At 35.7% G+C, this 72,089-nt stretch overlaps 1 long non-coding RNA gene across 1 annotated transcript; it reads right to left on the bottom strand.

Annotated features, from left to right (window-relative positions):
* Window positions 1-29,800: 29,800 nt before the first annotated feature.
* On the bottom strand, window positions 29,801-69,201 carry LOC125753901 (uncharacterized). The gene is made up of 2 exons (XR_007406692.1): window positions 69,034-69,201; window positions 29,801-30,201 (listed from the first exon to the last, which is right to left on the bottom strand). It is a non-coding gene; the product is annotated as an uncharacterized LOC125753901 (long non-coding RNA).
* Between the last annotated feature and the right edge of the window lie 2,888 nt (window positions 69,202-72,089).

The following is a 72,089-nucleotide window of genomic DNA, read 5'->3' as shown; positions in this document are numbered from 1 at the left end:
TCTGGGGTGAATATGGAACTCAACTAAGTTAGGATTTTTCATTTTGCTTTTGTTTTGGATCATTTTCCTATTCTGTCCATTTCCTGATGCCATCAAATGGTTGATTTATGATCTTGGCCAAGTTCTAGACTAGCTTAGGATGTGAAGGTAAGTCTAATACCAACTATCAGAATTATAAGTTACAAATTAGTGAAATATTCGTGTGTTCTTTTGAATCCTTTCTAGGATGTTGAGGTTCTGAGACCATCTCCAATATCCATCTTGGTTTCCAGTTTATGGGGAAAATCTGAAATATATTTGATTAAGAATGAACAAATTAATGAGTGAAGATTTTGTTAAAAGGGAAAAAGAAATTGACTCATCTGATAGGATTACTAGGAATCATCAAGGGTCTACTGACTGATATTTGAAATGTCCTCAACACAACAGAGTATCAAACTTGAAAAGCACTCAGTGCCAAAAATCCAGAGTAACTATGTTCAATTTCTCATTCTATTACTGGCAAGTCCATGATTTTGCTAAGGTTACTTAATCTTCCTGAGCTGCAATTTCAAATACAAAAAAAGACATGTGAAACTGGCTTGTGGGAAGGCTTACACAAAAAGTAGCTGCTTATAATTCCTGTCTCTCCTGTAGAAGTTTAATAGCTCATTTTGTTCCTTTATCTCAGCTACAAATAATGATATGGTAATGGAATTATCTGGATAGATTTTTCAGCATTTTGTATAAAATATAGCCAGATCATACATAGTGAGGTCTGGGAATTAATGTTATTTCATTAAAGTCCCCAATTCTAATGACAGCCAAAGTGTAGAAATAAGGCCAGAGAAAGCATTGCTCCTTGTTAATAACTAGGTTTTAAAATGATGGCTTTCTCTCAGTAGAAATACACCTATCTTGAACAAGCATATTCAATCTTAATAGAGTTGCATTTTAAGGTAAACAATGTACTTTTTCATATAAACTGCAGATTATTTATACTTATATAATATAGATTTTCTCATTAAAGGTCAGTGGATTGGGGAAAGTTGGAAACACACACTGGAATGTGAGATTGTCATTTAGAGAACACTTTCCATGGAAAGAGTTGCAAGGAAGCTGTGGTTATCTATTCAAGCCTTTGGTGCTTGGGGAAACTTGCATGGGTCACAAGCATTGAGAGTTGAGTGAGGGGAAAAAAAAACAGGTTGGAAAAATGCCTGCATTCAGGAGAAGACAAAATGGGAGACAAGTTCTCAAATGGGTGAGATAAGGTAGGAATGTGAGTTGAGCCAAGAACCAAGAGGCAAGATCTGCAAATATTTAATAAATTAACTTCCTGCATTCAAAATGGCCCTTTATGGAGTGACGTGACTGTAGTTCACAGGAATGACAGCTGGTTTAAATTTTCAGGATTAGAACTAGCCATCATCGGTTGATAGTGATCTAGCAGAGGAGGAAGATATTTTGAATCATGAGAACATTAGGATCACAGAAGCTTGAAGTTAGAATTTTAAGTGCTATAGGTAAATACGAAATGAAGGGGTCCGTCAGAGTGGGTCATTATTGAGATATCACAATTAAATTGGCAAGCTGGTGAGGAAGCATTACTCTACAATATAGTTCAAGGAAAGATTACAAAGCAATCTCTTTGGGGGGAATTAAATATCAAATATGAGTAATTGGGAAATATTCCTTCTCTTATCCAGGAGTCAAGACTTGTAAGACCTGTAAGCCAGACAGGCTGAGACCCCAAAGCCATCTCAGTAAGGTTAGAGGGAGCTAAAGCCAGTGTGACATGAATATCTGTCAAGCTGTCATAATGTCTAGGATTTTTCATTTTTGTAAATTGAAGGAGACTGAACAGATTTCTGATAGCTCTGAAACAATGCCTAATAATAACAACCTTATATTTGGTCCAAGATAGTAGACAACTGACCAATTATAGAACCATTTAATTTTAGATTTCAGTTCCCTATATATATTTTTAGGAGATAATTTTGCTTTCTTCTTTTAGTCATCCTATTTTTCTTATCATTCAGAGATTTTTTTTTTTTTATTCAGTCTCCCACTTGCCCTTTTATCCTGCAAAAGGAATAGAGGTTTGATAGCCTAAGGCTTCTTATATGTTCTAAAGATTCTTGGATATCCAACTTCTAATGTTCAAACCTTTTAGATGAATACCTGGCCAGAAGTGTAGGAGTCATTAACTTATGCTTCTTCATTATCTAAACAGAGCTTCTCTAAGCCTTACGCCATGACATATGAATCTTTTTTCCCTTTATATCACATACACACAGGATCCTTTCCTTTCTTGAATTCCACTTTAGGGCCTCTAAGACCTTGATAGAATTCCAAGTGTCTGTACCCTAGACCATTTAGTTTACTGGGAGGGGCTGGGCAAGAGGCCAATGGCTCACTTCTATATGTATTTTCTAGTGATTCATCACTTATATAAGTTAGGAAAACATTTCTGCTGAGGCTAATGATTAATAAGACCTTTAAGCAGTAAATCCCCTCTCTTCTCATTCTCTGGGCAGTAATGACAATATTCAGGTCTCAGAGAGATGAAAACTTGCTATTTACCAAGGTGATACTTTTCTAAAAGCAGTTATACTTGCTAAAGCCACAATGGAAGACTTTGCAAAGGGCCAGCAACCTTAGTTTTATTTTAAAGTCATGACTCTCTCTGCTCTAATGGAGCACAGTGGCTTAAATGAACATTCTGGAATCCATCGACAGAGCAATGTCTTTTTTTAAAAAAGTAAGCTCTATGTTCAATGTGAGGTTCAAACTCATGACCCCCAAGATCGCGAGTTGCATGCTCTACTGACAGAGACAGACAGGCACTCTGAGAAATGCCTCTTTAGAGTAACTGGGTCAGTTACTAAATTTTTACCTGTCAGCTCAAACCCATCCTTCTTTGTCCTGTTTGGTGACGACAGAGTTGAATTTTACAGAATATGTTTTTTTTTTTTTGAACAAAGAATAATTGTATAACACTTAAACCAGCTTTCCCAAGTGTTCAAATAAGATGTTGATCTTATGTAACTAAAGATAGGTATAAAAGCCAAGAGATTAACATCCATACAATCCTTTTAAATAATCTGCATGCCTTGGGGCAGCCCCAGTGGCTCAGCTGTTTAACGCTGCCTTCAGCCCAGGGCAGGATCCTGGAGACCCCAGATTGAGTCCCCACATCGGGCTTCCTGCATGGAGCCTGCTTCTCCCTCTGCCTATGTCTCTGCCTCTCTCTCAGCCTCTCTCTCTCTCATGAATAAATAAATAAAATCCTTTAAAAAAAATCTGCATGCCTTATTTACCTTTTTCATGGAGGTAAAGACTCAAAATGAAATGGGGAGATGTTGGGGATCCCTGGGTGGCTCAGTGGTTTAGCACCTGCCTTCAGCTCAGGGTGTGATCCTGAAGTCCCAGGATCAAGTCCCACATCCGGCTCCCTGCAAGGAGCCTGCTTCTCCCTCTGTCTCTCTCTCTCTCTCTCTCTCTCTCTCTCCCTCAAGAAATGGGTAGATGTTGAAGGTCACCTTTTGTCTGCCATAATTTTCCCCCTTGGCATTCAACTCCTACGAAAAAGCATACAAGAAAAATCACATTTATGATTAGGAGTAACACTTCCAGCTGCTATGACTGCATTTATTTCTCACAACAGCAATCAACATTTAGCCACTACTGTGTATGGAGACTAACATGTGTCAGAGCATGACAATGAGCATTTATTTTGATCATTAATAATTCCTAAGCCATTCAATATAGTAGCATTAATACATTTGGCTCTTTTGAGTCAAGGTACCCAGAAGTAATATGTCGCTCCCCGGGATCCCATTGCTAACTTTCTGTGTCAATATAAATTTATTACTAAGCTTAGAAATTAAGTATTATCTAAGATTGTTTAATGTCTTAAAGATTCTAAATTAGAAAATAAGAATTATTGGGGTGCCTGAGTGACTCAGTCAGTTAAGTGTCAGCCTTCAGCCCAGGTCTTGATCCCAGGGTCCTGGAATTAAGTCCAGCCTCAGGCTCCCTGCCCAGTGAAAATCCTGCTTCTTCCTTTCCCTGTGCCCCTCTTCCCTGCCCCCCAACCCATTCACAGCTCTCTATCACAAATAAATCTTTTTAAAAATTTTTAAAAGAAAAGAAGAATTGTCTCAACTGTAGAAGGCTGCTCTTCGGTATACTGAAGTTCAGGATACTAAAGAGGAGATTTTGTTTTACTTTTATTTCAAATGGCAAAATATTTAAGTCATTCAACATTTATTGCATAACAGATGGTGCTCAAACTTTTCTGGTAGGAGTTGTTTCATAAAATTATGTATAGGTTTTTTTAAAGCATAAAATTGACACATTACCTCAAATGTGTGAGCATTTGCTTTTTGATTGACTTTGCAAGAAAGATCGTTTCAACATAATATTTGGTTTAACTGTTGCTCTACAGAAAAAGCATATCTTAAGGTTTACAACCTAACCTTTGTTTTATTGGGGAACATTTTTTAAAAAAGATTTTATTTATTCATTCATGAGAGACACACACAGAGAGACAGACAGAGGGAGAAGCAGGCTCCTGGCAGGGAGCCTGATACAGGACTTGATCCCAGATCCCAGAATCATGCCCTGAGCCAAAGTCAGATGCTCAACCATTGAGCCACCCAGGTGGGACACCCAGGTGTCCCTTATTGGGGAATAATTAACCAATATCTGGAATCACATAATTAGCCCATTCTAGATGCCCAATTCAATACATAAGAAGTGATGGAGACAGAAGTAGGGAATAATTTTCTCATTTTTAAAAAACATGTTAATACTAAAAGCTTGTATTTTAAGAGTACTACTTAGCTCAGACATTCCTGAACTCTATTTAGTTCCTCAGTTTAAACTTTCTTTGACCATGTTCTTTATTTGCTCAATTGTGAACCCTAATTTTATAGACATTCAATACCTAAATGATGTCATATTTGTAGGCTCATTGGAAATTATCTAGCTGTGCAATCTAATTCTGTTGGTTACAAAATTCATCCAGAGTGTCTCAGGGTCAAGCAGTTCATTGAAGGCAAAGTGGAAATAAGGATTAGATTTTCTAGTCTACTAGTTCTTTTCATTAATTATTGATAAAGGTATTCAAGCATAGGGGAGAGATTTACCTTAAAAATATTAAAGACCTACTATATGTCAGGAATTTGAGATGGAAAATTTATAAGATAGGCATAATCCTTGATTTCACATTTATAATATAAAATATAACACATTCAAATCTCTCCTGCAATTGGAATCTATTAGCATAGCATATCTTTAGCAAGGATTTGATAGCATCATTTTGGATATTAGTGTTATCACTTTAGATACCATATGGAAAACGTACTAGAAGAGTAAAAGTTGAGTAAAGGAAACAAGTAAGAGAGCATAGTGGGGTAAATATGAAGAGTGACAGATTAGTTTCACAAGCAAACAGGTTTTGATAAAGAGCTTAATATTCCAAATGGTTTATTAGAGAACTTGGGTGAGAGAAACAGCTTTGAGCAGGACACGTAGAACTATGTTGCTGCTAAAATATGGGTCTCAGCTAATCCCAAAGGGAATTCTAAAGTTAGAATTCTGAACTTAGAAATGGCCTATCAGAGAAGTTTCAAACTGAGGCAAGAATGTTGGGCCTTCATACCACAAATTGACTAGACATAGGAAAAAGGCTGTGCCTGAGAACAAGTTTAACATTGGATGAGATAGTACCCTTTAGCTGAATGCAATTACTAGAGAGGTCATATGGGAGCTAGCATCAAGCAACACTTTTGGAAGTTAGAGGAATAATGATTAAGTTCTGAAGAAGAAACTTACATGATGCCCAAGATGTCACTTGAATGGGAAAGGAGAGGAAAATAATATATTCACAAGGTCAGAATCTGAGGTTTTTTGGATATACAAAATGGGTGGGAAGGAGGAGTCAAGGATGACATCTCATGGGATCCCTGGGTGGCTAAGTGGTTTAGTGCCTGCATTGGGTGTGATCCTGGAGTCCCAGGATCGAGTCCCACATCGGGCTTCCTGCATGGAGCCTGCTTCTCCCTCTGCCTGTGTCTCTGCCCCCAGCCCCCTGTGTGTCTCATGAATAAATAAATAAAATCTTAAAAAAAAAAAAAGATGATGTCTCATTTTCTAATTTACGCACCTTTGTTGATGGCATTGATATTTTGGGGAGGGGGGGTATGATGATTTAATTCGTAGTGCCACAGCTAAAAATGGAGATATTTGAGTATTGATATAAGTTTAGATGGAAACACAGAATATGCAACCATCAGAATATCAACAAACAAGGGCATTTCCCACAAGTGCTTATATAAGAGTAAATATATATTAAAAAAGATACTTAATTGTCTCCTGAAAATAAGCCAGAGGACTGTATCTCTCCTTTTTCTTACATCATTGGCTTTAGAAAATATATAAGTTCTCTCTTTGAAGTGTATTTATCATAGTGAATCAAAATTAAAAAAAAAAAAAAAAAGCCCCTTGTCCAGGATTAAGAGAAGGGAATGTCTTTCTCAGGGATCTGGAACCCTCTCTCTGAAATGTAACCATTAAAGAAGATAACACCAATTTCTGTAAGAGGGTAGGAGCCTAAATTCCACAGATGCCTCACCCTAAGTGGCAAAATATCTCCTCTCATAAATATAGGACAAGTTTATTTTTCTTTTGGACAAAGCCAATTAGCAAACAGATGGCCGTCTCAATTATCAGGTGAACTATGTGAGACAAATGAGGCCTCTTGAGGACTAGTTATTTTTTTATCTTGAGATGTTATGTGTAATAGATTGTATCTGCTTGGCTAATTGCAAAGGTAAGATTTGTTCTGTTTTGGGAACTTTTTAGCGTACTGCCTGTGGAGCTCATCACATTCTGGTTTAATATTTATTCAGTAATAAAATTGTGTTTTGTTTTATTGTTGATGTTGTCTCTTGACCATTGTGAAGAAGTTTTGTGTCAGGAGGAGATTTTTTTTTTCATTAGATCTCAATACTTACCACTATAGAGTGAACAACAAAGACCTTCAATTTAATGAATTAGGACTTAAAAGCCAAAGGAAAAAAAACACAAGTAAATAAAGGGAAACAGTATAAACCTAAGGTCACAGGTTTAGTCCCAAGGTAGAATTGAGTGGTGAATTAGAAAACAACATAGAATAATATATTTACTACTAAAAAATTATCATAGAAGTCAAAATAAAATGTACAAGTAGAAATTATAAAATTAGAATTTTAAAAGGTCATTTCAGGTAAAATTTGGTGTCAGACACAAAAAGTTGAAGCAGATTTTCTAAAGTATTTAAAAATTTTAAAGCTTAACTATTGAAGAGACATATTATATCATAAAAATCTTAAGTTACATTATGTAATCCTAACTAAGTTCGGTTAAGCTACTGAACTACAATAATAACAAATTATATATGCAGGGAGAAAAGGCAAATTTCTTTTCTTTTTTTTTTTTTTATTTATTCATTCATGGAGACAGGACAGGGACGGTGCAAAGACATAGCAGAAGGAGAAGCAGGATCCATGCAGGGAGCCTGATGTGGGATTTGATTCTGGGTCTCCAGGATTATGCCCTGGGCGGAAGCCTGGTGCTAAACCACTGAGACATCCAGGGATCCCAAAAGGCAAGTTTTCTACAGACATATCAATTAAGGTTTATTTCAGACATCCCCTACATCAATATTTAATGCCAAACATGACCTCAGAGGATAAAACATCCATAAACCCATTTTTGGAAAAAAAAAAAAACTACAAAATTTGTCATCTGAAGTTGGTCAATCCAAATAAAGAACTCAGGAATGGAGAAATTGACCTAAAAAAAAAAAAAAAAAAAAAGGCTGATTTTAAGGAGGTGATGGTGAGAAGTGAATCCATTCAAATTTAGATTAAATTCTGAACTGCAGGGGATCCCTGGGTGGCTCAGCGGTTTCGTGCCTGCCTTTGCAGGGCGCAATCCTGGAGTCCCGGGATCGAGTCCCAGCGTGGAGCCTGCTTCTCCCTCTGCCTGTGTCTCTGCCTCTCTCTCTCTCTCTCTCTCTCTCCATGTCTATCATAAATAAATAAAAATAAATCTTTAAAAAAAATTCTGAACTGCAAATTAATGGTTACAGAACAAAATATTAAAAATCCTAATGTAAAAATATTATCATAATTAGTGAAAATCAGGAGGTAGAAGGAAATTATAAGAGCTAAAGAAAAAAGCCTGCTATTTTTATCATGCATAGCAGGAAGTTAATGAAAATTATCTTAAAACACGAGGTTAAAGAAACACCTAATGGTTCCATCCCTTTATTTAATAACTTCTTAACTTTGAATGAATCTATTATAGAGTGGTACATCTTGTGATGAGGAAATATGTATTTGAAATTCAGCAATTGCTCCAGTTCATTCTGCTTATCGTTTCAGTGAACTTACATTTAATGCATTTTATCACATTTTTTAAAAACAAAATGTTATCTCAGGATCTGTTTCAATATATACACACACACATACACACACACATGCACAGACATGCACTTACATACTTAGAGATTTGTCTGAAATCATGCTTCCCAAAATAGAGATTAGTTTATTTTAATTTGAAATTTCACTGTGATATTTTCATCATTATGTAAAATCTTCATAATGAGCATGTAATGTTTAACCAAAAAAAAATTTTATTTTTATATAATTTTTACATAATTTTAATTTTATATAAATATAAATATTTATATTACAAAATATTGTAATATACAAATACACAAATATACAAGATGTTACATTGGCTAATTCTTAGAGTTGACATATAGATTATTATTTTCTATAGATCATTATTTCTATATATCAATATGACTTAATTCACCTTTACTTATGCCTTTATCCATTCAATTCTGGAACCTTCTCAGAGGTATTCATTTTGATACTCCTCCTTTAAGGTACATTTCTATACATATATATAGATGCATGTATTTATGTATATAGTATTACTTTTTAGAAAATATTTATTTATTTATTTATTTATTTGAGGGAGAGAGAGAGAGCAAGCATGAGTGGGAGGGACCGGGGCGGTGGGGAGACTCTGAAGCACACTCCACACTAAGCATGGAGGCAGACACAAGGCTTAATCCCATGACCCTGAGACTGTAACCTGAGCCAAAACCAAGAGTTGGATGCTTAACCGACTAAGCCACCAAGAAAATATATAGAGAGGATATGTACATATACATACGTGTGTGTATGTATACACACACACAATAAGAATTTAGTAAATTATTTCAGGTTACTCATATTGTTCCATAAATGTCCATTTTTACTTAATGGTATTATTAATTTTTATGATATAGTTCAAACTCATGCTTTTTTAACAGTTGTGTAATATTCTATTATACTGATATACTATCATTTAGCTATTCTTTTATTTTGGGTAATTTTCATTTTTTTCATATTCTTTCCTATTATAAGGAATGCTACAATCACGGGAATTTTAAAATTTGATAATTTTCCCAAGAAAATATTTAAACTATGACAGACTGGCAGTTTCAATTTCCTCTAATCCCACTGCCCCCACATACACACATTTACACTGAAGATGCAGTGGGGACATTAAGTGTCATTACCAGTAAGAGGTAATTCAAGGGGAGAGACATTACCAAAATGGAGACATAGGTCAGTACTAACTTTGCCCTCACCTCATAAGAGAATTTAGTCAAAACCACAATGAGAAAAATCCTAGAACTGGGGGGAAGCTGATGCACTTCCTGCACCAGAGCCCAAGAAAGATTGCATTAATGGATAAGAGAAGTATCTACACAATAACCATATTCTCCTTTCCCCAAGCCAGTGCAGAACCATGTTGAGAGGTCCCTCTGAGCCTCATTTCCCCAGTAGGAAAATAACTAGGAGGGACAGCCTGTCACTTCCAACACTGTGGATCACTTTGTGAAAGCCTTCATTCTGATCTCACCCCAAAGGGACTGCAGGGGATTAACTATTGGAAATCTGACTGTGAAGGAGAAGGGAAGAAAGTCCTACAACAAGTAGTACACAGGTCTTGGTAGGTCAAATTTATGTGTGAAATGTCCAAGTACTAATCCCAACCAGTAGCTTTTTTTTTTTCACTGCAAAACCAAGTTAGTTACGCACTTTTACCAGGGAAACTCAAGTGGGTGTAAATCTGCCTTATTTCAATAATCAAAAAAAAAAAAAAAAAAGGATTTTTACTGGCCCTAGAGCCTAGTTTGTACACACCCAGGCAAGGAAATAAGTCACAACCCACCTACTGTGGAGAATGTCACCTGGTACAATCTGATCAGAATGGCTGCTCAGAACACCTAGAAGTTTTAAAAACCAATGGCATTGGAGATTGGGCAGGCAAACCAGTGAATCTGCTTAGCAATGTAATTTAGCGTGCAAGTCAGCCTGAGTTAAGGCAACAAATAAAACTTCATCAGCTTTAGAGTAGCTTCTCCCAGTTCTCCACAGTCAGATAGAATAATTGGTAGTTCTGTTCATTGATAAATATAGCCACCAGCCTGCCTGACCAGGGAACCTAACCAGAATACATGGGATGTTGTATAGCCCATCCAACAGCCATATATGCAGTGACACTTGAAGGATAGACCATGGCTTTCCCCATCTGCAGAGCAACACTGATGGACTCATCTGACCAGGAAATGTAGTTTATACTTTTGCCTAATTCAGGTCCCTAAACAATGAATTGTATAAGCCTTGGGTACTGTTCTGATGCCATGCTAGTTCAGGGAAGCTAGCTCATGGCCTCATTAATTACTGAATAAGACACCAAGTCCTGACTATTTAGTAAGCCTGGCCAGAGGATACAGGTATGGTGGAGCCCAACTTGGGAAACCAAACCAACACCACCCCATGCTTGACCCAATAGTTTCAAAATAGGTCAAAAGACTTGACCAAGCCAAAAAGAGAATCAGCACCCTGGAGGAGACAATATTAGAATTCATTCAGTCAGAAGAACAAAAAGAGAAAAGAATATAGAGACTAAAGAAAGCCAACTAGACTTACGGGACACAATGAAAACATTTAGGGTATAATTCCAGAAAGAGAAAGGGACAGAAAGTATATCTAAAGCACAGACAGCTGAAAATTTCCTGAATCAGTGGGAAGAAATGGACATGCCAATCTATGAAGCCCAAAGACCCTAAGTAGGTTGAATTGAAATAGGGCTGCACTAAGATACATTATAATTATCAAAAGTCAAAGACAAAGAATCTTAAAAGCTGCAAAAGAGAAAGCTACATACAGGTAACTCCTATAACACTAGTGGTAGATTTCTCAACAGACAATTCTGGCCAGGAAAGAGTGCAATGACATATTCAAAATACTGAGGGAAAAAGAAAAAAGGAATGGAAAGGAATCCTATAACTGAAGCCATCCTTCAGAAATGGAGGGATAAAATTTTAAGCAAAAGTTGAGGAAATGCATTATCATTAGACTTGCCTTACAAGAAATGTCAAAGTAGTTCTTTGAGTAGAAGTACAAGAATGTTAATTATCATGAAAACACACACACAAAAGTAGTATAAAATGTCATGGTAATGGTAAATGTATAGTAAAAATTAGACTCTGTAATTTGGTAATGGTGATGCATAATTCACTTAAAACTTGAATTTAAAAGTTTTTTAAAAATGTAGTAAAAAATACCATAACCACAAAACTTGTAACATAAAAAACATGAACTATAATAGTAATAACCTAAAATGTAAGGAGGGGAAATAAAAGTGTGAAGTTTAGGAATTCTATTGAAGCTGTTATCAGTTTAAAATAGGATATTATGATTTAAAAATATTTTATATAAGCTCTATGGTAAGAAGGGAGAGTCTGTAAGAATTATACAAAAGAACATGATAAAGAAATCCTACTAATATCAAAAACATCAAAATATGGGGGAATAAAAAAGAAAAAAAGACACAGCAGAATAAGATACAAGGAACAAAAGATCTACAGAACAACTGGGAACAATGAACAAAATGGCAATAGTAAGTCCTTACCTATCAACAATTATGTTAAATGTAATCCACTTAAATTCTCCAAACAAACAGGATAAAATAGCTGAATAGATTTTTAACACTAACAAAAACAAAATCCCATAATCTCTTACCTACATTGACTAATACTGAAGAGGGAAGGAAAACATTACTTCAAGAAAATGGAGAACAAAACAAAAGTGATAGCTATACTTATAACAAAAGTGATGTCTATACTTATAACAGATAAAATAGACTGAATTAAAAATGGCAAAAAGAACCAAAAGCATCATTATGTAATGATAAAGGAATCAATCCATCAAGAAAGTATACCAATTGTAAGTATTTATGTGCCCAACATGAGAGCACCTAAATATGCAAAGTGAAAACCAAGAGCTAAAAGGAAAAATGAACAGGAATATGATAATAACAGCTGAGGATTTTAGTATCCCACTTACATCAATGAATACATCATCTAAACATAATCAATTGAAAACATATTTGAACACTGTAGAATAAACGGACCTAACATATCCAGAACATTGTACCCAATGACAACACATTACATATTTTTTTCAAGCACACATAGAACATTTTCTAGGATAAACCATGTTAGGCATCAAGACAAATATTAGGAAATTCAAGAATAAAATCATATCAAGTATACTCTCTGACCACAATTGCATGAAGTTAGAAATCAACTAGAGGAAAACTAGAAAATTGACAAACACATGGAAATTATTATTTTTTAAAAAATTTTATTTATCTATTCATGAGACACACACACACACACACACACACAGAGGCAGAGAAATAGGCAGAGGGAAAAGCAGGCTCCATGCAGGGAGCCTGATGCGGGACTTGACCTTGGAACTCCAGGATCATGCCCTGAGCTGAAGGCTCAACCACTCAACCACTCAACCAACCACTCAACCACTCAACCAACTCAACCACTGAGCCACCCAGGTGTCCCTAAACACATGGAAATTAAATAATGATCTCCTAAACAACCAATGGATCAAAGGATACATTAAAAGAAATATGGCCACTTAAATTAAAATTGAAATATGATGTACCAGAGGTTTTGATGCAGCAAAAAGCAGTTCAATAAGGGAAGTTCATAGCAATAAATGTGTATGTTAAAAAGAAATATCCTAAATAAGCATCTTTATATCTTAAACTGGATAAGTAATCTTAGCCCAAATTTAGTGGGAAAAAATGTAAATTAGAGCAGAAATGAAATAGAACAGAAAAATAGAAAATTATGAGCTGGTAGTTGGTGCTGTGAAAAATTTAACAAAATTAACATAGCATTAGCTCGACTAACCATGGAAAAAAAGAAACCAAATCAACAAAGTTATACATGAAAAAGGAGACATTACAACCAATACCACAGAAATACAACAGATCATAAGAGGCTATTATGAATAACAATATACCACCAAACTGAAAATTCTAGATTTAAATTGAAAAATTCTTATAAAAAAACATTCATTTTACCAAAACTGACTCAGGAAGAAATAGATCATCTGAATAGGCCAATTATTAGTAAGGAGATTGAATCAATAATTCAAAATGTCCTGAATGAAGCAAAACTGTGAACTAGATGATTTTATTGATAAATACTTTAATCAAAATTCAAATACTTTAACAATCCCTCTTAAATTCATCCAAAATATCAAAGAGGTAGGAACACTCCCAAACTCACTTTATGAAGCCAACAATTATCCTGATACTAAAAATCAGAACAGTATAGCCCAATAGTCCTGATAAATATAGAGGCAAAATTCTTCGTATTAGCAAAATGAATTTAGCAGCACATTAAAAGGATCATTTGCCATGATCAAGTGGGATTTATCCCTAGGATGCAATGATGATTCAACATATATAAATTGATGTGACACATCACATTAACAGAATGTAGAATCTCAATATCAATAGATGAAGAAAAAGCATTTGATAAAAGTTCAGATAAAATGATTAATATCTCTTAAATTAAGCAAAAGAGAAACATCTCAACATAATGAAGACCATATATCACAATCCCACAGGTTATATAATATTCAACTCTGAAAGTTGACAGCTTTTCCTCTAAGATCAGTGACAAGACAAGGGTGTCCATTATCCTCACTCCTTTAAAATATAGTAGTGAAAGTCCTAGATAGAGCAGTCAGGCAAGAAAAAAGTCATTAGGGTTGGAAAGGAAGACATAGAATTTTTTTGTATTTGCAGATGATATGATCATATATAGAGAACCACAAAGACTATTATATTTAATCAGTGAATTCAGTAAAGTTGCAGGATACAAAGTTTATACATATTAGTGTTTCTGCCACCAATAGTGAATTTTGTGAAAAAAAAAATTCCTATTTACAACGGTATCCAAAAACAATGAAATCCTTAGGAGGCAAAAGATCTTTATTCCAAAAATATCAAGACATTAATAAAACATATTCAGGAAGACATAAATGAAAAGGTATCCTCAGTTCATGCATTGGAAGAAGTAATGTTAAAGTGTCTGTACTACCAAATGCAATCTACAGATTCAATGCAATTCCTTTTAAGGTTGTTTTTTTGGTTTTGTTTGTTTGTTTGTTTGTTTTTAAACCAGGGGAAAAACAAACCACCTAACATTTATGTGGACCTCTATGTTATACTACTCGCAAAAATTAATTCAAAACAAATAAAACCTAGAACAAATTCCTAGAATAAAAGGATAAAGCTCCTTGGCATGGGTTTTAGTTACAATTTTTTGGTTATAACATCTAAAACACAAACAACAAAATCAAGAACAAACAAGTAGGGCTGCATCAGCCTGAAAAATCATCTGTGTAGCAAAAGAAATAAAGCAAGAAAACCTATGGAAAGGGAAAATAGTTGCATATATAGGATAAAAGAATATCAAAAACATTTAAGGAATCCCTAAAACTTAAAAGCAAAAAGGCACAATCCAATTAAAAAATGGGCAAAGGACTTGAATAGACATTTCTCCAAAGAAAATATATGAAAAGCCCATAGGTACATCAAGAGGTGTGTAATACGACTAGTTATGAAGGAAATACAAATTAAAACCACAGTAAGATATCACTTCATGCCTGTAAGAATGACCATAATCACCAAGATAAGAGAGAATTTCTGGCATGAATGTGGGTAAAAGAGAATCCCTGTGCACTTTTATAAACTGTGTACTGTGTAAATTAGTAAAGACTAGGGAGAAAGTTTGGGAAATCTCGAAAAGTTAAAAATAACAACAGTGGGGATCCCTGGGTGGCTCAGCGGTTCAGTGCCTGCCTTTGGCCCAGGGTGTGATCCTGGAGTCCCAGGATCGAGTCCCCTGTCAGGCTCCCAACTTGGAGCCTGCTTCTCCCTTTGCCTGTGTCTCTGCCCCTCTCTTTCTATATGGTGAAATTATACCATATTTGTCTTTATATGTGGGATCTATACAACTCCTAGAAAAAGATTAGACCAGAGGCAGATAGGAGGAAGAATTGGAGGGAAATGGTCCCAGGTACAAACTTTTAGTTATAAAATAAATAACTACTAGGAATGTTACTTACAACACAGTAACTACATCTAACATGGTTTTGTGTTACATAGGAAGTTAAGAGTTAATCCTTAAAGTTATCATAATATTACCTAGGGATTAAATAAAAGTTAAAAATCAAAATTAATGACCCCATGTTGTCTGTAATTTGGCTAATAGGAAAAATCTAAAACTTTAAGAGTTGTCAAAACATTCTGAAGTGAGAGGTGGTTTAGGGGTCAGGTAACTGGAGCAGATGGTTTTATGAATATACGAGTTGAGCCAGAATAGGTTCTACACATAGAGTATTTTTTTCTAAATTCCAGAATCTTACTCAGGCTCTTACTCCCCACCCCCCTCCACTTATCTTCATGTATCCAAGTTTTTCTCAAGGCCCAATTCCTCATTCAACCCTCCTCCAATTAATCTGAACAAAGATGTGCCAGGATGGAAGTTCTTGTTTACATGCTGCTTATTTTACTTGTACAAATATCATAAATTTTCTAAGTCTAAAACTTTGTTTTCCCTTTTAGAATTATTTCAGGTCTACATACATAGCAGGGGTAAGAATGAATAAAACAAAGAAATTAATGCACAATGATTTGTTTGATCAAAATGGTGCATCAGATATCTTGCCTGTGATAGTGTCTAAGTACGTAAGTGCAAGGGATTGTGGAAGACTAAGGTAATGGCCAAGAAATTCTCTTTCCTGCATAGTTGAGATGCCTGTCCATTTTCTGAAATAATCACTAGGCTAATACCATTATTTCCCTTACCATCTCAATTGCTCTGTGCCAGTTCAAATCAGACACACAAAGAAGATGTACAGAAGCCCAAATCTAGTTTTTAGCATTTGAATCCAGGCTTGAATAAGAGGTCAGTTGTTCCCTGATCTTCTATGTGCGCTCCCATTTCTTGGTATATGAAAAATGTCAGCTTCCCTTTCCCTTTCTTATCATCTGGTCTCTGCAGAGAAGAGCAGCTCTTTACCTCTTCCACTGTCCTTATCTTTTCTCCTTATTTTTAGGAATTTTGGCTATAGATATACTCTCCTTATCCATTCTCGCTTACCTGTTTTACATGCTAATGCCTTCTGTACTCTGTGTTTCTTCTCCTCTCCACAGGAAGAGTAGTATTCCCACACAAAATATATCCAGTAACCATCCAAATAGAAGCCACAGTATTGATAAGAAAGCCCAGGTAAGCATTATACACTGAGTATTAATTACCACAATATTAAGAGACCCTGCAGCTTGGTCTCTAGGACAGAAGATTAATTTCCTTTTTAATCATGGTCTCTTCCTAGGAGGTTGAGGGAAGTAAAGGCCTAAGCCACTAGTTCTCCTCCTTAGATGCTACTTTCAAGAAATCCACTCTGGGTAGACCGCTTGAGATTGAGGGCAGGTGTGATGCCTAGTCCCCACCTTCACTACTCTTCAAGTCTTTCTCACTAACCAAACTCCCTTGAGAAAGATGAAAGCCATCTGACATCCTTCCTTATAGACCCATTTTTTTTTCACATTCAAAGAAAGATACAACTAACTTGCATTACCCCACCTTTGCAATGAACTTCAGCCAAAATATTCAACTGTGTAATCTCCAAATGCCCTAGATGACATTGCACTGGATATTATTTAAAATCATGCTTCAAGGGGAATAAAGCTTAATAATTTATGCTTTCTCGGCTTTTTAAATTTTCTCTTTATTGCATTTTGGCAGGGCACACTAAGTATAAATTGAATAAAGTGAGACATCATACATTGAGTATTAATTACCACAATATTAAGAGACCCTGCAGCTTTGCCTTCTGAGCTGAACAATGGCAAACTGTGAGGAAATAGAATTTTAAAAGATTGCTTGCTAATCTTCCTCTACTCAGAATGTGAGTTATGCACATGTTTCTTAGCTTTTATATTTTACTTGAATTCTATTAACAGGAACGACTGTTGGCCTGAATGAAGCAAAAGCTGGACCCAGAGATGTTATGTAGTAGAACAGATGATTCTAGGACAGAATCTATTCAAGGGCTCAGAGGTGAAGATATGGGACTAGACATGAATTCCTTCAGATGCCAAAAAAAATCCCGGGAGATAGAGATGTCAACTCCTACTTGAAAGACAAAAAAAAAAAAAAAAAAAAAAAAAAAAAAAAACCTGAAAGCCACTGACCTGGTAAATTTACACAAATTTCACACCAAGTGGAGAAAAAGAGGCCTTAGCAGATCCAAAGCAGTGGGCATAGAACAGAGTGAGGAAGTGTTTGAGGTATCTTATACTTGTGGGCCTAGGGATGGCCAATGAAAGACATAAGAGAAATATAAATTGTGTCTTGGGCATCAATTTGTGTAGGAAAAAAAATTTGAATTCAGCTATGAGTTCTTTGCAGTGATTACACATTATCTAGAAGTGAATACCCTTCTCATGTAATCTCCCCATGAAACCTGGATAGGTGATTTTATTGCAGGGAAAAAGAATCATAGGTCTACCAACAGCATGAGTCCTCATGGCATAGCCACAAAGTGGCTGGTTAAAAAAAAAAAAAAAAAAGATGATAGGAATAACATAGGTTTCTAACCCACACTAACAAGTAGACTTGGGTGCTACAACCTTGTGTATCATCCATCATTACTGCCAATATTGAAATAGCAAAATGCTTTCCTCTTGAGGGTAGGCAAAAAAAGTCTATTATTGCAATTTTCAAGATTACACTGAGAGTACTGATATCCTATGAAGTTGAAAAAAACTGCATTTTAATGTCTAGAAGACAAGTCTACTTATCTAGGAAATTCAAACTAATGTTCAGGTAAGACCTTAATATTAATTTGTGTATGTCATAAAGTCACAGAATACATGGTTCATTCAATAGTCAAGAATTAATTTTATTTATATATACAACTATGTGTATGTAACAGTTATATATATGTTTTCCTCAAGTTAACCCTTATATTCAGTGTATCCTCGTTAAAATATCAGCAATTTATGTGTGCATGTTAGTCTTTATAGAAACTGTCAAGTTAATTCTAAAGTTCAAATATAAATTCAAGATCCAAGATTACCAAAGAAAATGTTGAAGAAAGCTAGCAAATATACAGTACCAAAAACTTACTTCTAAGCTGTGTTAATAGGTCACAATCCTAGTAAAAGATAGCTACACAATGAAATATACAGAACCCAGAAAATTCCAAAACCTGTAAATTTATCCAGTATCACTGAAATGATAGTAGTATATAGTGGGGAAAAGATTGTCTTCTCAGTTAGATATGTTAGATTTTTAAGAATTATATCTAGATCCTTATTTCACTTAAAGTTCCAAGTAGATGTCAGATCTAAATATGAATGGAAAGTAGTAAAAAATATTTTTCAAGAAAACTAAAGGACATCATTTGGATTATAGAGTGAGTAAACCTCTTCAACAGGACACAAAAACTACAAGAAAATTAGTAAATTAAAATTTATCAGAACAAAAATTTGCATTCTTCACAAGATATTACTAGGATTAGAAGGCTAACTTAATTTTTCAGACATATCTGACAAATGTGTTGTATTTAGAATATATGAGGGATATCTACAGATCAGTAAGTCCTACAACCCAGGAGAAAAGTGTACAAAAAAATTTAGCTCTTTATGAAAAAAAGGATACAAAATAGCCATCAAGTTAATGAAGAGATACTTAACTTTAGATATCATAGAAGTATAAATTAAACATGAAAGGCTTAAATGAAAAGATAACTTTTGGCTGCGGAATACCACTAAAAATGTGAATAAACTAGAGCACTAAATATACACTGCTGGTGAGTTAAATTGGCACAGCCGCATTGGCTTACAATTCAAGATTATCTAATGAAGCCTAACAACGACATATATGAAGTCCAAGCAAGCTCACACTTAGACATAAGTACATCAAAAATGTTAAATAAAATGCAAACATTGGAATATAGCAGCATTTATTACAGCATGCACACAGATACACAAAACAGAAACAACTGTCTACAAGTCCATCAGCATTAACATAATTAGATATTCCCCTACTTTCACTTTCAACCTATTTGTTTCTTTGGATCTAAAGTGACTTAATATAGCACATAGTTGAAGTTTTTAAATCCATTTTATCAATCTCTGTCCTTGATTAGAAAGATAATCCATTTACATGTAAATATTTACTGATAAGAGACTTGCCACATTTTTTTTAACCTTTGTAATTTTATCTTATTCCACCTTATTATGGTGGTTTGTGTTTGATCTTTCTGTAGTGAAGTGTTTTAATTGTGTGTGTATGTGCATTTTATAGCTGTTTTCTTTGTGTTTACTATTGGGATTACATTAAATATCCTGAAAGTATAATGCTCTAACTTAAAATTTATAGCATCTCAACTTTAACTACATACAAAGTGCTGCTCCTTTACAACTTTATCCTTATCCCTTAAAGTTATCAAAATATTACATCTTTATCCATAGAACATCCAAAACAATTTAGAATACAACAGTCTCTAAATCTAGTAGGGAAACAAAATGTAGGTTCACAAACCAGAGTTACAATACGGCTTTTATAGCAGCCCATGTATCCCCTTTCTTGAAACCATGTGCAGGGATCCCTGGGTGGGTCAGTGGTTTAGCGCCTGCCTTTAGTCCAGGACACAATCCTTGAGTCCTGGGATCAAGTTCCGGATCAGGCTCCCTGCATGGAGCCTGCTTCTCCCTCTGCCTGTGTCTCTGCCTCTCTCTCTGTCTCTCTCTCATGAATAAATAAAATCTTTAAAAAAAAAAAAAAACATGTGCAATGACTGGTGTGTTCATTCCAACCTACAGAACTGTCTGGCATGTCTCACTATGCAAATCTAGCAGTAACCAACTCTCAACTTCTGTTTATCTGGGCATGTCCTAATTACTACCTTACTTTTAAAGAACAGTTTTGCCAAATATAGGGTAATTTATGGTTACTTCTTCTAGCACATTAAATATGTAACTCCATTGCCTTCTGGCTTCCAAGGTTTCTAACAAGTCATCTGGTGATAATCTTATTGGGGATTCCTTTTGTGTGATGAGTCATTCTTTTTTTGCTGCTTGCAAAATTATCCTTGTCTGCAGTAGTTTGATTTCATAGAATTCAGTGTGGCTGTCTTTTAGTTTTATCCCAATTGTAGCTCAACTAACTGGATATTTATATTCACAGCTCTAAAATTCATGGAATTATCATCCATTATTGCTTCAAATATTTCCCCTGCCTCTTCCTTCTTCTAGAAGATCTACAATGCATGTGTCTACTTTATGGTGTTCCACAGGTCCTGTAGGTTCTCTTCACTCTTTTCATCTTCTCTTCCTCAAACTTGGTAATTTCAATTATGCTATATTCAAGTTCATCAACTCTTCTGTTTGAATCTGCCTTTGAATCCCTCTAGTGAATTTCTCATTTCACTTATTTTTTTAAAGATTTTATTTATTCATGAAAGACACACACATACACACACACACAGAGGCAGAGACATAGGCAGAGGGAGAGGCAGGCTCCATGCAGGGAGCCTGGTGCAGGACTCGATCCCAGGTCTTCAGGATCAGGCCCTGGGCTGAAGGCAGTGCTAAACCGCTGAGCCACCCGGGCTGCCCAGCTTTATCATTTCTAATAAGTTTTATATTTAATATTTTTGTATTCATACTTTTACTTTCTTCATGTTTATCTTTTGTTGAGTATTTAAGGAAGCTGTTTCCAAGTCCTTGTTTGGTAGATCTGCCATCAAGTATTTTTCTGTAATAGTTGATCCTTTTTCTCTCCTTAGAATTGACAATACTGTGCTATTTCTTGTATAGTGTTTTTGTTGCTGTTGAAAACTGGACATTTTAACCTGACATACAGAAGTGCAACAAGAATGGCTGCCTTTTTGTCTCTACCTCCATGATCAGAAGCAACATTTAGCAGAGGCAGAAATTAGCAATCAAAACATGATGGATCCTTGATATTTGTAGAACAAAATCGTTTTTGACTGCCCTAGCTCCTAAAAGCTGTGTTCAAGTTATCCCAAAATGTGTTCATCCACCTATATGGCCTGGGTGATGAGTAGCTGCTGCCTAGCTAAAAGTTGGCTTTGAGGGCAGCCCCAGTGGTGCAGCAGTTGGCGCCTGCAGTCCAGGGCATGATCCTGGAGACCCAGGATCGAGTCCCACATCAGGCTCCCTGCATGGAGCCTGCTTCCCCCTCTGCCTCTTTCTCTCTCTGTGTATAAATAAATAAAATCTTTAAAAAAAAAGTAAAAGTTGGCTTTGAACAAGATCAGTTATGATTCACTATTCAATCTTTCCCTTGAGAGTTGAAAGCCTATAATAGACTCTAGACAATTGTTAAATGGGACAGATTCTGCTAGTGTAACTGGTCTGAATGGCTGTGCTTCCTACTCTACCATCTTCCCACAATCCCCTCTGGATATGATTTTTGACTATGGCTCTTATTGAATGATTTTTTTTTCCAAATCACCAAACCTGTGTTGTTCCTTTCTTCCTATAAAAGGGGAGACTAATAACTACTATTCTAGGAAACTCTTAATGAAGAGCTTACCATGTTTCAGGCAATGGGCTATGCCTTCCAATATAAAACACACATACACCTGTAAGACTGATGATATGAGAAGAATTTTATACTTAACAAAAACACTACTAATTCCATAAGGTAAAATAATTTCTCAAAGACACTGAGCTACTATAGTAAACAGTAATGACTCTAGAGAACATAGGTACCTATTTACTTTGAGCATATGAGGTATACCTAAGTTTTCTTTTTTTTTCTTTTTTTAATTTATTTTTTTATTGGTGTTCAATTTGCCAACATATAGAATAACACCCAGTGCTCATCCTATCAAGTGCCCCCCTCGGTGCCTGTCACCCACTCACCTCCACCCCTGCCTACCTCCCTTTCTACCACCCCTTGTTCGTTTCCCAGAGTTAGGAGTCTCTCATATATACCTAAGTTTTCTGACATATTGCTAAACATAGTGTCAATTCTCAAGATATGGGAGCTTAAGCAATAAAGGTAACAGTGGCTGTAGCAGCACACCTAAAAGGAGGGGCTACTTACCTGTTGCAATGGCTCAGATAGATCTGGGAAACATCTTTCCCATCTGGGAAAATGAGATGGTGAATTACCTAGTCAGAGATTATTGGAAGTTTAAGAACCTAGAGAAATTTTAAAGTATTTGTTTTCCCTTTAAGTAACAAGTCATAATTTTCTACATTGCTTGTCTTACCCCATTCCAAGGATAAGGAAGCTAGCAAATGGGGGACCCATACACTATCACAGTTTTGATATAGGAGGATGTCTAGAAAGAGGGACCCAGAGAATTGTTAGGTGAGATCCTATGTTGAGACATAGATCACACTGAGTGTATGCTAGTTTAGAGCAGGCATGACTCCCTCACATTAAGAAAATGCACAATTTCCCCACATAGCAAAAACAAAAGCAGAACAAGGAGATGGGCTTATCTAAAACAAAGTGGTTCATCTGTTACTCCTGACCTATATGGCCTATTGTTCATAATACTCTATCATAGTCGTTCTCTGCTTCCTTTTCATAATGTTTTAAACATTTAGTATCTACTCATTAGAAAGATACCATATTCTAACAGATTCTTTCCCAAGTGTTGTGCTTCCTTTATGATTTTGATTCTGCTATTTCCTTTATAAATATGTATGTGTGTATGTACATGTTTTTAGGAAAAGCCCCTCTAGATACATCCTATGTTTGAATTTTAGCAAAAATACTAAAATTGAATCTTAAATGAAATTTGTAGGAATCATCTCAAAACTACTCTTAGAGACCCGATTGACACTGTCAGATAATCATTTAGAGAAGGTCAGAGAAAAAAAAATTAAACATTCTTTTCTCTCGTCACACTCAGCTACACACCTGGGTCTAAAGCATTCTTCCTTTTCATGGAGGATGTAGGTGGACAATTTATTTCATGTCTGCAGGACAGGGCTGGTTCTGTTCTTATCTATGTAACTACTTATGACTGAAGAGGCAGAAATAAATACTTATTCAAATATATTTTCCCAATAATCTTAGGTGGCTTAGAATTACATGGACTGAATACAACTTCAACAGCTTTCAAATAGATGACACAATCCTATGAATGATTTCCCTTCATAGCTCAGAGATGTTAGCTTTCTGATATGATAAGATTTATCTATTTCCTTGGATGAATGCTATCTGCTGGTATCTTATTGCTTCATAGATCAATTGAAATCTTTCAATTAAAATCAGAAAAACTGGCTCTGGATTAAAATCTAAAACCTGAAGCTGAGACAGCTGTAAATAGACTTTTCCACTATCTATGACTTTGTGTGTTTCAGATGTCTTTTTTATTTATTTATTTTTTTGGGGTCATAACTTATTTTACAGGAAAAAAAGTGATTCAGGTAGCTTTAAAGACTTCTCTAAATTGCATCATGCAAATATATCAACTTTACTCTCCCTTCTTCACGGGGATTCTTCTGAGGTTCAATATATGAAGGTATTTGTAAGAAAAAAAAATTGAAACAAACTATCAGTTCTTAGGAAGCTGTATAGAAAGTGAAAGCACATACCCTAGTTCTGGGCAGCTTTGTCATCTTTATTATTTATAAGTTTAAGAAAAAATTTGTAGGTTTTTTTATGACTATTTTCTACTAAAATGGGACAAAAATTTCATTAGGTGATACTATTCTCCTTTATTTGCCTTGCTCTCCTCTTGGTTTAACTTAGCTCCAATCTCGGAAAAAAAGCACTAGCTTCCTAGGAATTTTATCAAGTCAATTTTAGAAGATTAATTTACTTAGTATCTAGAGAATTCAGTTCTAATAAAGGTCTAGCATTCTTTTCTTAGGTCGTAGGTTCAAGTCTACATCGGACCTTATGCTGATTATGTTATGGGTGTTATTGCAGACAGGCAAGAGTTTTATTCTGCTTAAGAGTCAATCTTGTTTCTCTGCACAGAATTCAGCACACTAATGTTTGACATGCAGCAAAATGGCTTTGTTCAATTCTGTCTTGTGAAAGGTAGAAGCATTAACTGGTGTTAGAGTTGTCTCACACCAGCTGAATTCAGGGGACCTGGAGTATGTAATGGACATGGCCTGTAGTAGTGGAACTAATAGCCACTGAATTTTGTTTTCTTGTGTTTGCATGTAGTTTTTGTTTTCCAGGAGTTTCTCCTGCCCTCCAAAAATAAATGGAAGTTTAGCCACAAATACAGTACCATAGCCATTGCCAGTGATTTGGTATGGTAATGTTAATCACAGAATTGGAAGCACTGTGCTGCAGGAATAAAACTAACCACAGTTCTGTCCAGCTCTGGCACAAAAAATTGTAAGATATTGCTGTTTAAGATGGGTCTCTACTTAATGTCTCCATTTGAAAAAAAAAATGTAAAAGTGGGACACCTGGGTGGCTCAGCAGTTGAGCATCTGCCTTTGGCTCAGGGCGTGATCCCAGAATCCCAGGATCAAGTCCCACATTGGGCTTCCTGAATGAAGCCTGCTTCTCCCTCTGCCTGTGTCTCTGCCTCTCTCTGTGTATCTCTCATGAATCAATAAATGAAATCTTTAAAAAGTTTGGATTCAATAGCCTAACTTATATTTCATAGGTCACAGACTGATAGAGAGAGAGAAAGAGAGAGAGAGAGTATTGTTTCTGGTTCTTTCTTTTGTGGTGAATTCTTCCTTCTAGTCATTTTTTCCAGTGCAGAGTGGCTGTATGAGCAGGCTAAGTCAAAAATATCAACCACGACCTAAGTAAACTACACTCTAGATGATTCCAAATGATTCCATTTTCAGACACCAGAAAATAAAAGAAAAAGAAGAATAGAACAAAATAAAAGGATCAGTAAAGTGAAAAACAAATTTTAAAACAAAGTACTAAAAATGAAAAGCAAAAAAAAAGACAAAGAAGATAAAGAAAAGAGTAAAAAAGGAGGAGATGGTGGTGAGGATGTGGTAGTGGAGAGAGAATGTAGTCTACCTGAGGGGTCCTAGACAGTGATCCTCTTGGTTCTGAGTGTCTTTTGCTCTGTATGTTAGAAGATGCTTAATCCTAAATTTATATAAACCACCAATACTTATAGAAAGCCCCAACATGGACCACCAAAACATAAACAAGATAAAAGAGGGGGACAGAATGGGAAGGAAGAGAGAATATTATCTCACAGATGAACCAACACGGTGTTCCACATGGTTCTGAGTGTATTTTGGTCATGTGTTAGAAGGTACTAACTTCCACCATTATAAAACAAAACAAGGCAGAAAAAACAAAAACCTGTATCTCATAAAAAACAAAAACCCATATCTCAAAAACCCATATCTAAAGTTGGAAAAGAGAAAAAAAAATAGAAATTTTTAGTCTGGGCAGCCCCGATGGCTCAGCAGTTTAGTGCCGCCTTCAGCCGAGGGTATGGTCCTGGAGACCCGGGATCAAGTCCCATGTCGGGCTCCCTGCATGGAGCCTGCTTCTCCCTCTGCCTGTGTCTCTGCCTCTCTCTCTCTCTCTCTCTCTCTCTCTCTCTCTGTGTGTCTCTCATGAATAAATAAATAAATAATCTTAAAAAAAAAGAAAAACAAAATTTTAGTCTGATATAAAAACAAGTGGTAATGGAGGGAAAAAAAGGACCCTCTAGTTCTATATACTATTTTCCCTCAGTCCTGGAGCTTTCCAGTGCTGCTTATTCAGTAAACTTGCTTTTCCTTTGTTCTTCCAGCTGGTCTTCCAGGGGAGGGCTTGCTGTTCTGATTCTCAGGTGCCTGTGCCTGGGCGTGGATGCCCCACCCCTTGCCAGGTGCTGGGCTCAGTATGAGCTGTTTATCTTGTGAGGCCTTTGTTCCCTAGAGGCCCCACCTCTCCCAGGCACAAGTTGCAACAAAGAAGAAAAAAAATAGCAGTGGCCAGATTTCCAGCTCTGGAGTCAAGTTCCCCTGGGTAACTAACCTCAGTCTCCCAGTCCACACAGGCCTAGAAGCTCCAGGGGCAGGCATGGGTGCACTAATCTGCACAGCTTGCAGAATGCCCAGCAGGAGAGTTCTCACTTTCCTATACCCTCCCTGATTCCACCTGTCCCAGAGGGAACAGAGGATAGCCAGTTTTGTCCACTTGGGCACCCTGGGATCTGAGGCCCTGCGCCACTGAATCTGCACTCCCAGGGACCACCTCTCCCAAAGGGAACAGAAGAAACCCACCTTTGTCCATTGCCAGGCTTTAGTGTAAAGGCCACTCTGGAGCCCATCTGCTTAACTGGACTGGCTTCTCCCAAATGCCCCGGAGGGCTGCAAGGCTCTAGTCCTTTACCAATATCATGCCGTGGTTTGTGGTGAGCTTTTCTCCTGAGTGCCTCTCCCCTTATAGTGACTCTGGGAATCTTGGGGCTGCAGTGCCCCTCTGATTCTGCCTGATTTCCCTGCTAGACAGTTTTCTTTCAGGGAAAACTCTGACACAGATTTCTAGTTTCCACTTCTTCAGGGGCTGGGCATTCATGCCCCAAATGCTTTTGCTGCTCCACTTTAGCCCTACTAGTTGCAGTTCCCCTCCCCCACTTTATTCTTTTTCTAATCTTGCCTTCCTACCTTGTTAGAAGTGAAAACTTTTCTCTCTGTAGGATTCAATCTGTTCTCTCTTTAAATCTCAGGTCAAATTCGTAGGTGTTCAGGATATTTTGAACGTTATCTAGGTAAGTTTGTGGGACCAGAGGAGCTGAGGACCCCTACTCATCCACCATCTTGCCACCTCCCCCTTTCTCTGAGTTTTAATTCCAAGAGTTTGACAAGGTCTTCATCCTCCCCTGCTTCTAAGCAAGGGGGAAAGTAGTTGTTTAAAAAGATCCCAGATTAGGGGTGCCTCGGTAACTTAGTTGGTTAAGTATCTGACTCTGGATTTTGGCTCAGGTCATGATCTCTGAGTCATGAGATCAAGACCTTCCTAGGACTCTGGGATAAAGGTAGAGCCTGCTTAAGATTCTCCATCTCCTCTGGGGCACTTGGGTGGCTCAGTGGTTTAATGTCTGCCTTTGACTCAGGGCATGATCCCCGGGTCCTGGGATTAAGTACCACATCCGGCTCCCTGCAGGGAGCCTTCTTCTGCCTATATGTCCCTGACTCTGTGTGTCTATCATGAATACATAAATAAAATCTTAAGAAAAAAAAAAAAGATTCTCCATCTTCTCTGCCCCTTCCTCCCCCTTCCCCCCTACTATGTGTGCTCACTTGTGCACTCTCTCTCAAAAGAAAACAAAAAATATACAGATTATTCTGCCATTATGTTCTTAAGAGGACTGCTCTTAAATTTTACCAGAGGTTATTTGTCTATATTTTAAGTCAGCCCAATTAACTTGGGAGAAAAAAAATAATACCCAACTTCAGCTTAATCTTCCATATGAGGCAAGGGAAATATACAAATCCAGTCGCCTCTGGCTAACTGGTCCTGCCTAAAGTAGGAGTTACTGAGAAGCACTTGTAAAGTTCACAGTCCAAGGGCGCCAGCTTACTAAACCATGGAGACATAATTGTATTCTAGAATGCTTCTCCCCCAAATCACCCCCACCACTGTTAGCACCACATCACTAAAAACCTATTTATTTCAGTTCCTTTTACTTAGTACATCATCATGCACAGCTATCAAAAAATTGCATAAAATGTTAAAAGGAAAATATAAAAAGTTTAAAGAAACTGAGTAAACATCAGAATTAGAGTCCTAGATGTCAAGAGTGTTGGAATGAACAGGCCAGGATTTAACAACAAAATCATTAATGTGCTAAGCTCTCTAATGGACAAAGTAGATAATATGTCATAAAAGATAGATAATGTGAGTAGAGATGAGAATAAAATTCTCTAGGTCAGAAAACACTAAACAGAAAAAAAAAAAAATCCCTTAAAGGGCTTGCTAATGGACTCCACATAGCTGAGGAAAGAATTTGACCTTGAGGATATGTCAATGGAAATTTTCAAAACCAGAAAGCTAAGAGAAAAAGTCTGAGGAAGAAGAGGAATATTCAAGAATATTGGACAAAAGTTATAACTTATACATAATGAAGATACCAGAAGGATAAATAGAAAGGAACAAGGAAAGGAATAGGATTTGAGGATTTCTTCAAATTAATGTTAGACACCATGCTACAGATCTAGGAAGCTCAGAAAACAAATCAAAGCCCCCTCCACACACACAAAATAAAAAAAAATGAAATCTAGGTATACCATATCCAAAACAGCAAGAAATCCAAGAGCAAAAATTTGAAAAAGATAAAAACTTATATAGAAACAAAGAGTTACATGAAACTTCTCAGAGCCCCATGAGCAAGAAAAGCATTGCAAAGTACTAAAAGGAAAGAAGAACAAACTGCCAACATAGAATTCTATATTGAGGGAAGGAATTTTCCAAAAGTGAAAAAAAAAAAAAAAAAGAATTCTCAGACAAAAATTGAGGGAATTTGTTTCAGGTAAACTTCCTGGTAAGAAATGTTTTTCCAGAGTGAAGAAACATTATATAGACTAGAAGCTCAGATATGAAGAAAAGTACTAGAGAAAGAATAGGTTACAAAATAGCTTTTTATCTTTCTTATTCTTAATTAATCCAACATATAAATTTGTACATATAGCAAAATGTATTCAATTATATGTGCTCACATATGTGTATGTGCACCTGCATATAGATATTTATGTGTAAGTAAAATAATAGCAATGAGACAAATTAGGAATATTTTATTATTTTAAAGTTGTTTCATTAGCTGTGAATAAATATAGTATTATTTAACAATGAATTTGGATTAGCTGTAAATGAACACATCAGGCTCTAGGGCACAATTAAAAGTTTAAAAAATTATAATTGATATATTATGAAAGGAGAAAAATATAATAAAATGTTCAGTTAATACTAAAATGCAGAAAACTTAGAAGATGGAAATAATAAAGGACAAGAACAACACATAGCAAATAGTAGCAAATATAGCAGATCCTATAATCCAACGTTGTCAGTTAATCTAAAGATCATGTAAATATATCAATTAAAAATATTTTCAGAGTAGATAAAAAACAAGGCAACTGCATGATGTCTAAGAAACTCATTTTAATTTTTAAATATTTTTAAAAGGAAAATAAAAATATACCCTATTAACTCAAAAAAGTTACATTAATTTCAGCTAGAGCCAACATAATGGAACAGAAAGTTGTCAGGGACAAAGAAGGGTATTGCATTAAACAAACAAAAAAAAAAGGAGTCAATCCTCCAGTAAAACAGTCACACACACATTAAGGATTGCTAACAAGAGAGCATCAAACTACATGAGGCAAAAACTGATAGTAGGCATATTTATTTTTCCTGAAATTCTATTATATTTGGACATGTCAGCTATCAGAAATGAGTAGATCTTGCAGCCAGAAAGTTAGGACCATAATTAAACTCCACATTAGAAGTCAATGGATAAAATTGACATCTATACACTTATATCCAAAGAGCTAAATATACCTTCTTCACAACAATGTATAGAAGGTTATATGCCAGGGCACCTGGGTGGTTCAGTTGGTTAAGCCTCTGTCTTTGGCTCAGGTCATGATCCCAGGGTCCTGGGATTGGGTCCCATGTTGGGCTGTCTGCTCAGAGAGGAGTCTGCTTCTCCCTATGGCCTTATTCCATTCATGTGCGCACTTTCTCTCTTTCTCTCCTCTTGATCATGCTCTCTCTCAAGTAAATGAAATCTAAAAAAAAGAGGAAAAAAAAAGTTACAATGACCAAATGAGTTTTTCAGGTATGCAGGGCTGGTTCCAGGGGTGGGGTGGAGAATCAATACCCTCTACCACATCAACATGTTAAAAAAATAAGAACAATTGCATGATCATATCAATAGATGCAGAAAAAGTACTTGACAAAAATAAAAACAGCCACTCATGATAAAAAAAACCTCCCCAAAAACTAAAAATAGAGATCTTCAACATGATAAAGGATATCTACAAAGACCTATGACTAACATTATATTTAATGGTGAGAATCTAGAAGCTTTTCTGCTGAGATCACAATGATGGCAAGATATCACCTCACAACATAACTTTGATCATTGTACTAGAAGTCCTAGTTAATGCAGTAAAAGAAGATAACAAAAACTATAAAAATTCACAAAGGAAAAAAATAAAACTGTTTGCAGATGATGTTATTGTCTAGTATAAAATCTGAAAGAAGGACCAAGAACTTCTGGAACTAATGATTACAGCAGGGTTGCAAGATACAAGGTTAATTTTTAAGAGTCAGTTGTTTCCCCACATATCAACAACAAACAAGTAAACTTTAAAATTTAGAAAAAAAAAACATTAGCACCCCTAAAAATGAAGTATTTAGCCATAAATCTAGCAAAAAATGTACAAGATCTATAGGAGTAAAACTACAAAAGTGATCAAATATAAAGAGATTCTTTGTAATACTGAATCTTTCTATACATGAACAAAGACATCAGTTCTTCCTAACTTAACCTATAGATTCAATGCAATCTAAATCAAAATTATAGAACATTATTTTGTGCATATCAACAAACTGCATATATAACATTTATGTAGAGAAGCAAAAGATCCAGAATAACCAACTCAATATTAATGTGTAAGAACAAAGATGACTAACACTACCTAACTTCAGCAGTTATTACAGAACATTAATAATTATGAGAGTGATATTGGCAAAATAATACACAAGTAGATCGATAAAACAGCATATAGAGCACACAAATAGAGCCACATAAATGTAGCCAACTCATCCTTGAGAACTAAACAAAGGCAACACAATGGAGTTAAGATGATCTTTCAACACACACTGGTGGAACAAGTAGATCTTCTCATGACAAAAGTAGAATCTAGACATAGATATACTTTTCACAAAAAAAGTAAACTTAAAATAGGTCACTGGCCTAAATGAAAAACAGGTCACTTTAAAATTTCTAAAGATAACATGACAGAATCTAGATGACCTCGCATAGGACAATGACTTTTTAGATACAAACCAATAGTGTGAACCTTGAAATAAATCACTGATAATCTGGACTGCTTTAAAATTTAAAACTATGTCAAACAAAAACAACAACAATAAAAACTATCAAGATAATGAGAAGATAAAACACAGAGTAGGAGAAATCTTTATCAAAGACATAACTTGTGGAAGATTATTAAAAATATACAAATATACAAAGATATACCCCAAATCTCCAGAACTCAAAAAAATAACTTCCTTAAAAGTGAACAAAAGGGTGCTTGGGTGGCTCAGTGGTTGAGCATCCGCCTTCAGCTCAGGTCATAACCCTGGCGTCCTGGGTTTGAGTCCCCCATCAGGCTTCCCACAGGGAGCCTGCTTCTCCCTCTGCCTGTGTCTCTGCGCCTCTCTCTCTTAAATAAATAAATCTAAAATACTTTATAAATTTTATAAATATTTTATTATAATGTATAAATATATATTTATATATTATATATTTTAATACTGATGAAAAATTATCATCTCATATTATTAGGGTATTACAAATTAAAACACAGTAAGATATTACTGTCTACTTTTTTGAATAGCCCAAATCTGAAGTCTGAAAACACCAAATGGTGGAAAAAAGGTGGAAAAACAGAAATCCCCATTCATTGCTGGTGGGACAGCAAGAATAGTCTAGCCATTTTGGAAAAAAGTGGTTCCTACAAAATTAAAATATTTTTACCATAAGATCTAGTAATCATATTCCTTGGTATTTATCCAAGTTGAAAAATTATATCCACACAGAACCTGAACACGGATATTTGTAGTAAACGTAATTTGTAATTGCCGAAGCTTGAACCTACCACAAAGTCCTTGATTAGGTGAGTGGATAAACAAACTGAGTTGCTTATGGATTTTTATGGATTACTATGCAGAATTGAAAAAAATGGGCTCTCAAGCCATGTAAAGACATTGAGGAATATTAAGTGAAGATTACTGAGAGAAGGAAGTCAATCTGAAAAGCCTATATACTGTAGGATTCTAACTATATGATACTTTGGTGAAGGTAGAACTAAGGAGACAGTAAAAAAGATCAATAGTTGCCAGATATGATGGTGGAGGGAAGGGATGAACAGGTATATCAGAGGATTACAGTGAAACTATAATGTCTTTATGAAACGACAACTGTGGATATAATTATATGTTTGTAAAACGCAGGAATGAAATCTAATGTAAACTATGGATGAAGGGTGATGGCATGTCAATATAGACTCATGGATGTTAACAAATATACCATTCTGGTGCATAATGTGGGTAGTAGGAGAGGAGGTACAAGCACAAAGGCTGAAGATATATGGGAACTTTCCATATCTTTTGCTCAAATTTGCTGTGAACCTGAAACTGCTCTGAAAATAAAGTCTGTTTAAAAAAAAAAAAAGCTTACTGAATATTTTGGGTATTATTAAATACCCAAATTTCTAATGATTTTATACTCCCAACTGAACATACGTTCTTCAAAGGAAAAGGAGGATGGGTCATTATTCTTCTATTTCTTTCAGAGGCTCTAACTAGATGATGGCCTCCCCCAAGTAGAAGCTACACAAATGCTCAACAAATGAATTTAAGATTAAATAGTTACAAAATTCCAGAATTTTTCTTCCAGTTTCTTATATTTCTGATACAGAAAACGTAACAATGACAAATACAATAAGTAACTGAACCCACCACCATATTAAAAACCTGTGTACTCTCCTTCAATTACTCATAGGTAATTGTCATAATGAATCTAATACTTGTAATTCACATTTATTTCTATCTTTTCTATTCATGTATGGATTTTCACATAACCTACAATATTCCTATCTTTTTAGACTTTAGAAAATACTGTTTCTAGTCTCCAAATTGCTTTTTCACCCATAAATATGCTTGAGATAAACTGATGTTGATGCACATCTAACTCATTTAGTGCCACTTATTTTTTAGTATTCCTTCTTATGAATATATAATGGGTTTTTCCATTCTTAAATTAACGGGATTTAGGTCATTATCAAATTTTCACTATTACCACAATTCTGTGGTGAACATTTGTACACATGTCTGATGTTTGATAAGCAGATGGATGTCAAGTACATGTAGGAGTGGAAATGCTGAGTTCTAGCCCATGCAAATTCCAATTTTATTCATGTTTTCCAGACAACTCTCCAAAATGGTTGTGCAACTTACTCTTATGAGTCCTTATTTTATAAAATTATGATTTTCCAACACCAATAGCCTTTTGGGTATTGACATTTACACTGATGTTTGCAGTCAGTCTTACTCAAAGCACTATACCTTCAAGGCCCTCAGTTACTCTGGTGTCCAAGAGCAGGGACATAAGGTCACCATACTTTTAATGGATCTCCATCTCTACTATTATTGCATGACCTAAAGCCATAAAAGTTTACTGTCCAAAGCATAGGAATTCCTTCTTCCTAATTTTTAATTATTTAGAATTCTTCCATTTCCAATACAGCTTCCATTAATAACCTAATGTTCAGTTTAATGGCAAAGGACTGCATTTATCTAAGTGTGATCTGTTTTAATTTAATAGGCTGAGTTGCAATCCAATTCATATGCTATACTCTGCCTAGATCTTAACAAGCGTAATATCCTTTCTCATTGCACTATAGAATATTAGCACTACAGGTAATACAGCTGCTAATATTGTAAGGTCTGGATAACTATAGACTTCAACTAATGCCTCATAACTTAAGTTTATTAAAGACATAATACCTCAGAGCACAGTTTAAGTAACAATGAAGTATTCAGGCCATATTTCAAAGGAAAAGCACATGTTAGGTGATCTTTTAAATAAGAATTAATGATCTAGAACGGCCCGTACTGATTTAATGTTGTGCTTACTACTCCCCCCCCAACCCCCCACAGTTGTTTTTCACCCGACTTTGGTAACTCCTACAAATATGATTAGGAATCATGATAGATAGAAATGTATCGCCATTTGATCTTCTGCTTAATAAAGATTTGAGGTGGCTTTTAGATTTTATTTTAATAGGTTTTTTTAAGTATTGCATACAAATAGAAAAGTAAATAAATAAATAACTAATAATGAATTTTCCAGTGAATATACCTATGTAATTGGCATTGAGATGAAGAAAATAAAGTTACCTACAAAATCTTTAAAACCCCTTTGGTCCTATTTCCAAACATCCCTACCAACTTAATTACTATGAAAGGGTTTTGTTTTCATTTTTGGTTTTTGATGTCTTATTTTTTAATGATATTCATTTAAACCTTAGACCAAATAGTTCCTGAGAAAATGAAGTGAGTCAAGGGTTAACCTGGAGTCACAAAAGAAGGCAGAATGTGAATTAAGCATTGGGTTGGACTTTGTGATGTCTTTCGTGTCCATTCTGTTACATTCCACAACTACTTGTTTTTTTTTTTTTTCCACTTCCATTTAAAATGGAAAGAAATTCAGCAGCTAACTGAATGATGCTATCTTTCCATTATGAGAAATTAAATTCTCTGCCTTGGTTGAGTGCCTTCAACTTCAGGTAACCTTCCACTATTAGTTTTTGTTAGTTTCAGTTTTTTGTTCCTTATATTTTATATGAAAACAAGTAGAGTAATTGGAGGGAGTTTATTTTCTTTGTGGGAAAAATAGTCAGGCTTACATCAATTCATAATTCTAAACAACACTCACTCATAGTATATACTAGCATCATGACACACCTGTGGACAGTATCAAGATATATTATCTAAATTCCTCTTCAAACAAGGACAAGTCAGACAGACACAAGGAGCATAATACCTAGAGCCTGTAGTTGTTTCCTTAAGATTCATTTTAGTTTTTGAGTTGAGGTCAAATTATTTGTAAAGTGACCTTGGACAATTAATAAAACTTACTGGGAAGACACTAGACAGTGACTAAGAAAAACATTATCTTTTTTTTTTTTTTTTTTTTGCAAAAACGTTATCTAATGGTTCACCCAGTTTCACCCCACATGGAAATCCTTAAATGTGATCTTTGCTCTTGTACCCCATTAGGCTGCCAGACTATTGGAAAGACTGATAATTTTTCAGGTCCTTCTGCCAAACTCTGCCCTTCCACCACCTTTTGTTCTGCATAGCTAATATTTTGTTCTACACAGCTAATAAGTGTTTGGATACCTAACTGTTCAATATATTCTATTATAAAATTAACCTGCAAAAATGTCCGGTACACTTGTTATTCCCTGACTTATTGATTCTAGCCATTCTAATAGGTGTGAGGGGATACCTCATCATGGTTTTGATTTAGATTCTCATAATTGGTGATATTGAGCATCTATTAACCATCTGTAGGTCTTATTTAGAAAATTTAAAAAACGATGCCTATTTAGGTCCTCTTCCCATCTTTTAATCAGATTGCTTTTTGTGTTGAGTTGTATAAGTTATTTATACATTTTAAGTATTATTCCCTTATCAGATATATCATTTGCTAGTATGTTCTCCCATTAAGTGAGTTACCTTTCTGTTTAGTTGGCTTCCTTCACTGTGTAGAAGCTATTTTAATGTCATCTTCATAGTTTATTTTTCTTATTACCATTGCCTTAGGAGACCTGTATAGAAAAATATTGCTATGGCTCATGTCAGATGAAAAGGAACTCTCATGCACTGTTGGTAGTAATATGTTAATACAGCTGATATGGAAAAAATATGGAATTTCCTCAAAAAAGATCATAGAAATACCATATGATCTACTAATTCCACTACTGAATATTTACCCAAAGAAAATGAAAACACTAACTTGAAAAGATCTATGCACTCCTATGTTTACTGAAGTGTTATTTACAATAGCCAAGATAGGTTGTTTCCCTAAGTCTCCACTAATTGACAAATAGATACTGAAGATATGGTATATGTACAATGGAATATTATGTAGCCATACAAAGGGATAGCATCTTGCCATTTTTGGCAACAGGGTAGATCTACAGGGTATTATGCTAAGTGAAATCGGACTGGGACAGACAAATACTGTATGATTCTACTTATAGCAGTCATCTAAAAACCAAATGAATAAGCAAACACAAACCAGACGCAGACCTATAAATACAGAGAACAAACTGATAGCTGCCAGAGAGAAGGAGGGCTGGGGGGACATGCATAATATGTGAAGAAGAGTGGGAAACCCAAGCTTCCAGTTAGGGAGTGAATGAGTCACATGAATAAAAGGTACAACATAGGGAATGTAGTTAACAATACTATATTAACTCTGTAAGATGACAGATGGTAGCTATACTTATGGTGAGCATAGCATAAGATATAGACTTGTCAATCACTGTTGTAGACCTGAAATTGAAGCAACATGGTATGTCAACTATCCTCAGAAAATTTGGATTGCCTAAGTACAAAGCCATTTCCATGATATCAGTCTCTAAAAATTCTAGTTAATGGAGATTTTGTTGGATGGTCAGTTGGATTCTGTTAGATGGTCAAGTGCAAAAAGCTTGAAATTTCAGATTGTTATTTGTGTTTTATCACCACTTTCACTCATAATACCTTGGGCAAGTCCTTTCATTGTCCTCTATTCTTAGGGCTATTGCTCTATTTTTGAGCACCTATTTCCTTAGTGACAACATTATCAGTACAGACTCCACTATTTTTACAGTCATTCTAGGTTAAGGACATTTTCTCTCATCTGAAACTTCTTTTAGGGAAGAGAAGGACAGATGTATTTAACAAATGGAATAAGTACTTGGCTGCTTCTGAAAATAGATTTTTTCAGGAGATTTGCCAACAGAATCTGTTTGCCTGGCAGGATTCCAGGGGCAAAGTACTAATTTCCATAATATTCGATATGTAATATAACTTCTGACCAATGAGACTAGATATGAGGCTACCAGTTGAAGAGCATTTCTACTTTCATGGTGAATTGTGCTTTACATACACACACAGATACACACACACCTATGGACATATTACCACTCTACAGGAAGCCAGCATTCCAGGCTGAAAGCCCCATCAATCTGGTCTCTTTTAGACTGGTTGATCAAGTCTATCTTATCTGTCCCAGGGCTATCAAGTCTAAAGTTACCCACTAGAGCTTATCAGCACAATTTAATCCTCTATGTCTAAGAAACTATATACATGAGGTGAAATAATGCTTTTCTTAGATAAGTTTTAGAACTTGGATCATTTTAACCTGCTTTCTTTAATATACTAATTACAGATAGAATACATTTGTCTCTAGTTACTGATTATTATACTTAAGACATGGAAAATAAATTTTTAGAGGATATAGAAAAAGGTTATAAAGAGTATTATTGGCTCAAATGAAAGCTTCAGAATTTTATAAGAGAACACACACTAACTAGATTTCACTTCATATGCCATTAGGTGGGATGCCTAGGTGGCTCAGTGGTTAAGTGTCTGTCTGCCTTTGGCTCAGGGAGTGATCCTGGAGTCCCAGGAATAAGTCCTAGGATCAAGTCTCAGATTGGGCTCCCCAGAGGGAGACTGCTTCTCCCTCTATGTCTCTGCCTCTCTCTCTCTGCATCTCTCCTGAATAAAAAACAAAATCTTAAAAAATATATATAATACATGCACACACACCATTAGGTATCTTAAATACGATCAGGCAAAATTAGGGAGACAGTTCAATATGGATTCTCACATACTTATAGAGCATGAAACTTGGCTTTGACACTCTTATTTCCCCTCCTTCTTCCATATCACTTTAAAATATTTGAATTCTACCTACATAACAGGCATTGTGCTAGGGTCCATGTCCCACACATCTTTAATTTGTCATTGATGGTTTGCTTCTATCTGTCTCTACCATCACCAAAACCCATCCTTGCCTCTCATTTGGACTAGTCTCCCAGGTGATCTCACATCCTAGCATACCTCTATTTTTTCAGAACAGCAAGAGTTTCTCCACTCCCACACTCCCATCCCCCCTCCCAAATATGATGAAGGTAGAAAAAGGTGGTCTTCTCAACTCTTTAATAACTTCTCAGAGAACAGCTTTGGAATACTTGTGTTCCAGATTCTAGGGTAGGACCAGAGGATCATATGATCTTTCCCAGTACGTAAGTTGTTGAGATGAACATTTACCAATCCATTGAACTAGAGGTTCTGTCTGGGAGCAAGGGGGAAAGAGAAAAAAACAAAAATCGAGCATCTAGATTGTTAAAGAAATAAAAACCAGTCTTTATTTGCAGATAAATTGTTATTGTAGAAAGTTCTATTACTTCTATTAATTTTTTTGGTGAACTTAAGTTTAACCAAATGTAGGACTGAAGTTGAAACTCAATTGTGTTTCTGTATACAGACAATTATTGGAAATTAAAGCATCTTTCATAACAGGATATAAAAATATGGAACAATATGAGGAAGGATCTGCAAGATTCATATAGTGAAATCTAAAAAAACATTACTGAGAATAGTTATACCATGCCTACAGATCACAGGACAATATTGGTGCTACAATATCAGTTCTCTTAAAGTTGGTCTACAGATTTGACACCACTACAAACAATTTCTACAAGAAAAACATTACAAGCTGAGTCTAAAAGTATAAAAATACAAAGAACTTAGAAAAGTCACAACTTTGAAAAAATGAAATGCAAAGATCTGTTGCCTGACTTTGATTACTAGAGCTTTAAAATGATTTTTAAAGTATAGAAGTGGAAAATAGACCAGTAGATCAAAGGGACAGAAGAGAATTCAGAAAGAGGCCCATATATTGGTCTTCAATAAAAGTAAATTGAAAAGGAAATTAGGGCAGCCCGGGTGGCTCAGCGGTTTAGCGTCACCATTGCCCCAGGGCCTGATCCTGGAGACCCGGGATCGAGTCCCACGTCGGGCCCCCTGCATGGGGCCTGATTCTCCCTCTGCCTGTGTCTCTGCCTCTCAATCTCTCTCTCTCATAAATAGAATCTTTAAAAAAAAAAAAAAAAAGGGAAATTAAATGGATAAAGGATAGTTTTCTATAATAGTGCTGGAAAAGCTAGATATCCATACTTTAAAAAAGAGTTCAGTGAATTTCAAGCTTTGTAAGAATTAAATTATTAAATTATGGCTTTAAGTGCCAACTCAAAAGTTGTAAGTCTTCTGTAGGAAAATCTAGGAGAAAGCTTGAAATTATACATGAAACGGAAGTTTTAGATATTAATATATAGTCCATAAAAATATAATTGTACTTCATCAAAATGCAGAAATTCTCTTCAAAGGGCACTATTAGGATGAAGAAAGCAATCCACAAACTCAGAAAATGTTTGCAAATCTAGGAGTTTTATCTAGAATACATAATGAAATAAATAACTCGATAATTGTCAAATGAAAAAATGAGCCAAAAACTGAGCTGACAAAAGAAAGAAAACTGTGTTAATGGCAAATAAATATAAGACTTGATGTTCAATATCTTTAGTTGCTATCAATTTTATTGACTATAGTGAAGATTTGGAAATTAACTTGTAACTACAATGTAATACTATTACCTATAAAAAATAAAAATATTAAAAGGTCAAAATTAAGTACAAAAGACCAAATATTTTGCATATGGTGAAACCAGAATCCTCATACAGTGGAAATATAAGATGGTACAACCTCTTCAACAAGCAGATATTTTCTTAAAATATAATACAGATCTCTACTATATGACCTAGCAACTATAACTCCAAATAACTACTCAGAGGATTGAAAACCTGTGCCCACATAGACTTATACAAACTGCATAGCTGCATTGTTTGTAGTAGTCCCAAACCAATTATGGCCTCCATGTTCTAAATACTGAATTCTACTCAGCAAGAAGTATGAACCATAGGTAAAGTAAATCAAAATGATTACATTGAAAGAAGTCCTACTAAGACAACATGTTGTAGGTTATTTTTTTAAAAGTAAAAATCCTCTCTCCCTTCCCCTCTCTCCCCTCCCCCCTTTCTCCCCCTTCAGTATTTAGTTATTGAGACAGCCAAAAAACTGACAGTATAATTATGTTATCAAGGATTACATAGGTTCTCTCAAAGCCATTAGTATCCTTTAGTTTTGGTTTCACAGGCTGTCAAGATGGTAAAACTCACTTCTTTTAACTATACTATGGCAGTCAGAGTATCAAGGAAAACATGCCTGTGATCATTTTTGAGTAGTAAGCAAAATCTTTACCATTACTTGCTAAGCAATTAAGTACGCAGTTATTGTAGTAGCTTAGATGCCAAGGGTGAGTGGACCAGAGACAAAACAGCTTTGGATATCTATGGGATTACAGTCAGATGTTTAATATGTAACTACTGGTGATTTATTTATTAACAATAAGGTGAAGAGTACACTCCTTCTAAAATATCTCTTCCTTACTTGGAGCTCAAAGGAACTATTTGGAGAATGTGAAGTTTGACCTTTTTTTTGTGCAAATTTCTTGGGTTTACATTCTCATGAATTAAATATAGAGCACACATTATTCAACCTTAATGGCCATTTAAATGCCTGTTTAGCCTCCTCTCAACCACAGATATTTTATACAGGAAATCAATAAGAGACACATGGTAACTTAGTACTTAGGATCAGGACTTAAAAATCCTGTCTTGTCTCCATGGTCCTAAAATTTGTGTCACTGTGGAGTGATCTCACTGGTCTAGGACTTCTCTAATTCCTCAAATGTCCATTCTGTTCAATATTGCTCTTTCAATGGAATTTTAGCACACCTAGGATTTGTTTTATACTAGATCTCAAAGTAATATGCAAGGGACATAGGATCTACCCCAGATCTCAGAGCACTTAGATTAATACTAGAAAGTTAAACTTGTGTTAAGATATGGTGAATAAGATACAACTTTATATAATTAGATGGGAATCCATCTAGTTAGAGAATCCCCTTCCCTGCATCTAAATTCCACATTTACTATTAGTTATATGGCCCTTTATAGTTCAACTATGATCTCCCCCTATCAAATTTGGATTTTACTATCAACTTCAGTGGCTGGAGTAAAGATTAAACACAATAACCCATGTAAGTGCTCACCACAGTTCCTGGTTAAGATTTAAGTCTGCTAAGAAGCAGGAGTCCACACATAGCCCCCCTTTTACATGACAATCCTATAAAGAATGGAGGTCACTCTATAGGAAATAAAATTGTTCCATAGAAGCTGGAAAAACATTCAAATCATAGTCAAGAGGGAAAGCTGTTATAGCCATAGCAAGAGTGTTGAGACTTCCTATACTGAGTAGAAAGAAAAATGAACCAAAAAGTTAAAGTTACAAGTCTTTGAAAAATTGAGGAAGAATAAATATATCATAATGGATAGAACTAAGACCATGGGGCACCCAGGTGGCTCAGTTGGTTAAGCGTCTTTGGCTCAGATCATGATCTAGAGTTCCCAGATCAAGCCCCTCATTGGGCTCCCTGGCTCCCTGCTCAGCAGAGAGAGCCTGCTTCTCCCTCCCTCTCTGCCCCTCCCACTGCTCATGCTCTCTCTCACTCTCTCTCAAATAAACAAACTCTAAAAAAATTATAAAAAGAACTAAGACCATGCAGTATGTTGGAATGTAGAGGGTAAGTTTAGATAGAGCTAGCTCCATGGCATAGGTTTTAACTGTCAAGGTAGAGAGCCAGGCAGAATTAAGAAAGAATTAAATGAGTTTAAGACATTATTTTGGTTCAGGATAGTAAAAGCTACATAGTTCTATGTATTGTTTAGATGATATAAATTCTATACCTTAGATTCTAAGAAGAAAATGAGTACATACCAAAAAATGCTAATGTAAGCTATAGAAACTTGGTCAAATAAGAAACAATTAAGACCTAGAGGTAGTATGCAGTTCAGAGTATATACAGTATACAGAGAGTGAGTGGGGCCTAGTCTATAGTAGAATACTTGTATAAAATAGTATTGCTATTTTTAGTTAAGCATATAAGAGTAGCTAACGGGTATGTAGCATACTATGTGTCAGGCTCCCTAATAAAGGTTTTCCCTATTTTAACTGATTTGATTAAACATTTAAATTAGAACAGACTATAAATAACAGAGTTTGTTGCTATTCCCCAGCATAGGTACACAACATAGTTAAGTAAGGTATAACATAAGGTATACTGGTTATACTCGCAACAGAGGTATGCAGAAGTTGACCCACATATCTGTGCTGAATTTAAATAGACAGATGGAGAACCTGGAGCTGTAGTTACTTCTCAGTAACATGTCCACCACCACTGACATAATTGTCTTCATTGTGGCCATCAGTATCACCTCCCTTAATATTTTTAAGCACCTATTTTTACATCACATGTTATAGCATCTAATACTCTTAACAATCTTGTTGAAAGAATAGTCTTCCATTCTAGATGAATACTATGACCCTGTATAAGTAATTTTCCTAAGTTTATAAAGTTAAGTGGGGACAGGATAAGAAAGCAGATCAAGATTTGAATACATACCAAGTGACTTGAAATTCTACATATTTCTCCTGAGCTTTAGGGGACCTTTTAAAACAAAAGTCAAGAGTGGAACTACCACAACTGGATGTGGCACTCTGTGTGCAAAGTTACTGCCTTTTCTCTAATGAAATGAAGAATCACTAGAAATAGACCAGATTATTATATACTAAGTCTTGTATTTTAAGAGAAAGACATTTGTTTTAAATACTCTACTCTTCATGAGAGAGTTCCAGTCTTTCTATCCTCATCACCAGGATCTCAGGCCTATTATTCACAATGGAGGAAAAATGATGAAACCAGAGTTATTCTGCTTTTACTTAGAGTGTGGAAAGCTACATAAGACTCTTACCCCCACATTAACAATTACAAGTGGAAGCTGAATAGTCCATAAAGTCATACATTCAGTGGAGGCACAAAAGTTGAATTCATAAGGTAATATAAACTCAGAAGGAACTAAAAATCGGAATGTTAAGTCAACACCATCCCAAGACAGGATGGAAGTTGCAAATCATTTCATCCTTGGCAGAGAAGCAAGGCTAAGATATGGCCAACATGAAAGAAGGTAAAAATAAAAGACATCAATTCTCAAGTTCTTCTAATTGGCTTTTCCCAGATGGTTATGAATATAGAACATAGTTTAGCACTTAAAACATGAACTGGAAAGAAATTATGTCACATTTCAAAAAGATTTCTAGCCCTTGAGGGCGGGAACCAGGTCTTACATCCTCTGTTTTTATAGAGTACTGTTTGGATACTCTAAGATACTCCTGGCAATCAGTTTAATTCAAAGAATACAGGTCATTGCAGTGTTTTTTTTTTTTTCTTTCCACAGAAAGGAATATGAATTGGATCCAAAATTATAGACCTGAATTAATCTAGTTTCAGCCATTTATTTGAGAGCTTAGGCAAAGATTTAACGAACTTAATTGTTCATTATGTAGTTTTAAGGTTAAAATTAAAAAGTCATGGGTGAAACACAGACCTTACTTTTAAATGTAGGTTAGTGACTGCAAAGACAGGCATTTATCCACCTCTTTTTTTTTTTTCTTTGAAGGCATTACAAATTATTCATGGGAGATTCTCCCTTCATTGAGCCTATATAAAGTCTCAGATTCTACTCAACACAGAGGTATATGAAACATCTACAAACTAATAGGATCTGGCAAATGGATTATGACCTCTTTAATATCTCTAGTCTAATGGGAATGGATACATGGAAGAAAATGAAAATGAAACATAACAGATCAAAATCTTTGGAATGCAGCAAAGGTGATGATTCCTGCAGTAAAGATCTACCTCAAAAAGCAAGGACAGTCTCAAATACAAAACCTAACCTTACTCCTCAAGGAGCCATAAAAGGGACTGCAAATAAATCCTAGAACCAGAAGAAGTGAAATAAAAATTAGAGAGGAAATAAATGATATGGAAACAAACAACCCAGTAAAACAAATGAAATTAAGAGTTGGTTCTTCGAAAGAATTAATAAATTTGAAAAACCCCTATCCAGACTTATCAAAAAGAAAAAAGGACTTAAATACATAAAATCACTAATGAAAGAGGGGAGATTACAATGAACACCACAGAAATACAAAAACATCATAAGAGATTATTGTGAGCAATTGTGTGCCAACAAATTAGCCAATCTGGAAGAAATGGATAAATTCATAGAAACATATAACTACCAAAAGTGAAAACAGGAAGAAATAGAAAACCTGAACGGACCCATTTTTCAAAGAAATTCAATCAGTAGTCAAAAATCTCCCAAAAAAAGTCCAGGGCCAGATGGCTTCTCAGGGAAATTTTACCAGATGTGTAAAGAAGAATTAAAACTATTCTTCTCAAACTGTTAAAAAAAAAAAAAAAAGAAAGAAAAGAAAGAAAAGAAAAGAAAAGAAAAGAAAAAAAAAAAAGAAATGGAAGGATAACTTCCAAACTCCTTCTACAAGGCCAGCATTACCTTGATCCAAAATCAGACAAAGACACCACTAAAAAGAATTACAGACCAATATCCCTGATGAACATGGATGCAAATATTCAAGATAGAACAAATAGAACCCAATAGTACATTAAAAGTATTATTCCACAACCAAGTGGGATATATTCCTGGGTTGCAAAGATGGTTCAATATCTACAAATCAATGTGCTATATCACGTTAATAAAAGGATAAGAACCATATTCTCTCTCAATAGATGAAGAAAAAGCATTTGACAAAGTTCAACCTCCATTCTTGATTAAAAAAAAAAAACTCAACAAAGTAGATATAGATAGAACATAGGTCAACAAGGCCACATATGAAAGACATAGCTAATATCATCCTCAATGGGGAAAAAACAAAGCTTTTGTTTTATATAAAGAAATACATTTACATAAAGAAATGGGAAAATATTCCATGCTCATGTATTAAAAGAACATACAGTGTTAAAATGTCTATGTTACCCAAAGCAATCTACACATACAATGCAATCTCTATCAAAATAACACTAGCACTTTTTATAGAGATCAGTCCTAAAATTTGTATGGAACCACAAAAAGACATCAAATAGCCAGAGTAATCCTAGAAAAGAAAAGCAAAAGTTGGAAGTATCACAATTCCAGAGTTCAAGCTATACCTTATAAGGCTGTGGTCATCAAGACAGTATAGTACTGACACAAAAACAGACACATAGATCAATGGAACAGAACAGAGAGCCCAGAAATGGACCCACAACTATACAGTCAACTAATATTCAACTAAGCAGGAAAGAATATCTGGTGGAAAAGATAATCTCTTCAACAAATGGTGTTGGGAAAATTGGACAGCAACATGCAGAAGAATGAAACTGGGACCTCTTTCTTACACCATATGCAAAAATAAATTTGAAATGGATATAAGTCCTAAATGTGATACAGGAAATCATCAAAATTCTAGAGGAGAACATAAGCAGCAACCTCTTTGACCTTGGCCATAGCAACCTCTTATCAGACTCATCATGGGAGACAAGGAAAACAAAAGCAAACATGAACTTTTGGGACTTCATCAAGCTAAAAAGCTGCTGCCTGGTGAAGGAAACAATCAACAAAACTAAAAGGCAGTCTATGGAATGGGAGAAGATATTTGCAAATGACATCTGATAAGAGGTTAGTATTCCAAAGTCTATATAGACCTTATTAAATTCAACAACCAATAAAATAAATAATCCAGTTAAGAAATTGGCAGAAGATGTGAATAGACATTTTTCCAAAAAACACATACAGATGGCTAACAGGCACATGAAAAGATGCTCAATATCACTGACCATCAGAGGAATACAAATCAAAACCACATTCACACCTGTCAGAATGGCTAAAATTAACAACTTATGAAACAACCGATGTTGGTAAGGATGCAGAGAAAGGGGTACTGTTGTTGATAGGAATGCAAACTGGTACTGTCACTCTGGAAAACAGTATGGAGGTTCCTCAAAAAGCTAAAAATAGAGCTACCCTATGGCCCAGGAATTACACTACCAGGTATTTACAGAAAGGATACAGTAATACAGATTTGAAGGAGTACATGCACCCCAATATTTATAGCAGCATTATGAACAATAGCCAAACTATGGAAAGAACCCAAATGTCCATTGACTGTTGAATGGTAAATATGTGGTACATACATGTATGTACACACACACACACACACACACACACACACTAGAATACCACTCAGCCACCAAAAAGAATGAAATCTTGCCATTTACAAAGATGTGGATGGAGCTAGAGTGTATTATGCTAAGCAAAAGAAACCAGAAAAAGATACTATATGATTTTACTCATGTGGAATTAAAAAAAAAACAAAGTAGATGAATACATTGGGTGGGGAAGGAAACAAGCTTTAAGAGACTGTTAAGGATAGAAAACAGGGTGATGGAAGGGAATGGGCTGGGGATGGGCTAAACGGGTAATGGGTAATAAAGAAGACACTTGTTATGATGAGTACTGGGTGTTATATGTAAGTGATGAATCACCAAGTTATATTACTGAAAACAATACACTTAATGTTAACTAACCTAATTTAAATAAAAATTTGAAAAAAAAAAAACCCAGAGTGGCAAGGAGGCAAATTATAGCAGTCAATGGAATAGTCATAAAATACATGTTGAAAAAAAAATAAAAGTAGTCAGGAATGGCTTGAGTTGAGTTGAGAAGTTGATAGGAAAGGAGATACAAGATCATGAGAAGTTCATTGAAATGAAAATTCTAGGTGTTTATAAGAATAAAGTGTAGATTGGTAATAGATAAGTCAATGAGAAGCCAGATAAATGCTTTTCTAAACTGTGCCAAAGAATTTGAACCTTACGTTAGAGAATTTTAAGTAGGGGAGTGGGATCAAGTTTATGTTTTCAGAAGAATATCTAACTGTGATGTTCAGAATAAACTGGGAGGGACATACTTGACCCTGAGAGCAGTTCAGATCTATTTTAAGATTATAGTTAAGAGTTGAGCAGTGGAAATGGGGAGAAATAAGGTAATTATGACTGGGAATGTCAAGCAGCTAATATTTCTAAATATCTTATAATCTATATCCCCAGCTAGTTTCCTACCCCACCATGAGGTTATATTAAAGCAAATCAGACATTATATCATATCATCTATTAATAATTCTATCTCTAAGTATTTATTTTCAAACCTTATCATTATAACCAAAATAATAGACCATTTCTTAGAATCATTTATACCTGGTCAGTGTTCAAAATCTTAAATAAGATCTTTTTAAAAAGAACAGTTGGCTTCTTCAAATTAGAATACAAAGTATCTCATTGCCTGTGGTTAATGGCTCTTAAATTTTTTTAAAGATTTTATTTCTTTATTCATGAGAGACACAGGCAGAGGGAGAAACAGACTCCATGCAGGTAGCAGTGATGTGGGACTCAATGCCAGGACCCTGGGATCATGCCCTGACCAAAGGCAGATGCTGAGCTGCTGAGCCACCCAGGTGTCCCTCTTAAATCTTTCTGATAGGTTATTTCTCCCTTCTTAAAAAAATACCAAGAATAGAGTTGGTTTCCTTTTGGAAGAGGTTATCAAAAGGACCTAGCCATCAGTTGACCACTGAGCTGTACCTGGGAAATTGAGGCTTCTCACATCTCTCTTGTCCTCTTGGCAGTGTAGGTCTGGCCTACTATCTTCATACTGGCTGCCATTTCGAGGATGCAGCCTTCAGATAATAAGGTGGTATTGAGACTACTTGGACTGAACACATTACTAAACCTAGTTAAAGGCCCTTCCATGTACTTTCATAATTCTGGTGGGTAGGTGGAAAGATCTACTTATCTTGTCACTGTCCAAAGCAAGCCTCAGATGGAAGTTTCCTTGCTTATTAAAGCTGTAACCTACCAATCTGAGGTGGTTTGTCTCATTTTTAAGTCGCTCAGATTTCACCCAGCAAACTCCTGAGGTTGTAACCCAGCAGTGATTTAGCAGCTTTGAATGATAGAGGAAGGGGAAAAAAATGTCTGAACTCATTAATTTTATCATCAAGATGAAGAATGCCATTTATTAAGGTAAAAAAAAAATCACTGGAGAAATAGCAAGTTTGTTGCAATGGATTACAAATTCTGTTGATATTTTCCAGTAAGGAGGACTGTGTGATACACGGATTAATTGGCCTCATAAGCAGCTAATATCCCCAGTCCATAGTTCAGAGACAATGAGCACCAGTTTTTAGTTTGGGGTTCCTCCAGCCATGGGTTATGACTAAAACAGTTTTAATAAGATTGCTATGGTAGATGTCTAAAGAGAAAGGTAAAATGCTGAAAACATGATATTGAAAAGTTTTACTCTAACTCCTACATTTAGGAGTTAAATATAGCAACTCTAAACACTTCTCTGCTTGGATTTAAAGAAGTCTTTCTTTAAGTCTTTCTTTAAATATTTTAAGAGGGACAACTATGGATCTGTAGAAGCCAAACATACAAATACTATACAGTGAGAAAGATTAATTGATTTTTATTAAGGAAGTCTGAGAAAGTGTCTTAAGTTCGAAACTGTGCCATAAAGAATAGTTAAGGAACTGACAGATGGACATGAGGTAAGAGGGGAAGATACCCAGGCAAATGGCAGCAGTGGCACAAAAGCGGAGGAAAGGTTAAAATAGTGTTAGAGTCTTTCCAAGCAACTGTCAAAAAAAAAAAAAAAAAAAGGTACTGGAGTAAGTTGCTCTGAGTGGGATGAACAAACTTTGCTAAGGTCTTGCTAAGAGACCAGAAAGCACACATGCATGCATACACCCACACTAAGAGAAAATAAAAACAAGAAGCAAAATGATAAGAGACAACAAACCCCTTTTACTTTCTCCAACTTTCTAGTCTCCCATTACTGTGCCTTATCAGTAAAATTTAACAGGAGGCAGCTGGCAAACCAGAAATGTGACATGAGACCAGCTCCAGCTGGGAAGCGATACTTCAATAATTGGCAGTTACCTAACTAGTAATTTAGGAATTCGTTTGGGTCTACAAAGTTCTTCTATATTTATGCCATTCAATGTATTTGATCTTCACGTAGCAGACATGAGGACATCCATTTTCCACATGAAGAAATCAGGTTAGAACAAATGACATTTATATATCCAACATTATATGGATTGCAGAGTCAGCTTTAGAATATAAAGCATGGCCTACCCTTCCACTGCTCCAAATATTACAAGATCCAAATCTTACTGGTAACTGAACCCATGAGGCTACTTGATTCCAGGAGTCCTAATCTCCTGCAGGAATAGAGAGCTGGATGTTTGGAATGCTTATTGTCCCACGTCATAGAGGATAGGCATTAGTCTTAACTAAATTCAGAATAAAATGAAATATCTACAGCTGAAAATATGGGATATCCAAGATCATCTGACTCTAATGTTCATTTAAAGAATGATACATCTTTTACAAATGCCGGAAGAATACAATTCAGTTTAGCAACCAAAATAACTATCATAAGGAGACGTAATACCCACGCTTGCCCTGCCCCTGTGAAAGCAACAAACTCCAGTTGGTTTAAAAAAGGATTTTCCTCACCCTTCTACCATACAAGGTAAATTACCATGACTGGCAGACAAATGTATCCTTACCTCCAGGAATGGCATTCCTTCTTGCCATCTGCCAAAAACAAACAAATGATGATTTAAAAGCTACACATAAAATAAAATAAAATAAAATAAAATAAAATAAATAAAATAAAATAAAATAAAATAAAATAAAATAAAATAAAATAAAATAAAATAAAATAAAATAAAAAAATAAAATAAAAGCTACACATAGTTGTGACGACTACAAGGTTAAGTGCAACCCTGAGCATTTTGCAGTTGTGCAGCGTACAAAAACAATTATAAGGGGCAACCTGTTTTCCACAGAAGGCTAGTTGTGTAGGTGCTTGATAAATTTTTTTTTGAAGAGATGCATTTCTACAATCAAGTTTAGCAAGTATGTATTTTGTTCTAACTGCTGGACTTACCAGTATCTTTATTTTAATGGGCATTATGGAGCTTTATGAATTTTCCAAATTTTTATGCTAAAAACTGATTTTTTTTCTAGGAGCATCTGCAGAGAATTATGCTAATAGTCTATGAAACAGATTTGGAAAAACACTTATTTAAACAGATAACATTCCTGGCCCTACGACCAATACCCTTATCTTTTACTAAAGATTTACCCAGAAAGAAAAGTTCCACTTGATTTCAAGATTTTTCTACTGCCATTTTATACTCTGACAGATGCACATTTAGGTTGTTTTTGCTGTTTAGTACACAACTGTAATTCTTTTTACAAAAAACGCTAAAGATTACCAATAGAAAATATGCAAAAGAACCCTTCCCAAAAAATCTAAGATTTTTCAGCAGGGCTGTTTTAGGGTGAATGTATATTGAAAATTCCCCAGTTTCTCTCTTTTCCCCTGACAAATCCAGACCATTTCCTCCACTCACTAGAAAAGGGCTTTGTCATTGTGATGTGAATGTAGGGAAGTCTGTTACATATAGTATTTGCATCTCTTGATTTGTGTAGCCTTCTTGAGTCAGGCTCCTCTTAAGAGCAGAGGGAGTCTTAGGGTGGCTGTGGGCTTGGCTTTTTGAATGGAAAAAGATGGCAAAGGGAAAGGGGTAATAGAATTGGCCAAAATACTTGCATCTTTTGTTTCAAACTGCCTTTTATCACAAGATTCTAGAACTAGAAAGGTCATCCAACCCTTTTACAAGGAAGAAACAGAATGATGAAGTGACTTATCCAAAACCCGTGACACACACACACTAGCTTCCAAACAAGAAATAAAACTGAAATCACCTACCCCTTCTTGCCTAGTCAGTGCTATTTATTCACTGGAGAGCCTTCTTCAGGTGGGCTGGGTTAGTTGGGATGAATTTCACATGGCTTACATCAATGACATTTAAGACTGGCTAATCATCTCAGCTGAACTTTGCTTATAGCTATAGATTTCTAGGTCCCATCCCACAGCTTGTGATATCAAAATCCTAGAGACAGTACTTTTCCAAACTAAAATCTTTCCTAGTGAGTCTGAGATCATAAATATTGGATAACTCTGGAGAAGATCATGCATTTTGAGAATCATGAGATATAACTCCATTTGGCTTACACTTATTTGCCTTTATTCTGTATGCAAATATATATGATTGAAGGAGTTGAGAGTATGATTGCTACTTTGACCATGTCTAACTGAGTCTTGCTGTATGAAATATACTGAATTGGTTACTTTTTTTTTTTTCAAGTCACACCCATTCTGAAAGCTGGGTTACTATGACCTGTCCGGGGTTGCATGAAAGACTAATTAATTAGTAGAAGAAGAACATTTTAATCTTTTAGTAAAAGTGTCTAGAAATTGTAATGTCTCTCCTTTTAACAACACTTTGAATTCCAAATATTCCAAAATGATATAGAAACTTCCAAGTGATTAAAAAAATAAACAAAGCCTGATCTACACATGGGCCCAGGACCTGGACATTCCATACAGAAATATTTGTTTGCGGGATCCCTGGGTGGCGCAGCGGTTTGGTGCCTGCCTTTGGCCCAGGGCGCGATCCTGGAGACACGGGATCGAATCCCACGTCGGGCTCCCGGTGCATGGGGCCTGCTTCTCCCTCTGCCTGTGTCTCTGCCTCTCTCTCTCTCTTTCTCTGTGACTATCATAAATAAATAAAAAATTAAAAAAAAGAAATATTTGTTTGGAGGAGAAATAGGTGCTCTATGATTCAAAAGCATATTTCACTTTAAATAGAATGGTCTTTCCCATTTCTTTCTTCTTAAAGATGGGCTATCTCACCTGTTTTTTGTTTGTTTTTATTTTTTGTTTTGTTTTGTTTTGAATGAGAATAAAAGGACAAGTGGTATTTTCATTACAGATAAGAAATATATGTTTTAGGCATACTCTGGGGAAATGCACCAGCTGGCCAATTATGCTTAGAAGTGAGCTGCCATGGAAAATGAAATTCCACTGAGATCTCTTAAGTCTTTGCATGTTTGCAAGGTGCAAGTGTTTATACTGACAGAAGAGGGTTTTCAGCTCTTATAGATGGCAACGAGACCAAAAGATGCATTTTAAAGAGAAGAACAAACCAATAGCCAACATTTGACTTGTAATTACCATAAATCTCTTGCTATTTTTTCCTCTTTTATTGTAGGTATGTAGAATCTACACTGTATTAGAAATTCTGTTTTTAGAGACAGTTCACTTCCTGGAACTAGAGGTGAGAATGGCTTTCCTTCTTGGCTTCTCACAAGTTACTGTTATTAGCAGCCGTCATTGTTATCAGCACCAAAACACTTTTCCATGTATGTCAGGGAATCACATACCAAATAAATTCTGGAAAACAACATGAAGCGATAGTTGAGAATGTGAGATCTACCATCAGACTTCCTGGAACAAAAGCCTGACTTCATCATTTTACCAGCTGTGTACATCTATGCAATTTACTTAACCTCTCTATGGCTCAGTTACCAGCATAACAAAATGACAGAGATGATAATATCTCCAACATCAAAAACTGTAAATAAATGGTCAAATTCAGAGGAAGAAAGGCCTGGTAAATATATGGGAGGATTCATGGATGAGGAAACATTGAAGTTTGACTTTATAGGAGGTATAATTTGGCCAGTAAGAGAATGAAGAAGATGATATTTTAGACTTAGGAAATAGACTGAACAAGAGTATGTCATTTGGAACTGGCAGATATATTTAAGGAACAATGAGTAGATCCTTTGGATGTTCCAGATTCCTTTTGTTTTGAAAATCAGAGGGAAACCAAACACAAGGTTGCATTCTGGATTAATGGTGGAATTGAGATGTGGAGGTAAGTTTGAGCATACTGTAGACAGGAATTACCCAGGCAAGCCTAGGGTTTCAGGGAGCTCCCCTGCATCTGCACTGTCATAGGGAAGTCACACTTTGTATGGGAGATGGGTGAATGTCCTTTGGTGTCTTTCTGAAGGTCAGATTTGTTGCTTGGCTTTGCTTGCCACGGGATCCAAGGACAGGCCACCAGCAAGGGAATAATGAGATGAAAGAGGTGATTCCTGGCCTCTGATCTACCAGATATTCAAGATGTAACCATGAGCAAGTCTCTCTCCCTCTCAGACACCTTCTTCCTTCATGGTTTATCTCTTACAGACTGGCTGTGAAAATTCAATGAGCTAATTTCTATGGCAGATGCCTTGAGGGTTGTCAGGAGCTTTGTTAAGGAAAGAGTAAGGGAATTAAGATAAATTTGATAATATCTACTGGGATTCATATTGAGAAAAAAGCAGAACACATTTCCAGTTTCCAGTCCCTGTCTCTTCTTTCCTCCTAGCCTCAAAGCTATCAACACTTCCATGGGTAGAGATCCCTCACTCCTGTGCTAAGCACTATGCTAAGTGCCTTCTAAGCATCATGTCAGTCAGCACCTCTACTCCATAAAGTAGGTACTACTGGTATTCCAGTTTACAGATCAGAAAAAAGGATGCCCAAGGCTCCCTCATTCATAGTGGGTCAACATTGTATCATATAGCACCTTTGCAATGAACCGTCAAGTTTACATCATAGGGGCCCTGAAGCCACAGGCCAGCTGCTTACATGCTGTTCTGTATCACCTGGTACAGGAAAGCCCAATACTGTCACCTTCCCCTTTGCTACTCTCTTGACTTCCAAGCACCTCCAATTTGCCTTCTTGATTGACAATACATTTATTTTAAGAACCAGAGAGAACAGAAGCACATATTAAATAGACTTTTGATTATTGACAGCCTTCATGGTGCAGTAGAAGGAGCCATGCTAGAATATCCTTCAGAGAAGCTACTGACTCTGACTCAGCCATTAACTTTCCATGATCCCTCAGGCAAATAGCTTACTGCGTTGAGCCTCAGTTTCTTTCTTTTTTTTTTTTTGAGCCTCAGTTTCTTAATCTGTAAAAGATACCACTGCTTGACATTCTTGCTTGCTAGGATAAAATTAGATTACAGATATGAAGTAGATTTGTGAACTCTAAAGCACTATGATGCTAATTCCTGTTGCTTAACAGAAGCACAATGGAGTGATGGAATGGAATATGATAAAATGATATTAATGAAACTTGACTTGAATTCAAGCATCATGGATACCATTTAAAACCATGCAATATTTTTCAAATGAATCCTAGTCTCTGAACCTTTGTAATCCGATAGCAAGAGATATAAAGTTTACCTTTTACAGCAAGTTTGTGGGGATAAAAATGGGAAATTGCCTAAGACTGAACTCTAGAAATCATTTTAATATGTGCCATAATTCATGATGGCTAGCAATTAATATACATTAATTTTTTTATTATAAACACCTTGTTAGGGTATATTATAACTTGTTAAATAGATTCAAGGTGAATGGGTCTCTTTGGGAGGCTAAGTAACCCTGTGTAAAATACAAATAGCTTGTCTTAAGAGGTGATGAGAGGGTTGAAGAAGACACATCCACCTAAGAGGTAAAAACCTCTTTTTAGTTATGGAAGGGTTAATAAGTCTTAAAGAGTGGATGCTATTAATGAAATAGCTCTTGGCTACGCCAGCTCCTGCTGTTTCATTTGGCAATGAGTGCTGCATCTTCTTTCATCATTCATGACCTTTTCACCTTTGAAAGAGCAAGAAAGGCAGGTTCTTGCTGTGAGGAGCCCAGGTAACCAAGTTCTTGGAGTAAGATCAAGACTTTCTTGCAATCTATCATGCTCTCTCCTTTGATCTTTAGCTGGGTCTGGGGCTTGCTCAATGTTCTGGTCTAGAGGTTCTATGCTGCATGGAATAAACTGAGTGTAGCCCTTCACATGTCTTTAGTCTTCAGTACCTCCAGACTCCAGAAAAAAATGACAAAGGAAGTTGTTTGTTCTTCAAGGAAGGTGTAGCCTAAGAGAGAGCGGGTGAGTTATCACTTAAGAAATCAATGTTTAGGGATGCCTGGGTGGCTCAGTGGTTGAGCATCTGCCTTTGGCTCAGGATGTGATCTCGAAGTCCCAGGATCGAGCCCCACATTGGCCTCCCTGCATGGAGCTTGCTTCTCCCTCTGCCTGTGTCTCTGCCTCTCCCTCTCTCTGTCATGAATGAATAAATAAAATCTTGATAAAAAAAAGAAATCAGTGTTTATATGTATTTCATGGACATTCATGCATCAGCCTCATCATTGTCTAGCTTTGTGTCTTTATGGTGTTACATTACCTCTGTAGGTTTCAGGTTTTTTTTTTTTTTAATATGTTTAAAAAGGACAATAATGCCAACCTTTCCTGGTTGTCATGAGAATTGCTTGAGTTAATGGATAAAGAAATTAGCATAGCAATTAATTCATGTTAAATATTTAAATACAGTTGCTTTTACTCCTGTTTCTTTCCTTTTGCAGATCATAGAAATACAGGAGATTTTACAGTGAGCTTAGGTTGGTTTGTGCCATTCTGAAGAGTTTTCTTTAGCACTAATGATAGACATGAGGATTTGCTAGAAGCTTTGGGGAATACAAAGATGTTTACATTGTAGCCCTGTCTGTTAGTAGCTTCAAAGCCAGCTGGTAAGATGGAACATATGCAGAGAATGAGATCTAACAGAAGGGGATTCCTATAGGTGCCTAATGAGTGGCCCAGGTGGCAGGTGCTGCAGGAGCTGAAAGGCAAAAAGGTCACCCTTTGTGGGATGGAGTTGCTGGAGACCTGAGGTCAGACAGACTAAGTTTGAACCCCAGCTACACTATTTACTAGCTGTTTGGCCCTAAGTAATTATCTTGCTATTATGGTGTCAATTCTCTCAAAATTGAGTAAGCAATTGTCACTAGCTTAGGTAGTTAAGGTATCATATGTAAGTGTAGAATATGAAAAACACTTGCAATAATACTCATTATTCACTAATAGCTCAGAAAATCTTATAACTATCATTGTTATCTCTATTCTAGACTCTTCCACCTGATTTCCCTGTACCCTACAGGCTTCAGGATGGCTTTCTTAGACGGTAATTCTGATCATGTCATTGAGTTTGACAACAACCATGCTGATTCACGCTTGAGTGCAAATGAGATGAACAAATCTTACATCCTCAGCTTCTTAAGATCTGGACACAACCACCCTTCTCCTTTAAATACCCCCTATGTCTTCTTCCAGTCACTAAGATAAAATAAAACGTGAACCTCCTCCTCTCTTGCTAATGTGTCTAAGTTTTCTTGATCCATTCAAAGAAGTTCTCCTTGGTTATCCCTGCTTTCCTCTCTTCACCCAGCATTCTTTATATACTTTCATCATACCCATAATCTATATTTGTCCTAGCACTGCAGCTAGTGTATATTAAGTACCCAGCAAATATTTATTGGGTAAGTGCATAAATGAATGAATGAATATATTTAATAATTTAATAACTTTAGAAGAATTGTACCATGTTAGATGTTTTCCCGTTACTATAGACAACATAAGAAAATCCAACATCTTAGGTAAGTCCATGAAATATTTCATCCTCAAGAGGAAAATCCAAAAAATGATTAGTAATAATAATATAAAATAACATTTTACTTTCAGGTGAACAAAAATAAGTATAAGTTAATCTTACTTGGAATTTTAACATGTTGGTTTAGAGAACATGCTCTCATCATGTCTTATTATAAGTAGGGTAAACTCATATTCTCAGGACAGTTCCAATTTATGCCCATTATTCTGGATTAATTTTTAAAACACCTTTTTTCTCTTTTAAAAATATTTTGATTCTGATGATAAATTATAATGTCACCCTAATTATAAAGAGAGTTTACTTTTAAAGTTAAAACAAAATTAAAAGGTCACATAGTAAGGAAGTCCAAAGGTAATTAACCCTGCCTAAAGACAACATTTCAAGGGCAAGCTAGCATCATTTACATCATACAAAGTATACAGCTTATCTTTCAAAAATGTTACTAGGAGTCTTCTGTGAACTACTGTTTTTATACTGTTCTATGTAATTGTCTGCTTATTTTCTGCCTCATACACATTCTCTTCCTTCTTTTTCCTGTATCTTGGGCCATGAACACAACCTACAGATACAGGATAAAGATTCAAAATAACTCTCTCCAGTGTTTAAGTGATAGAAATACAAATCACATTCATAATGATGAGCTAAATAATGATCCCACAAGAATATCCATGTCCTAATGCCCAGAAGTTATAACCATGTTATACATAGCAAAAGTGACTTTGCAAATATGATTAAGTTAAGAATCTTGAGATGGGGAGAGTATCATAAATTATCTGCATGGCACAATATAATCACAAGGTCCTTATATAAGGGAAGTAGGAGGGCCTGAGTCAAAGAGATATAAAAATGGAAGCTGAAGTCAGACAGGAGAGAAGATGCTATACTCTTGGCTTCCAGCATGGAGGAAGGAGCCAGGGAATGTAGGCAGCCTACAGAAGCAGAAACAAACAGGAAACATCTCTGCCAACACTTTGGTTTTAGCTCAGTGAACCTGATTTCAGACTTTGACCTCTAGAGCTATATGAGAATAACATTGTGTGTGTGTGTGTGTGTGTGTGTGTGTGTGTGTTTTAAACAGCTATTTAAAAAAATTGTTATAGCAGCAATAGAAAACTAATATACTAAGTAACTGAAAAAGAGCAGTGTTTATGCTAACATAACTCAGAATTGCATTAGCACCTTGCTTCAGATTTGGCTGGATTTAATGTCACCAAAAAGCTTTCTTTATTTCTCATTTCTACTTTATCTGGCTGTTATTCCCCACATAGAAACCTAGATTCTCCACAATAACATTCTTTAACTGCAAGCCTTGTAAAATATAGTGTCTCATTTCTTGTAACATAAACAAAAATTCTAATAATAATTTTAGTTGGCTCAGTTTGAGTCATGGGTCTATTTATCACAGTAGAGGAGGGGGATCTGATATGATCATATGAGTCCTAGGTTATATGCACACCTCTGAATCTAGAGGGAGATGGAGGTCAACACAGTGAAATCATATGAACTAAAGGTCTGGGAAGTTTTTAGGAATTCTGGGGTCATGTTATTAGGAGATTGGAGTATGGTAATAGTAAGCAGGCAAAATCCATACAAGTCACTGCTATCAGCCTTATGAGCATCCTCTGTTTGAATAATAGATTGTTTTAACACTAGAAAATGTCCAACGAAATTTTTTGGTTTTGTTTTACAAGACATTCTCCTTCGAGTGGCATGTCAAATTCTTGGGTTATTTTCACATCATTGTTCTACTATCCATGTCTACAGAGTTCTCTCCTGTCAGACAAAAGATAGTTATAAAAGATCAACCATAGAGAAAATTTATAGGTGGGGTCTGAAAGTAGAATTCATCATTTACATCTGCATTTCATTGCCCAGAACTCAGGCATATAGCTGTACTGAAGTACAAGGAAAACAGGAATTTTATTATCTGTAAGCATAAAAGAAAAAAGAGAACTGTTGGTGAATTACCAACCAGTTTTTCCCATAGATTCATTCTTATAACTGGTTTCTTTCTAATCTCTAAAATCAATTTATATACTCCAGAGATGTTAACAAGTGTCTCACTTATAATGGACAGAGATACTCAAGATAAAGGAACATGGATAGTTTTGGAAATAGGAAGGGCCACAATTTCCTAGATCCTTGCCATTGCTGTTCCAGACCAGCTATTTTGCCCCCTTATTGATAACTGCCTGCTTAGATTCCCAGTCCTAGTCCCCCATGGTGGTGCTATCTCCAAGCCAGGTTAGTGTCTTTTCTACCAGTTACATTTTGTCCAACTCCATTCCCAAACTGCCTAAATTAGCTCTCAATCTTGTTTGCCATTTACATGCCTGGTTTTTCTGTAGGAATTATTATATCCTTATTTTCCTACTTTCAGCAGTTTTTTTTTTTTTGAGAGAGAGAGAGAGAGCATGTAGAGGAAGGGCAGAGAGAAAGGGAGAAAGAGAATCTTAAACAGGCTCCATACCCAGCATAGAGTCTGATGAGGGGCTCGATCTCATGATCTGAGATCATGATATGAGCCAAAATCAAGAGTTGGATGCTTAGCTCACTAAGCCACCAAGGCACCCCATTCTACTTTCACCAGTTCTCATTACAATATTTCCTTTCCTACTTTAGTTAAAGTTTTTCAACACCTCAAAAATAATACTGATTTAGCACTTAGTTGTAGACATTTTCTCTAAGCTAGGCTTGTTTTCCACGATCTAGGCTCTGAAGTCCTTCTGTTTTCACTCCCTTTCCAAATAAAAGCTATGGACCTAAGAAGGTGGGTAAACAATAGAGGAAATAGGAGGGGGAAATTGATTGGAAAAGCAGGAGGGAGAAGGTGGATATTTTTCTCCAAGCTATTCATGGAGCTTCTCCAAAGAAGGAGGACAAGAAAGGAGAGTGTGAAAACATGAGGATAACAAAAAGTTGGAGAGTGAGAACAGGCAAGGGGCAATATCACAGAGCTGCACTCTTCTGAAGATCTCTGTGAAATGATTCATTTGCTAGCAAAGGATACAGGTAGGCTATAAGAACAGAGCTTTGGCAATGCTGTGAATTTCCCATGAGAGATTTGATTCTTTTATTTTTTCAGTAGTACACTGAAATCTTCTTTGAGACTATCCCACAAAAGTTTCATGGATGATATCCTAGAGAATTCTAACAACGAGCAAGTGCATATATATGTTTTTTCAAATTATGTCATTTTTAATGAACACTTAAATAATAGTAATTCACTCTGAATGGGGAGCTCTGAAGTTTTGTTATATACTATCTGATCACTGTGCAATCACACACTTGTTCATGGCCTTGCTCCCTTCTTTCAGATGATTGATCAGAAATAGGTCTTCTCTAGCCTGAGCAGACAATACCACCTCATACTATAAGCGAGTGAAGGGTCAAGAAAAAGCAAATGAAAAAATAAAGGATAATTGAGGTACAAATGGGGAAATGAAAGATATAAATAGAATGAGGACTACAAAGGAGGCTTCTATAAAAGCATATGTTTTCTTTTTTTTAAGATTTTATTTATTTATTCATGAGAGATACAGAGAGAAGCAGAGACATAGGCAGAGGGAGAAGGAAGTTCCCTGTGGGGAGCCCGATGTGGGACTCAATCCCATGATCCCAAGATCATGACCTGAGCCGAAGGCAGATGTTCAACCACTGAGCCAACCAGGCATCCAAAAAGCATATATTTTCACCAATGACCATTGACTTCTTAGCAAGCTTTTGTTGAGTATCTATTATTTCCTATATATGGTTAATGAGGATATCAAGCAGGAGTGTTTGTAAAAAAAAAAAAATGCAGTGAATGCTGAATGAGAGGGTTAAGTACAGATTCTCAGAGGCTGTGATGTCTCTAGAAGGAGAGGAATGTGCCAAACTAGAGAACTTAAGGGAAGTATCCCAAGGAAATAAACCCTGAGCTGGGCTTCAAAGGTTGGGTAGAACTTGACCAATGTAGATATGAAATAAAGATATAGAGTGAAAGGAAAAAGAGAAATCTACAAACAAAAGAAGGTCTAAATCATAGAACCTGTAGTATATGAGCTTAGATTGATTGGGACAAACAGTGGTAAGGAGAATGAAAAGAAACAGGAAAGCAGATGAGATAAGGAAAAAAGAGAAGGAAAATGAACACTAAATAGAGAATGATGAAGAAAAATGGTGGTATGAAAGAAGGAAGGAAGGAAGGAAGGTAGAAAGGAAGAAAGAAAAAGGAAGAAAGAAAGAAAGAAAGAAGAAAGAAAGAAAGAAAGAAAGAAGAAAGAAGAAAGAAAGAAAGAAGAAAGAAAGAAGAAAGAAAGAAAGAAAGAAAGAAAGAAGAAAGAAAGAAAGAAAGAAAGAAAGAAAGAAAGAAAGAAAGAAAGAAAGAAAGAGTTTCAGATATTCACAAATTCCTGTACTTGAACCCATCAGGTTGGTCTCAGAGAGCTGATAATACTACGGTAGAGTCCTCATGACTGTGTTTCTCTATTGGCTTTCCAGATAGATTGTGCATAGAGAGTTCCAGGCTGACTTCATTGTGAAGTCTTGAATCACATTTCCAAGTATAATAGATTTCTTGTAAGCCACAAAGTGGAAGTTCACCAAGTGAAATGACAGAATTGAGACAGGAATATGTAAATTCATCCAGTAATAAGTGGGAGAGTTTCTGTATAAGATTAAATTTCCTTTTAAATATTCTACTACTCTTTAATAGTAAAACTCCTAATATTTAAATATAGGCCATGACAATGAAATTTTCCTCTAGTCCAAAATGAAATAAATCGGAGAAGGCTTGTTTTGTAATGTTTTGCATAGTAATTGTTAATGCATTTGACAAATTAGTTACTATTATCACGATTTACCTCCCATCTCAGTTATCAACATTTTCATGGGAAAAACAAGACAAAATTGAAAATGTATCTATCATACATCTCTTTCATAATATCCACACATCTTAACATGGCCTCCTTAGTAGCTTTGCACTGTATTGATTTAGCTAAAAGGGAAGTATGTTTCCTAGAATTCTCTCCCTGTAGGCTCTGTGTTAGGATTATTCATGAAAGACATATGAGTAAGATTTGGAAGGCAAATATGAATTAGCAGTGGTATTTACACTTGGAAAGTTGTTGTAGGGTCAGGCACTATTGTAGTTCTCCTATATTGAGAGCCTTAAATCCTCCCTGTGTTTTGATTTAGTTAATGGCTCATGACAATGTCTCTACCTTTAGACACCCAAACAAAAGAGAGGGAATGGTTCCAAGTTGACCTCAGTGCCTTGAAGTCAGACCATTTTCTCCTAGGACAGAAAAGTCGCCTGTCTTTTCTCTGGGGAGACAATTATTTAGGAAGTCACATTGGCTCCATGTGACCAGGCCATATTTGACAGGGAACAGACAGAAAGAACAATTTCTGCAATAAATACAAGGCTTTGCTATTTACCAATGAACATGAGGAAAAATGTTCTACTGTAGCTCCTTCCAAAAGAATATACTTTTTTCTCTCAATTTTGCCAGCCTCTAGGTGAATACATATCCCTGTCAGAGAAGGTTGGTCTTAGAAAAGGTTAGAAGTTCCCCATCCAATAACATTTCAATTCCGAAAGCTAGTTAACTTGGCTAATTGATTCTCAGTTGGTGAAATGATAAAGTACTTGGAAATGGAAAATTGAATTTTCATATATGAATTCTTAATAATATAATCACTAATTAAAAAATGAAACTAGGTAAAAGAAGTGTCATAAAGAGATAAAATACTTTTTTCTTCATATTGTTTTATCAAATATTTAGTATCAATGTGTTGAAAGAAAATTCTTCACATAAAAGTCAACATGAAAATGAACATATTAAAAAAAAAAGAATCATAGTCCCTCCACCTAAAAGCAACTTCTGTAGACATTTTGGTTGGATTCGAGTCCATATGATATCACCCAGCTGTATACATATTTCCTATTAAAAATACACTTATACTGTTCTGTAATGTTTTTAACATTTTTAAAAACAGATTAAAATTGATATGTTTTCTCATTAGTGATTGTGCTTCCATAACATCAGAGGCATAAACTTAAACAAGTAAATGTGCTTAAACGTAAACTGTCAGTTGCATAGATTTGTAGCTTTACCCTTTAAAAGTTGTGGCCAACTGCGTGGCAAAGTGCCTTGTTCACTTTGAGGCATTGCTTCAAATTTTTCTGGACTAGCAGCATGAAGATGTCTTTCCTCAGGTATAAATGCCCTATTTTAATGAAATAATCCTGATGAGCAATGATTTTCATCATTTTTAGGAAATGACAGCCTAAGACAAGCAGATGAACATGCTGACAAGCAAATAAAAACGAATCAAGTTCAAGGAGCTTCAAAGAGTGTGCTCTTGGAGGGGTAAGGGCTGCAGGACTGCACCATTGTCACTCTTGATGATAGTTGAATTCTTCATGAATTCTCCTCTGTCTGGAGCCATTAGAGGAAGAACCATAGCTCTAAAAAGCTGACTCCCAGGGAGGTTATAAAAGGAAATCTTTCTGGGGCTACACATTAACTTCACACCATATAGTTCATGATTAAAAATAGCATTTGTTTTTATGGGACATCTCTTGTAGAAGCTACCCGACTGGGCTACAGATTTTAATGTCACTGGGGTCTCACTTTATATGAGAGCAATAAATGCATTCCTGCAAAGTTGGGAGTGATTTAGATTTAAAACAACTGAATTATATTTAGAATGCACTTGGATAACTCAATGTTTAAAAGAACCCTGCAGTGAATCCCTTGGAAACTTAAAGAATCCTTTGGTTCTGTGAATAATCATGGTTCTTGAAACCTTGCTGAATTGTTTGTGCAAGATCAAATTTTTATGTTGAAGGAATGAAGTCTGTGGTTTTCTCTCAGGTAAATTGTATTCATTAATATTTATGAGATTCTTTGTTTCTTTTTGTGGTCATCATGTTTTTTTCCTGAAATGTTATATTTTTCAGTTGTCATCATTACTTATATCATGCTAAATACTTTATATATTATATCCATGTTGTAGATTATATGTAGGAAAATAGAGAGAAAAAATGGGAATCAATTAGCACCCACTATTTATCGTGGATTGAGAGCAAAAACAAAAAACACTATTATAATCACATCAGCAAAAGGACTTTTCCCAACTAAGAAAGAGAAGATGTTCAAACCAAGAAAATGCATCAGAGATATTAGTGGGGGATTAAGAAACAACTATGTAAAACTCATTGCTAAATGTATTGAATTTACATTATTTGCTTCTGGTAGGGAAAAAGAGACAAAAAAAAAGACTAGCAGAAAAGGATGACAAAGTACATTCATCTTTCAGGAAACTATAACTTGTTAATTATTTAATAAATAATTGGCATTCTGGATTTATTTATGGAGCAAATTTCAAAACAGAGAAAGCCATTTTAAATTTTTTGTATTATTATTATTATAGAACAGTGCTGCCATAAATACTAGATTTACACATAAATAGGTCACATTTTCCACCAGCCCATTATGAAGAATATAGTGTTGATAGCATGAGAGTTAAAGAAATATGCCTGAGACAGTGTGGGCCACATCCATCATTGCAGGCAGAGTAAGGCAGGAAATATATTATACTATATAGTATAATATACTGCTAGCAAAAAAAATGTGGGACAATAAATTCTTTGGTATAAATATATTTAATAATCTCCTCCCCCTACCCAAGCCACATCAGGAAGAGAGAGTCAAACTGCTAGCTGGGAGTGGGTTGTAGATAGGCCCCAGATCATAGGCCCCAGCAGTTTCTAGAAGAGAATGACATTTCATTGCAAGAGTCTTTCCTCTCATCACTGTGGGCTTTTGGCAATCACCAAGCTACATCCACATCTAGGCTGATTGTCAGTCTTCCCTGACTCCCTACACTATGTGAAATACTTTGATACTACTTTAAATCTTCCTGTTAATATACTCATAATAGCTACGAATATGTTCAGTATTATGAATATTGTACCATGTCTATCTCTGGTACAAGACTCTAAGTTCTGTGAGTTTAGAGACTCTGGTTCACCTTTGTGAACCCTGTCAATCAGCCTGCGGACTGTGAAGTCAGATGCTGGGGATGAGTAGTTGCTTTACGTCAAGAGAGAGCATAGACACTGGAAGCCTGGAATAAAGATGAGAGTTCGAACACAGGAGAGGGCCCACTTCAGGTCCTCAGGCAGGACAACTGACTGCTGACCTCAGGAAGAAAATAATGCTCAGCTTCTGGGGCCATGTGCTGCTTAGAGACTAAGATTATTACAGAATTTGAGGATAGGTTGATTTAAGATTTATTCCATTTCAAGTGTTCTACATCACTCCTGACAGGTCCTTATGGAGACTCCTTGATGACAGGAGCTGTGTAATTGAGCTTCTCTACTTACTCATCAATGCCTGATACATGGGAAGACCCCAAGTGCACAGGCTGGTAGACTGATGTGGATTTGAAAGTCTTTGATTGCAGAAGAGTTAACCAAGTTAATACAACCCCTGCTTTATTTTTAACCTCAAATAGAAGTGTCCAAATAAGTGAAACTCAGGTCCTGGAAGCTGCTCAGGACTTCACTCTATGGTCTGGCTTCCTCACACTCTTGGAACAGACAAGCATCTGGTGATGACTTTAATATCTTTTACTAAGATGTCTTTTTTTTTTTTTTTAAGTTGAAGGTCTGGAACAAGGACATAGGGCACTACAATAATGTTCTAGTTGCTTCTGTGGTTAGTCTCCTACATGTATCATGTATGTATTTATTCTGAGCAAGTTGACAACTGACATTAAAGAGATTCCCACATAGTAGTGTGAAAGAAGAGAAAAGCACCTAGGAAAAATGAAGAGCAAAGGGGATCTCTCTCTGGCACAAGCAAATAATGAGAGGAGAGCACTTTGCCTTTAGCCTTGCAGCTGCCCAATTACACTGTTTTCACTTCAGGGAAGAGTATCAGAAAAAGGAAATAGGCAAAAGATATAAAAAGACATCAAAGAGACCTGTGAATAGCCAACAAGCACATGAAAAGATTCTAAACATCCTAAGTCATCAGGAAAATTCAAATTAAAATCACAATGTGATACCACTTCCATCGGCAAGAATGGTTAAAATAGACAAGTGCTGGAGAGAATGTGGGGGAAATTAGAGCCCTCTGGTGGTAATGTTAAAATGGTGCAGCCACTTTGGTAGTTCCTTGAACAGTTAAATATAAACTTGTCATATTCACCCTCAATTTCCCTACTAAGATATCATTCCCAGAGAAAGGAAAAATTATGTTCATAAGTATTATGTTCTACATGAGTGTTCATAACAGCATTATTTCATGTAGCCTAAAAATGGAAACAACCCAAATGACCATCAACTTATAAATGAATATGAATATGAATATAAATGAATAATATGAATGTTTATCAGAGAGAACACTATTCAGCAGTTACAAAGATGAAAGAACTTATACTAGCTATGACAAGATGAATCTCAAAAAATATTTTTAGCTGAATAAAGCTCGATGTAAAAGACTACTTATTGCATGATTACATTTATGTAATATGTCTAGAGAAACATTATTTATAGAAACAAAATATAAATAGTGGTTATCTGAGGGTGGGGACGGCAATGGAGAGTGAATGCAAATAGGCACTAAGAATCTTTGTGGGGGATAGAAACATTCTAAAATTATATTGTGATGAAAGTTGCATACCTGTAAGTTTTCTAAAAATCATTGAATTGTACATTTAAAATGGGAGTATTTTATGGTATACAAATTATACTTCAAAAAATATTCCATATGATTAAAGAAAATAACTATCTTATAATCTAGAAGTTTTTAAAACTAGAAATGAATTATTTTTCTACCCGTACCAGACCAACAATGAGCCAAGAAAATGTGCTAAAATGTTTAAATATATGCTAATACACACAAACTACATATTCATATAATGACACATGTATTTTAAAATACTGAGATATTTTTTCAATGTTTTTGATGGTTTTTGCTTTGAAATTTTTAGAGCAGTGTACCATTAAAAAGTGACATTAAAGTTAACATTAAAAAGTGGCCCCTGGTCTTCTCGTGTAATTCTGTGATATATCATCATTATTTTCAAATTTAGTAACAATGTATTAACCTAACACAATATGCAGTCCTTCGAACACACTCAGTGACACTTGTGTATTCTATCTAACTATTCATCTGACAATTGTATCTTCCCTCCAACATCCTCACCAAAGATTTATCTCTAAAGATCAGAAATGTATTACTTCCTGAGGCAACACATTACATGGCTCTCTAAATCAAAGAAAAACATATTCAAATTTCTGGTGAATAACTTTACTTGCATAACCTAGAGCAATATTCTCCAATACAACTTTTTCTGTGATGATATAAATATTTCCTCATCTATACTGTCCAATACAATGACCACCCTCTAGCAATATGTTGCTTAGTTCTAATTGATTTAAATTTAAATAACTACATTTGTCTGTAGTTATTGGTATTGGCTGTATGTAATATGTATTGGCTGTACATATTGCTGTATTAGACAGCATAGGCATAGGGGCTCATCCAACTTATCTAAATCAAAAAAGTGAAAGTCAAACTTCCTTGACAAACCTGCTTGCCTCTTCTTGTATTTCCCACCTCAAAGATAATTACAATCCTTTATCCAGTTGCCCATTCCAGAAATCATGGAATTATTCTAGAGTTATCTCTGCTTGAGATCTGTCACAAAGTCCTATGAAATCTACCTTCCACACAATCCTTATTCTTGTCTGGCTTCTGTATTTCACTGATCCTATCTTTTCATGCCTCTTTATTTCTCTCTGCATTCTGTGTCAGTCTGTTATGCCTCTCCATCACTTGTCTAACTAGCCTACAACCCATGTCAGTGCATGACTACCACAACAAGCTCTCTAAAAGGCATGACTTTTTTTTTTTAAGATTTTATTTATTTATTCATGAGAGACACAGAAGGAGAAAGGCGGAGACTTAGGCAGAGGGAGAAGCAGGTTCCATGAAGGCAGCCCGATGTGGAACTCAATCTGGGAACTCCAGGATCACACCCTGAGCCAAAGGCAGTCGCTCAACTGCTGAGCCACCCAGGCATCCCTAAAAGGCATGTCTGGCAATGTCCACTCTATTGCTTGAAATTCTTGAGTGCCCTCCAATGCATTCTAGATATAATCTAGTATTTGGTTGAGGTACATCATGATCTGGTCCCTTCTTGCTATTCCTTTTTTTTTTTTTTTCCTTCTTGCTATTCCAGTTCACTTGTCATTACTCAGATTTGCTTCCTACATTTGTACAGGCTGCCTTTTTATATTACAGACTGTCCTCTACATTTTTATAAGCAAGGCAGTGCTCAAAGACAAGAACAGATGCTCCAGACCCATATAGTCTAGGTTTGTATGTTGGGTCTACCACTTAGCTTTCCTTAGCTTATAGTTAGTTACTTGTAAAAGAGAAATAATAAGATCACCTACCTCTTAGAGTTGATGAGATAATATTTATAAAGCATAATCAGTATATGTTTTAGACATTCCACAAATATTTTCTATTGTTACTAATATTCCTAACATGTCCATTTAACAGATCCCTACTTATATTTCAAGATTCAGATAGTACATATCAAGGATATCATTTGTACTGGCCCTTCCCCTCCTACCCCATTTTTCCTCCTAGACTATAATTTCATGATTAAATTGGCATGCCATTTTCATTGCTCTTTATATATATAAGATAATTACTATTTTCTTATATTCAACTCCCCTATAAAGATTGTAAACACCTTGAAAATAAAAACTATGGATCCTCCAGGTATGACCCAGCATCTAATCCACTATACATATTCAATAAATATGAGCTCCCCAAATGAAGTTTGCAAAAGAACACAGTTTTTCAGGAATGAGTATAGAAGTCTCCAGATGTAGAGGCTCCTAAGATTGACATTACTAGGATTGGTAGTGTTAACTACTTTAAACTTCCAGATCAATGGTTCAAATGAATAATCTACCAGCACTGCTTTAATAAAATGGACAATCTGTAAGTCAGACATCCTACCAGAACCCTGGATCCAAAAAGCTGTATGTAGCTAGCCTTGGGTCACACTACAGACAGCTGATTTTTATTCTAGGAAAATTAGATTCTGAACCAAGTCTTCATCAGACTTGGTAGAAAAGCGCTAACTATGAATTTTCTCTGGTACTTCTTATCCTCAAGAAGTCAACATTTGGGCAACTATGAGGCTGCTCTTATCAAAATCAGAATGGAAATTGGGGTACCTGAGTGGCTCAGTCATTTGAGTTGTCCAACTCTTCAGCTCAGGTCATGATCTCAGGATCATGAGATCAAGCCCTTCATCAGGCTCCATGCTGGGCGTGGTGCCTGCTTAAGATTCTCTGTCTTCTTCTCCCTCTGCCTCTTGCTCCTACTTGCACACACTCTTTCTAAAAAGAAATAAAACATAAAAAAAAATTCAGAAAGGAAATACTAATGACCTTACTTTTGTTAGAGCTATTACCTTGATTACCTTTTCAAAGTGACCCTAAACCATCCCTCACAAGTTTTTCAACGTTCTCTTGGAAATGATCACTGCTACAGAAGTTAAGAAGATGACATTGAAACTTATAGATGGTTAATTTTATGTTTCAACGTGGCTAAGCTATAGTTCCCAGGTATTTCATCAAACACTGACCTAGGTATTGCTGTGAAGATGTTTTGTAGATGCAAGTAACATATACAATCATTAATTTTAAGTACTGGAGATTACTTTCATACTGTAACTGGGCCTGATCCAAACTGAAAGGCCTGTGAAAAAATCATTTCCCAGAAGTAATTCTACATTGACACTGCAATACCAGCTCTTTTCCTCAACCTGCCAGTCTGCCTTACAGACTTTAGACTTGTCAGCCTCCAAAATTACATAAGCCATTTCCTTCAAATTCTTTCTCCCTCTCTGTATGTGTGTAAATATATATCCTACTATGTGATTAGATAGCTAGAAGGAGATGTACATGCATATATCTATATGTATCCTACTGTTTCTGTTTCTTTGGATAAACTTGTTCAGGAATCAGAGATTGTACCAAGGGACTGAACTTTTAAAGTATGGTTAACTTTACTTGGATTCCAAGTAAAGTCCAAGAGGATTCATCAACCTTTCCAGGCTCATTTTTAGAAAACTTGCTTTTGCGTGCAGACAACTTTGCATTCAGGCTCTGATGGCTCAGAACCACCTGGCAGAAATGGGCACAATTATTTGAGGACATGAACTTGATAGACCCAGCCTGTGTACATGATGATTTTTAGAGTAGTTTGGCTCTAAAATCTTAGCTCTATATCATTTCTCATCTTGTTCACCCTTCTTAAACCCTTTCATGAACTATCCTCTTTCCAACTGAGTCTTAATTCCTAAGGACATTGGTGATATATAATCCTCAAGTCTTGAAAAAATGCATTTGATCTTTTTTACTTCTGTGAATGGATAATTTTACTACTCTTTATATAATAGCATATTACCAGCGGCAGCATTTTTTTGATGGCCCTTTACACTAAGATGTAATAGTATAAATGAGAAACCTAAGTAAGAAATCAAAATGTTTCTACTCTATCCTTCATGTGTGCACAAATAAGATAGCTTATTGTATGTGGGTAATAATATACCATTTTATTATAAATAAGAAATGCTTTTGAAAAGAAAAACTGTTATAAAGTAATGTCATAACTTATTACCTCACTGTTTTACATTTAGGTTTAGGCTTGATGACTTTTTATGTAATAACTTATATTATACTGTCTTATGTCTATATCCCTGAAGCAATTTTATAAAGATTGAGAATCAATTGGATTTAAAGAAAATCTGAATGAAAGTTTAATTTTATATTTAAATAAAAATACTACCATGCAGAGATAAGAAGAGAAAACATATATACACAATAGTTCTTCCTCAACTATCTTTATAGAAGACTAGTAATTTTCTGAAACATGCTTTTCTTTTTACTGCACCTTATTTATAACTATAGCATATAAAACACTTAGATTTATTCATTCTCTGTCCCTGCATCCATTGGTGATAATTTCTTAGATGATTTTCTGTACTTGCAATTACATGTTCCCTCCCAATTTATGGACAAATATGACTAAAAGGCTTATTGCTCAGAGAGAGAGAGAGAGAGAGAAACCAAAAGAACACTTAATGTGTCAATAATTAAGTTATTATCTTTCATTTATAAATACACAAGCCTTTACTCTGGCTGAAAACTATGACTGCATGAAGAATTCTTTTTAAGATTTTATTTATTCATTCATGAGAGTCACACAGAGAGAGGCAGAGACACAGGGAGAGGGAGAAGCAGGCTCCCTTTGGGGAGCTGAAAGCAGACTCAATCTCAGGATCCCAGGATCATGACCTGAGCCGAAGGCAGACACTCAACCACTGAGCCACCCAGGTGCCCCTGTACGGAGAATTGATCTAGGGATTGGAACATCAAAGATAAGATTCTGAAATGATTTGGTAATGCCTGTCTCTCATTAGTGTTGAGCTTTTTTCCAACAAGAAATCAGATACTAAAATTCCAAATAATTGCAACAGACAAATGAATAATTAAGTCATTACTTTTGATTAATGTGATGAAGTGCCTACCTAAATAACAGCATAGGAGAGACAAGTTTGTGCTAAACATGACCATTAAACATGTGTGGGTGTACATGTATGCATGTTTGTGTAAGTGTATGTGTGTCTTATATGCTATAGTATTGACAGAAATAAAGTGACAATCTCAGGGCTTACTTATAGTTTCAAATTAAGTTGCATTAAAGGTGAAAAATGGGACTCCTGGGTGGCTCAGAGGTTGAGCATCTGCCTTTGGCTCAGGGCATGATCCTGGGTCCAGGGATCAAGTCCGGCATGCAGCTCCCTGAGAGGAGTCTGCTTCTCCGTCTATGTCTCTGCCTCTCTCTGTGTGTCTGTCATGAATAAATAAATAAAATCTTTTAATTTTTTTTTAAATTAGAGGTGAAGACAAAAAAGGATTTAATGGATATGCCAAGATACTCTCCTCTCTTTCAGATCTCATTACATTTAAAAGCTCTAGAAATCACACAACAACCATAGGAAGTCTCTGAAAGATAGGAAACAGAAGGCATACTGCCTAGGAAACTCAAGATTTGAGGAACAACATGGTGTTGAGTTCTTGGGGTTTGGGTTTCCTTATTGCTTCTTAAATAAGACAGAGCACCAGAAGCCTTCAAGCCAGAACTGGCAAATGGCCCAGACAACAAAATCTCCTAGGAAAGCTTTCTCATATTGACAAAGAAATAAGTAAATGAAGAGACATAC

This window comes from Canis lupus, chromosome 28, assembly GCF_003254725.2.
Source record: "Canis lupus dingo isolate Sandy chromosome 28, ASM325472v2, whole genome shotgun sequence".
Classification (NCBI taxonomy): domain Eukaryota; kingdom Metazoa; phylum Chordata; class Mammalia; order Carnivora; family Canidae; genus Canis; species Canis lupus.
The sequence above is the reverse complement of the archived record's forward strand: the minus strand, read 5'-3'. Positions and strand labels throughout refer to the sequence as shown.